Source organism: Dryobates pubescens, chromosome 4, assembly GCF_014839835.1.
Source record: "Dryobates pubescens isolate bDryPub1 chromosome 4, bDryPub1.pri, whole genome shotgun sequence".
Classification (NCBI taxonomy): Eukaryota; Metazoa; Chordata; class Aves; order Piciformes; family Picidae; genus Dryobates; species Dryobates pubescens.
Genome location: NC_071615.1, coordinates 10074383 through 10135330, shown reverse-complemented (window position 1 = coordinate 10135330; position 60948 = coordinate 10074383). Strand labels below are relative to the sequence as shown.

Genomic DNA, 60948 nt, shown 5'->3' with positions numbered 1-60948 from the left:
CTAGCTCTTGCCTCGGAGCCAGGAGAGGTGTCTTGGCTGAACATGGTGAAGGAGGAAGCAGCTGCTCTGTGTCACCCTGACACGGTGTTCCCTTCTTTGCCAGCAAATTACCTGCCCCAGCCTCATGGGCAGTCTGGCCTTCCTCCAGGAGGGACAGGCATGATAAGGCCCTGTGTCAGCAGGAGCTGGATGGCTGGATGGGAGAGCACCATCCCTGGGCCCTGGTGGTTCACTGCAAAATGCACACCTCCAGTGAACCCAGCACAGCCAGTGGGAATACACTGGTCACCCTTGTCCTCTGTACTGAATTCCACCCCCAGCCAGGGGTGCTGATACCATCCCTGCTCCTCTGTGTGCAGGATGGCATCCTTGAGGCTCATGCTGTCACTGCTGGTTGCAGCTCTCCTGCTGCATGTGGCCACCACGCTGAAGATCAGTGCCTTCAACATCAAGGCGTTTGGAGATGCCAAGATGTCCAACCAGACAATCGCTAATATCATTGTCTCTGTGAGTGCTGGGGGTTGAGGAGCTGTCCTAGTCACTCTCTGGGATGTACCCAGCTTGGGGCAGTTGGACATTAACTTTCTGCAGACCTCTCTCCATCCATGCATCCACCCACCCATTAATCTAGTCCACACACCCCCATCCACTCACCTATGCCTGCCTGCCTTCCTCCCACCCACCCACCCATCCATCTCTGCATCCATCCATCCGTCTGCTCTTCCCCCATCTCTCACCTGGGCCACCTCCATTCTTGCTGGTCCCCATCACCAAGATGGGTGATGCTTGGTGCTGCTCAGGTTCTTCACTCAGAGCAGCCTGCAGGTAAGGAGCTGCAGGGATGGTGGGTGGCAAACAGATGGGTGTAAAGGGGCATGGTGTCACCCCAAGGTCCTTCCAAGACAGAGGACATTGGAATCGGCAGAGGAAATCCCTGGGCTTTTAAGTCCCTGGCTGCCTTTCTGTTGACACCTTGGGAGCCCCCACAGTGCAGCCCAGGCACCCATGTGTGCCTCCATGAGCCAAGGGTGAGCAGCTCTGAGCTTGTCCCTCCAGATCCTGTCAGAATATGACATTGCCCTGGTGCAGGAGGTCCGAGACGCTGACCTGAGCGCTGTGAAGACCCTCATGGAGAAGCTCAACAGGTGACCTTGATGGCACAGGGCACCTTCAAATGGGAGGCTGGGACAAAACCCAGCTGGCATCTTGCCATGCTGGGGCACCTCTGGCTTGGCCAAAGAGAGCCTGAGGGGTGCTGGGGAGCACAGGGAGCCTTCTCTCACCCTTTCTGCATCTCACTCCCAGTGCATCCCCATACCCATATGACTATTTGGTCAGCATCCCCCTGGGTCGGACCAGCTACAAGGAACAGTACCTCTTCATCTACAGGTATGGGATGCTGCCAGGGTCCAGCATCCACTGTGTCACCTGCTGTCACCTCAGCAGCTCCCAAAGGGTGGTGAGTACCATCAGGGCTGTGGTGGGGCTGCCCTGCTCTCTTTCCTCAGATCAGACATGGTCTCTGTGCTGGGAAGCTACTACTATGATGATGGCTGTGAACCCTGTGGGACAGACACCTTCAGCAGGGAGCCCTTCATTGTAAAGTTCTCCTCACCCACCACACGTGAGCAGAGCTGGTGTCGGGATCTGCCCAGACCTGGCACAAGGTCCCTTCTGCATGGGGCTGAGCCTGGATCTATGCCTGTTAAGGGGGAGGTTGCACCCTGGAGCCCAGCTCAGAGGCTTCACTGGAGTACTTCACTGCTGTAGGGGCTTCTCCCACCCATGGGTTCCTAAGGGTCCTGTGTGCCTGCTCAGCACGGCCAGCACCACTTACTGTTTCCAACCATGTACCATCTCCCATCACCTCCCATCCTCTGTCATCTCCCACTGTGTGTTCTCTCCAGTTGCATTCTCCCAGCTGTTTCCCATTGTTTCCCATTTCCTGCCACCTACTACCAACCATCTTGTGCCACATCCTGCTATCTGCTTCCTCCAGCTGGGTGCTGTCTCCCATCCTATGCCATCTCCCATCCTATGCCATCCCCCATCACCTGCCATTTCCCACCCTGTGCCATCCCCTGCCACATGCCATCACATCCCATGAACCTCCCCAGGGCGCACACACTCTCCCAGCTCTCTCCCACCCCTGTCTCCTTCCCAAAACCACAGTGGCTTGGAAAAACTGATGGGAAACCAGCATCAAACCCCAAACCACCCATGGAGGGACACAGCTCCTCACTAGGCATTCCAGCCTGGAGGACAGGCAGACCACAGGAAGCCAATTGACCCTTCCCCTGTGGTAGCTTTGCCTGGCTGCTAGCAGGGGCTTGGGCTAGGGTGGTTCCTTGGGTATTCTGCTCCCTTCCAGTGCACTGCACCCAAGCCAGGGGCTGACAGCCACCTCTCTGGCAGAGGTGGAGGAGTTTGTGCTGGTGCCCCTGCACTCCGAGCCCAGCAACGCGGCAGAAGAGATTGATGCGCTCTACGATGTCTACACCGATGTCATCGACAAGTGGGCAACTAATGTAAGGGGTAGTGGAGAGCTCAGCTGCTCCCCAGGGAGGCTTGGTGGGCTGGGGTATGGCCACCACACATCCCAGTGGCCATCCTGGGATGGACATGACCCACAGGAAACCTCTTGCACCCACCAGAGTCGGTGCCAGCTCGGCAACGTCCAGCTGACAGCTGTTGGGTGGCTCCGCTGCCATTACTGGGGGCTTGTTTGTGCTTGGTGCCCCCTAAGGTTTTAGGGAGCCCTTAGTGCCCTGTAAGGTCCACGGGCAGGGACATGGTGTGCTGCCCCACAGAACATCATCTTCCTGGGAGACTTCAACGCCGACTGCTCCTACGTGACCAGCGCCCAGTGGCCGTCCATCCGCCTGCGCTCCCTCCGTGCCTGCGTGTGGCTCATCCCCGATGGTGCCGACACCACCGTCGCCGACACCACCGACTGTGCCTATGACCGGTGGGTACTGCAGTGGTGGCACAGCCGCTGGCACGGGGGGGACTGACGGACTCTAATGCCCCCACCATGCCCCGGCAGCATTGTCGCCTGCGGCACCGCTCTGCGCCAGGACGTCGTGCCCGGTTCCGCCACTGTCAACAACTTCCAGATGACTTTCCACCTCCAGAACAAGGATGTGAGTGAGGGGCTGGGGCACACCAGACCACTGGCACTGGCACTATGCCTCCTGGGAGTGTGGGTGGGCTCCCTATTCTCCAGGCTGTACCCAAGGGTGGCATGACCACAGCCCCTGCACTGATGCAACCCTCTGCTTGAGCATTTTGGGGGACTTTCTAAATTTTGGGGGGTGGAGTGTTGGGGTCTATGCCAGTGATGGGGGGCCCAGACAAGCTCAGCCACTTCCCTCCTTTCCCCCACACTCAGGCTTTGGCTGTCAGTGACCATTTCCCAGTGGAAGTGACCCTGAAATCCCGCTGAGCCCATCCCTATATTGGTGGCTACCAGGACACACCAGCACACACCTACATCCCTCCTGGAAGCCCACGGACTACCAATGCCAGCCAAACTGCCTGCCATTCCTGCAAGGAGCTGCTCTCTGGGGTCCTGTGGGGATGGCACACTCTCTGCTTCCATTAAAAATGAGCCTTTTCAGCCCTTGCAATTCTGGAGTGAGGGTTCCTTCAACCTCTCATATCCAAGACCCCATTTCCCTGCCAAAGGCAGTCCCACTGGGGCTGGAACCAGGGAATTCCCTGGGGCTAGGGGTCCCCTTCCATCATCAAGACACCCATGGATTGGAAAGTGCTGTTCCCCTCTGAACTGCCAGTGGCAAAAGCAGGGACACCAAAAAGGACCCAGGAGTCTCTGGTCAGGATTTGGCCACCTTGCTGTGGTGTGGGATCGTGGCTCATGGGGCCGCATCTGCCAGAGTCTGTCTAGCTGACAGGGTGCTGAGGGTGAGGGTGGGGGGAGCTGGAGGACATGAGTCAGCTCCGGGGGGTTTCATGCCTCCTGTGGGGGGTTTCGGTGCAGGCAGGGCACTGAGGGACTCTGGACTCATCCTGTGACTGGGTGTGGGGATGCGAAACCCAGCGGTGCACGCCAGAGCCTGGCAAGTCCTGACATGAGCAGCTGTCACCTCCCCATCCGCTCTGCCACCAGCTCCCTGACAGAGACACCGCTCACTCAGCTGGGGGGGCATCATGACCTGGGCTGACATCATGTCCCAGGGTGATGTCATGACCTGGGGTGACATCATGTCCTGGGGTGACATCATGTGCTGGTGTGAGGGACACCAGCCCTGCTGAGGCTGCTTTGGGTCACCAGAGGAGCTGCTTTGTGTCACCAGTGGGACTGCTTTAGGTGGCAACTGGGGCTGCTTTGGGACACCAGCAGGGCTGCTTTAAGTGACATCCGTGGCTGCTTTGGGTCACCCATGGGGCTGCTTTAAGTGACAGCCAGGGCTGCCTTGTGTCACCAGTGGGGCTGCTGGAGGGGCTTGCAGCTGTCCCTTCTTGCCAAGGCTGGCAGTGTTCAGCTTGCCTGACCCAGGCACTGGACACCCCACCATTTCCTTCTCTCCCCTCTATTTCCTTCTCTCCCCTCTAATTACCCATTCTGAATCACCCGTGTCAACACCATCACCCTTCACCTCGTGCCTGGCCACCATGCCTTATGCTGTGACCTAAGGGGTGCCACCCCAGCTGCAGCACCTCGAGTGCCACACGACCACGCAGCCCCGCTGGGATGCCCCCAGCACCGCCACACCTTCCCGGCCATCCCTTATCCCCTCAGCACAGGGGTGGCTATGCCAGCCCCGCCCTACCGCCCTGTGGCTTTTTGGTTTCCCAATGTAGGAAGGAACCCAAAGCTATGCCAAAACCCCCACGGGGGTGTCCGACTCATCCTGCTTTGCCGGCACATCCACCGGGAATAAAGCCGCCCCTCCCGCCGCCCGGGCGGCAGACGCGCTGCGCACTCGGCAAGGTAAGGATGGACCTGGGCTCCGCAACTGCAGCCGGGAACCGGGAGGGACTGGGATGAGCTGGGATGAGCTGGAATGAGGAGTTGCTCCCTTACCCCAGCAGTGGGGACTGATCAAAGATGTGGAACAGCTCAGGGTGCTGGTGGTGGTGGTGGCTGGGGCTGGCAGGAGATGGAGATATCATGACAGGGAGTAGAGCTGGGTGATCCTGGGAACTGCTGGGTGGATTCACCACAGCAGGATGAGGTTTAGCTTGCCCTGGGACCAGAGAGCCGGTAGACACCCCGTGCTGGTTCAGCGGGCTGCTCCAGGCAGGACTCATCGTGGTACCTTGTCATACACCAGGACTTTGGAAGGATCTGCATGGTTGTTTTTTTTGCTTTATCACCAAATCCGAAGCACTTTTCCAAGTTTATCTCTGTCACATTGCTGCCTCCCTGAGACTCCACCTCACTCCTGGCAGGATGGGGACTGTAGCACTGGCACTGTCCCTGCTGGCTGTGGTTCTCCTGTGCCCAGCCAGCGCCACGCTGCGCATCGGAGCCTTCAACATTCAGTCATTTGGTGACACCAAGATGTCCAACGAGGGAGTGGCAAACATCATCATCAACGTGAGTGAAAACAGTGCCACGGTGACACTGGAGCGAACCCCAAGTGTGGCTCCTGTGCCAGGGGTATGTGGGGATGTGGACACGAATGAGATGGCATCCCAGTGCCCTGGGTGAATGAAGACTTGGTGGGGTCCAAGTTGGGGTGTCACACATACCCCATGGTCCCTCTGAGCCCATGGGGACATTTGCCCTGGCCCCAACAGACATGCAGGTCCCCGTGGTGCTGCGCTCAATGTATCAAGGTGCTCAGCCGGGACATGGGTGGAAGGCAGTGACCCTGAGCTGGTCACAGGTTCCCTCTCACCATCACCATCCCTCTTGGCTCACAGGTTCTGCGCCGCTATGACCTGGTGCTGGTGCAGGAGGTGCGTGACTCCGACCTCAGTGCTGTCACCCAGCTCATGGAGGAGCTCAACAGGTACGAGTGGGGACAGGCCCAGGCTGAGACACCAGCATCAGCAGGGACAGCCAAGCTGGCTGAGCAATAAAAGGCCAGAAAAAGTAATCCATCAGCAGAGGGTTTGGTTTTGGGAAGGGGGATAGGAGGAAAATGCTGGGCTGAAGCTTTGAGCAGGCACTGGAACACCACCAGGAATAATCCAGGGAAGGGAAGGGAGATACAAGCAGCACAATCCACCTCTGAAAGCTGCCATCCCAACAGATCACACAGGATGGGAAGGAACTACAGTTCTGGAGAGCTCTGTCTGCAAAACCTAACTTGAAGTGGCAGAGATGGGGAATGAAGGGGGCACGGGCAGACAGACCCTCTCACCCTGGGACCCTGGGTATAGCAAGGAGACCATGGGATGGACCCAGCAGCAGAGGATGCTCCAAAGTAAGAAGCTCAGGAGGAAACTGGGCTACTGGGGTGGGCTAAAACTGGGCATCACAGGGTGGCAGACCCTTGGCCAGCTGGGTGCTGACCCCATTTTGGGTGAGGGGACAAGATGGAGCTGGGCAGAAAGGCAATGAGTGCTACTGAGCAGGTACATCCAGCCCATGTCCTCATACCTTTGGTGTCCCCTCCAGCAGGGCCACAAAGCAGCCAAGGCAGGGAGGGTGACGCCGGGCTCCCAGGGTGCTCATTAACCTAATTTAGCTTTGCTGCAAATGAAGGTGAGACGCGTCCCTGCAAAGAAGGGGGTGACAGGAGCCTCCCTGTGTCCTGCCTGAGGCCAGATGTGCCTGAGGAGCCACCCTGGGGTCATAGGGACAGCAGTGTGGCTTGGAGCACTAGGACCCACATCATCCCTCTGCTGGGACACATTGGGCCATGGACACAGCAGAGCAGGACTGGCTGGTGCCAACCCCATGGCTGGACCAGCCTCTGGGCATACTGAGGCCACTCCAAGATGGTATCAACCATGTCACCATCCTGCCTTTGTGTCTCTGCAGTGTGTCCAAGTCCTCGTACGACTATGAGATCAGCGGCCCCCTGGGACGGGAGAACTACAAGGAAATGTACCTCTTCATCTACAGGTAACAGGATGTGCTGCCTCCTGTCACCATGGGGCCACCAACACCATGGAGGGGACACAGGAGCTATGTCTAGCCCAGGCTCACCATCTCTTTGGTCCCACAGGACAGATGTTGTGTCCGTGGTGGACACCTATCAATATGAAGACCCCCAAGATATCTTCAGCCGGGAGCCATTCGTCCTGAGGGTCTCAGCACCCCACACCAGTAAGCCTGGGGATAAGTGATGCTGGGTGGTGACATAGGGTGGCCATGGGGCTGACACCCCTCTCCCCTGGCAGAAGTGGAGGAGTTTGTGCTGGTGCCGCTGCACTCAGCCCCGCACGATGCCGTTGCTGAGATCGATGCTCTCTACGATGTCTACTTGGCCATCATCAGGAAGTGGGGGACAGATGTGAGTGCCACCAGCATCGGCGATAGTGCTAAGTCCCAGAGACCATTCAACCCATACTGAGTCCTCACTCTGAGGCTGGTGCACGGGTGATGAGATGGGAACCCTGCTCCTGCCTTGTCCCCTGCCGGGGGTGATGCCCTGGGCCCCATAGCTGACCTCCACAGAAGGACTGGTGTGGGGGTGACCTGTTCCCCAGCCACCATGAGCTCCCCCTTCTCCCCACTGCAGAACATCATGTTCCTGGGGGACTTCAACGCCGACTGCGCCTACGTGCAGCAGAGCGATTGGTCATCGATCCGCCTGCGCACCAGCGACATCTTCAGGTGGCTGCTCCCCGACGGCACCGACACCACCGTGGGCAAGTCACACTGTGCCTACGACAGGTGAGTGACACCACAGCACCTCTGTCCCCCTCCCCAGCACCCCAGGACTCCCTGCCCACCCTGCACCACCAGCAGCCAAGAGTGGGGGCAGGAGAAGGACCCAGCAGCTCTATCCCTGACAGGATCGTGGTGTGTGGTGCCAAGCTGAAGAGAAGCATTGTGCCAAATTCAGCTGCTATCTACGATTTCCAGCGTGCTTTTCATCTGGACCAGGAGGAGGTGAGTCTGCTGGGCACTGCCAGTGTCTGCTGGGGATTAAGCAGCCTGGTGCAGCCATGTAGCTGCCACATTTAAGTGTCAGCACAAAACTGGATGTGAAGCAAGCAGCAGCTCGAGCTGGTTCCAGCCACCTGAACAAGGAGCTCAGGGTGACAAAGGATCGGTGGGTGGAAACAGAAGGGGTGAGTTGGGGTCATTGCTTGCTCCTGTAGGGAAGAGATGAAATACATAGGGCTCTTTGGTGGCCTTTCATGGGCAGGTCTCCAGGGCTTGGGAGATTCCAAGCCAACCTTCAACCACCCATAGCTGGCACAGAACTCCCAAGTGAGACATGGGAGTCTTGGAGGGCAGGTGCTCCCCTGCCAGCACCCACCCCAGGCCACACGTGGGCATCTCTTCATGAGAGGTGCCAAAACTGGAGCCTTGTGTTTGCTATGTTTGGGGTGGGGTTATCACATTCCCCACCAGCAGGCAGAAGGTTCTGGCAGCACAATCACAGCTGCCCTGCCAGCCTCACCACCATGACTCAGGGCTCACTGAACCCCTGAGTTACACTTCCCCACCTCTTGTCCTTCTCCAGGCCCTGGCAGTCAGCGATCACTTTCCGGTTGAGGTGAAGCTGGTGGCTTGAGCTCCTGCTGCCACAGACAGTGATCCAGCTCCAGCTCACACCACCATCCCATCCAGGAGCCCTGTATGCAGTCTCCTTTGAGTCCCAGTTTGGAGAAGTGTCACTGCTGGCAACGCCCAGCACGCCAACCCACCACGAACCAGAGCCTGGGGACAAGCCACCAGCCAGAAAGCAGCGACTACAGGCAGGCTGGGGAATGAAGCATCCATCTCCTACCTCATCAAAGACTTTATTGACAAATCTCATTTCACAATTAGGTGTTGGACAGGAGGGATGAGATCCAAGGACCAGCAGGCTTGGGCCACAGCGGTGTGAAGACCCTCTCCCTGTGTGTTCCTGGGAGGAGCTGAGCAGGCAGCTCTCCCTGATCTCAGGAAAGGCAGCAGTGGTGACAGGCACTCTAGAGGGACTAAGGGGAAGGGACATTTGGGGCAGCCATGGGAGCAGGAATCACTTCACCCGATGCTGACACTGCAGATGGCTTCACTGTGAAAGTCTACAGCTACTGCAGCGTTTTGGAGGGTCCCTGGAGTCCCCGGGACCAGGCCCCAGGCTGTTGGCTCCTTAACTCTTCTTCTTCTTCAGCATCTCCATGTACCTGCGGAGCGACTTCTGGATGGACTCTTTTGAAATGAAGCTGATGAAGTTCTGAATGTCCTCCTCTCGGTGAGCCACCAGGCGGTCCAGCACTGCCTTCCTCATCATGGACTTGGTGAGCTGACGGGCATGGTCTGCAGGGAGGAGAGTGAGGACAGGCAACGTGCACAGTACGCAGCCCTGGCCGGCTCTCAGCCGCTGCCGCCACGCGCAGGTGCCTCCAAACGGGGAGGTGCCACACAACAAAGGGCTCTTTGAAACAGCAGGGAAAGGTGTAAGAAAAACCCACTGGCTGGAAGCTGAACTGGATAAATTCTGACACAATAAATGATGATCTGTACCACTCAGCAGGGAGACAACTGATCTGCTAGGCCTGGGGACAAACGGTGAGCACCTCTTTCTCTTTGTACCCACCAGAAGCAGCCAAAGAGTGAAATATGATTGCACCTCCCTGCAGCACTCAGGAGGTGATGTGGGATAGGATAGCTCAGATTCAGCCCTGGCCAGTGGAGAGCCCTCTCTCAGCCCAGGAACCACATGTTGCCAGCCCTGAAGCAGCCCAAACATGCATGTGATGTCTGCACTTGCTGTCTGTCCTCACGTCCCCATTGCCATCCCCAGCTCAGCAGAGCTGTTCCAGACCACAAAGATCTGGCAGCCACCCAGCCTGTTTCCTCAACTCCATGGCAGCTTTCCTGGGGTAACACCTCCACTGCCAGACATGGAGATCCAACTTATATCTGGAGCTCAGGCACGTCTGGATTGACTCAACAGGGCTGGCAGGGTGAGCCAAGCTGGAGCCACGTGCCCTGCAAAACCAGCTCAGTGTCCTCTCGTGCCAGGGCACTGGCAAGCCCATCTCTGTTAGCCCAAGGCTGCCTGTGTTGAGCTTTCCTACCTCCCAGCCATCCACACCTTCCCTTTAAATCACCACTGTTATATAGCTCCCAGGCACCAGCCCCAGTACTGGTCCTTCCCACCCAGATCAGAGCCCCTTTTCCTCTGCCAGAGGTGCCACCCTTACCAGGAAGGGCCAGCCACTCTGCCATGACAGCTACAGCCCTCTCCTGGAGCTTCTCCTCTGGCACCAGCTCATCCACAAGGCCGATCTTGTGGGCCTCAGCTGCAGAGTGAAGGGAGCCCAGCTGGAGGGAGCGTTCAGCAACTCGGTGTCCCACAACGTTCACAAATGTGTCCTTAAACCTAGAAGAGATGGGAGGAAGAGCCATGGTCAGGGAAAGAAACACCCAGCAGCAGCTGCATGCAGATGTGGGAGCTGAGCAGGCTTGGTCCCATTCCCCAGCCATGGGTCTCCACACAGCAGCTACAGGCTCAGCCACGCTGTGCTAAGTCAGGCGAGCAGAGCCATTGTGGGTACTACAATGCTCCCCCTCCTGTCCTTGAGAGTTGCTCTACCCTCAGTGCCCAGGTCCCAGCTGTGCCTACTTGCTGTGAGGTGAAAGCTCCTCTCCAACAGCAAGTTTACACCAAAGGCCTGTGTCTCAGTACATCAGTGTCCCTATGCTTCCAGTGATCTCCACAGCCATGGGATTTTGGAGTGTATCCAGAGACAAGCCTCTTCCCAGACTGAGCCTGACCGGGGAGATCTCCCAGCATTAATTTTGGAGCTGACTAGAGAGTCAGAACTGAGATCCTTGCTGGTGAAGGATGTGAAGACATTCTGCAGCCTGAAAGCTTTTCAGATACTAGCAGAAGAGGGCAGAGAAATGAGGCTCTGTGTCCTGCAGCTGCAATTCCTGACCACCGACATACAAAGCACAACCCAGCGACCAGTTAAATTGATCAATAAACTCCTTGAAGAGGAACCCTTTTTTAAAGAGACCTACATGTGAAACAAGAAGTGGGAGGCACTGCCCTACCAGAAGGGAGCCACAATGCCCAGCTGGGCTTCATTCAGGCCAATGCTGAACTTGGGGTTCTCCACCATGATCCTGTAGTCACACGACAAGGCAACGAGGCAGCCTCCCGCTGGGCTGGACCCCTGGCAAAAAGAATGAGGGATTGAATCTAGGTCATTGTCACACACATTCCCATGGCACCAGCTCCACTGTTTCCTACAAGCAGGGAAGGCACAGAGCAGGTGTCCCTCAGGTCTCTGAGGGATTTGATTCAGAACAAGCCTAAGGAAGATTTATGGCAGGGTTTATCCTTTCATTTTTCAATGCTCAATTGTTTCTGGCATTTGCCAGCCTGGAACTCTGGGGAATTAATCTGTGTTACTCAGGTTGCAAACCCCACAGCAGAGATGTGCTGTATTTTCTTGTAACCCTACAGGAGTTTTTAACTCTACTGAAGTTTGTAACTCTTAATTGCCACAGAAAGTCCTGTCCTGAGGCTTTGTAAAACCTTCCTTTTGCACATCTCAGGGCTTGCTTAGCCCCACACAGGATGGCTGTGGGAAGCTGGTCAGAGATCCAGCTGCCTTCAAAGCCAACCTACAGACACAGAGCCATGAACTGCTAAAGCAGCACTGCCCTGGAGAATGAAAACAAGACACTGAGCAGGTAGCAACCCAGCTACAGACACTGAGGTTCAGAGGGCACTTCCCTGCTGGCCAAGAACCAAGGCTGGAGAAGCAAAACTCAGTGGTAAAAGGGCTTACAACACACTGCTGCTTGAAACTTGTGGCAGTGCCCAGCTGCCTCCCACCTTGTCCCCTCTAGTCAAGCTGTGCAGTGGCCAAGTGAGTGACCTTGGGTGACTCCTACGAGTCTTGTCAGGGACAAAGCAGCTGGTGGGCACAACAGGTGTCCTGTGGACTTCTCCTAAGCCAACTGCTCAGCTCCTCTGAATCTGCCACCAGTTGCCCTCTGAATTTTACCACTGGGCTACAGCCTTCTCCTGGTCCTTCAGCCTGGAGGACAGACTCCCAGTTGAGTTCTCAAGGCAAGCCATGGCTCTTGCTGTAGGAAACACTGTCAAGGGCACTTCAGCCCCCATGAGCAGGATTTGAATTCTGTGGAAGCTCTCCATCACAGCCAAAATGCTGCTGTAGCCCAGCAGCTTTCAAGCAGCCTGCGTGCTTCCACAAGCAGCCCCATGGTTCCACATCTGCCCACAGCCCAACGCACTGAACCACAGACACATTGCCCAGGCAGCCCCACAAATACATCCCTGTGTTCATTCCAGCACTGACAAGCCTGATTTTCTGGCTGTCCCTGCCCACATGGTGCAAACAAACCACACAAGTGACAGACTGCAGCAGGAAGGTGGAGCTGGAGGACGTACATTGACTGCAGCGATTGTCACCATGTTGGAGCCATACACTCGGAGCCATATCTCCTGCACAGCTCTCCAGAACTCAGCATAGTGCTCTGTGCTCTTCCCACACATCTCTGTGATGTCCAGGCCAGAGGAGAAGATTTTGGGAACGTTCTGGAATTGGGAAAATACAAATGTTGCTGAGAGTAACTGCTTAGGGATGACCCTTCAGCCCTCTAACATGCTCAGCCTGGCAGCCTGAGAGAAGTGGTATTTAAATCTGACACAAACCAGGGTCTTTCAGGGTTCTGGAACAAAGTCCTCAGTGCTCCCACAGCTTGGATCATCCAATCACCATGGCCTGCAAGGCTGGGACTCTGCTTGAGCACAGTTTCTCATTATCTGGGTCCCTGTGTGGGTACATCAGCCACAGAGCACACAGACTGTCCTGTCCCATGCCCAGGCACCACCTCATACCCACATCACATCTGAGAATAAACACTGGCATCTCCTAGCAGCTTGCTCTGGGCAGTCCAGGAGATCTCAAAGGACATATCAGGTTTGCAGACAAGCACTTTTGGGTCTAATGACAAATGACAATACTCAGTTGTTACTGTTCTGCTAGAAAAGGACACGGAAGAAAGCACAGCCCTTCCAGGGAGCTCATTTCCCTCCCTCTGCAACCATCAAAGCTGCCTCCCAGCAGTCTTGTGCCAGTGCCCAGGGAGCCAGAGATAAACATGAGCAAGGGAACAGCATTCATGCCTGCCAAACCGCCCCTGCCACAGCTCACCCCCTAGCCCAGGACAGCACGTACGGATGTTATGATCACGCCTCGGCAGGCCCGGTCATTCTCCAGCTTCTCCAGACTTATGCAAAACTCAGTGAGGAAGTCCAGGCTGAGGCTGTTGACTGGAGGGCTCTTGAACTTCATCATGGCAACACCTGTTCCATGGTAAACACAAAGACATCAGAACCCCTCACCACAGCAGCATGTGCTGCCTTGTCCAAGGGAGCCTTTACTTGCCTATTTCCCTGCTCGCCCAGATTGTGTCTTTCTACTCCTGGCTCTTCAAAAAGCTCACAGCAGCAAGGCCAAGAGCAATGCTCTGCCTTTGCCCAGATCTACCTGCAAGCTAGGCTCACTGAGCCAGTGGTGAACAAGCATGTGTGTAGTGGCACACTGTGTGTCCCAAAGATCTGCTAGTTCCCAACCCCAGTTCCCTTCTTTCTGGGATCACTGGATAAGGTTGATACCTCAGGGATTTCCCTAGGGGATCATAAACCTTTATAAACCTGCCAGCAGCACTGTCACCCTGGCCAGCATAGCATGAAGGGCTCCAAGCCCTTGTCCCCTTCCAAACTGTACTACTCTACCCAGAAAGGTCCTCATCAAACACAGCCATGCCCTCGAGAAAAGGCATCCTTTCTTTGGGGCAGGGATGTGGGCCCGTGACAGCTGTTCTGGCACAGGAAACCCCCAGAGATGCTTTCTGCTACTCTACCAGGTCCCTAGAGCAGGGACCCTGCGGAAGGGACATGTGGGCAGGAGACAGGGTATGAGGTCTGCCCACGGTGACAGTTAGTTGCTTGTGGCACTCCAGTAATACACAGCCACCTCAAGCGTTCATGACTAGTGAGGATCTCATCCCAAATAGCTTCTCGCTGATGGTCCTAAAAGCTGCAACAACTGGGACTCCGGTGGCTTTCCATGCCCAGGGTCGCTGTGGGACAAGCACAGAAGGGACCCTTTCTGTGTCCCACAATACCTTGTGGGCTGAGGGTGACACCGCCGAGGTGCCACATGCCCTACCTGAACTCTCATCCAGCTCCACCAGTATCTTGTTGTTGCTGAAGGCACGACACGGGGCGAGTGGGAGGCCGGGGGACTGCAGGGGTCCGGGGGACTGCCAGGCTGCTCTGCCCCATGCCGGTGGCTGGCGGCAGAGGGGCAGCACACCTGGGGGCGACAGACAGGTAGAGCAGGTCAGGGCACAGCACAGGATATGGGGATACCTTTACCCATGGCAGGAGGATATGTGGGACACTCTGACCCACTGAGGGAGGACGCACGACCGGGGACACGCTGACCCACTACGGCAGATCATGGGGCACCCTGACAAGGGCGGGGGGGACACAGGGAAGGGCTTAGGGACACCCAAGTCGCGCGGGGGGAGCACGGGGGAGACTCGGGGTGGGGGAACACGCTGACCCCCAGAGGAGAGAGGCAGAGGGACGCGAGTCCCCCCGGGGCCGGGCGCACCTGACCGGACGATTCCCCGGGCAAGGGCTGGCACCGCCGCCATCTTCTGCCGCCGGGTCAAGGGTACAGCCAGGGGGCGGGGCTTCGGCGAGCGGCCCCGCCCCCGACACTGAGGCACCGCCCCCGGCTCGCTCCGGGGTGCGCGCGTGCTGCCGCCCCGTGGCGCGGCTGCTTGCAGTGAGTGTGCTGTGCTGTCTGTACTGCCTGCCTACCTGCACTGTCCTTCTGCACTGCCCTGTCTCCTCTGCTCTGTCCTGCTTGCTCTGCTCTCCATCCAGCATGCCAGTCTCCCCACACTGCTGCCCTCTGGTAGCTGCTTCACAAGACTTGGCCCACTAGGGCCATGCACCATGGTGTCCCACTCCTTCACTGCACACACAGCTCCGTTCTCCCTTCCCGGCCTCTGTCCCGGGCAGCTAGACTCCCCGGGAGCTCCTGGGCCATGGACAGCTGGCCCCGCGGAATGCCTGGCCCGGGGTTGCAGGGTTGGCAGTCCCTGTGCTGGGCGAGGTCCATGGCAACTGCAGATCTCATTGTGGAGGCCGTGCCGGGGCACCATCGCGGCAACCAGCGCTGGCCCTGCCATGCAGGCAGAAAGCGTCCGGCAACGGAATAGTGGAGACAGTACTGACCCTCTGCTTGCTCCTTGCTGCTGACCTGTGGGGTGCCCTGACCTAGGCACCGAGGCCGATGGTTCGTCCTGGCCCCTTGCTGCTGCTGCGGTTGGAGGGGCAGCTGGGTGCTCGGGGTGTGCAGGGGATACAGTCTGACCCAGAGGTCAGGGGGGCACCTGCGTTTTGGGCTGGAATGGGAGTCAGGTAGCATCACAAGGGGCCCCAGCTGTCCTGGGCACCGAGATGGCTCGCCTGGACACCGCCGTCCGGCGATTGCACCACAGACTGAAACGGCTGGAGGGGACAGTTGGCACACTGAGCGCGCTCGCGGAGGCTGGCACCAAGCCGCGGAGGCTGGCACCAAGCCGCACAGCCTGCCAGTCACTGTGCAGAGCTGATCGATGGCAGGCGGCTGCAGCGATCACCGAGCTATCGAGCGCGCGGGAGCAGCGGCGGGTGAGGGAGGCTGGGCGGGCCGGGTTGGGGTCGGGGCCCGGTCCCCGGGGGAAGGCGCGCTCGGGGGCGTTTCTCGGGCGGTTGTGCCCGTGGCTTCATTCGTGGGCTGCGGCAAGCGGCGGCTCCGAGGGGCTAGGCCGTGCGGTGAAGCGGCGCCAGCCGGAGCAGGCCGGAGCTCGGCCGGCAGCTGCCGGCGTTCCGTGAGTGCCCCGGGGGAAGCTCCGCTGCGCTCCCCTTGAGCCCAACAGGGTGCCCCGGAGCCAGGGTGAGCTCGGGCCGTCCGCCCGGGAGCTGCTGGTCGTAGACGGTTGGTGTGCCGCGGGGGTGGTGGTGGTGGTGCTGGGCTCGGTTTGCTCCGTTCTTTGGTGTGCGGCGTGGAGGAGCCCTGGAGCTCGGAAGCGTCTTTTTTTTTGTTCGTGTGTCCTGCTAACGGTTATTTGGCGGCAGTGGCCAAGGAATGTGTCGAGATGCTTTTATTTAGTTCTGGTACTATTCAGAGTGGTTAGAGCAAGGTTTCCTGTCTGACGTAACTTGCACTGCAGGTCTACACGTCACTAGGATGTGGAGTGAGCAGCAGCACCTAGCACGGGGCTGGTCAAGGTGTGGTGTGGGTGGTGACACACACGGCACTGCTGTCTGGTTTGGGGGGGCAGATAGCACAACGTCTGTGTTGCTTTATTCTGCAGCTAAAACTAGTTAATCGCCACCTGTACGACGTGGGGGTTCTGATTTCTTGCAAGGGTTTCAATTTTTGTTTGCACATGTGCATTAATTCCAGGTTACACCTTCTGCAGCGTTAGCAGCCTGGTGGAGGACCGCGATGGCAGCTCAGATGACTGATGCTCATCGACGGTTCCTGCAGGTCCTGATGTCCCACGGGATAATGGAAGGATCAGTGGCTAGGAAGTTACACCGACGCTGCTGTGAAATCCATAAAGGTGTGTCTGTCTTTTAAAGTAGGGAGATGGAAGAACTATTCTTTTTTCCTGGTGCAGCTTACAAATAATTAGATTTCTGACATTAAAAACCTTAATGATGTGAGTATTCTTTCTCTTTCCTAGAGAAGAGAAGACTCTAGGGGGACCTTAGAGCTGTCTACCAATACCTGAAGGGATGCTTCAGGAAGGCTGGAGAGGGACTTTTCATAAGGGTGTCTAGCAATAGGGCAAGGGGGAATGGTTTTAAGCTTAGGGAGAGTAGGTTTAGACTGGGTCTTGAGAAGTTCTTTAGTATAAGAGTGGTGAGAGTGGAACAGGCTGCCCAGAGAGGTTGTGGATACCTCTTCCCTGGGGGGCACTCAAGGCCAGGTTGGATGAGGCCTTGAGCAGCCAAGTCTACTTGAGAGGCATCCCTACCCATGGCAGGGAGCTTGGAGGAGATGGTTTCTGAAGTCCTTTCCAATGTTGTTATTTACTTTCAGTTTACTATGCCCATGACAAACTGGATGATTTCATCAGCACTATCAACAGGCACCTGCAGCCCCTGTTCATGCAGGTCCGGAAGGGGCTGTCGGAGAGCGACGGGAGGGCACATTATGCCTTGGTGAGTTGGTGACGCGCTGCTGTTGCATGGCTAGTGATGGAGAGCAGAAGTCTGCACAGCTTCCCATGGTAAATGGGCCAAAGCATCTAGATAAAGCTGCCCCAACTGTCATCTTTGGGTGTTAGACCAAGATACCTTCTGTCTTTCCTTGCAGTGTATCTGTGACAGAACTGCTGTCTGGGGAAAACAGAGAGGATCCCAAATTGAAGGCTGTGTGTGCCAGCAGGCTTCTTGCTCTAAGCAGTGTCCTGTGTGGTTTAATGTGGGGCTCTTCCACTGTTCCACTGGCAGCTGCTGTAGAAGCTGCTGGTAGAGCTGAGAAGTGGGAGGATAAAGTGGCAGCAGCCTTGGTGCATGGAGATGGAACAGGAGGGAGTGCAGCAGGTTCTTATTTAGCCTAACCACTGCTTAAGTGCTGAAGTGAGGTTTCTTTTTCACAGGAGACATTATCTCTCGAGATTAATTTTTAAACTAGAAAACACCCTTTATCCTGCTCTTGTCAGACCCCACCTCCAATACTGCATCCAGTTCTGGTGTCCCCATCATAAGAAGGACACTGAGTTGTTGGAGTGAGTCCAGAGGAGGCCACAAAAATGATCCAAGGGCTGAGGCACCTCTGCTATGATAGGCTGAGGGAGCTGGGGTTGTTCAGCCTGGAGAAGACTCTAGGGGGGACCTTAGAGCTGCTTTCAAGTACCTGGCATAAAAGGGTTGATGAGACATGACCTCTAACAAGTTTCTCTCAGTGCCTGCAATGTGTGTCAGAAAGGGGAGGTTATACACACAGGAGGGATTCTGACATAACATCAGCTGCTGCTTTCAACTTTACTGGGTCATTTTGTCAGTTATTATAATTAGTGCTAATAGATAGCACTAGCAAGTGCAAGAAGACTACGAAATATCAGTAACTTCAGCACAGGGAAACAAAATGGTGTGTTCTAACATAGCTACTGTTCCTGTCCAGCAGTGTCCTGGTGCAATAGATCAGATCTAGGGGCAGGTGGGATTGTTTGAAGAGCTTGGACTGGGCAAAGGCAATTGTGGAGAACGTGTGGCTGGAAGATCAGGGGTTGTAAAGAAAGGACTTGTGTTACTGAGTGCCATCTTTAAGGAGCAGCCTCTTTCATGGCATTTAAAGAAGTGACATTTCTGTCAATTTTAAGGTGATGCATTCTTTACCCCAGAGGCTCTTTCACACAGGCCCTCTGCTTTCAGTTTAAGGTTTTTTGCTGTTGGTTTTTTTCTTTGCAGGTGAATTTGGCAGAAACTGAAATAACTAAAATGGCATCTGACTATGCAGAAAATGAACTGGAACTGTTCAGAAAAACAGTAAGTATCTCAGTTCTTAATTAGTAAATCTGTGAAGGTACCACCTCAAAATGAACAGAAGTGAAAATGGGTGGTTGAGGAATTGGTTGCCATCATGCCAGAATGAATGGGGGACAGGGATGATGATTCCCTGTTGCAGGTCAGTTTGTTGTGGGCATAGCAAACTGAAAGTTAAAGAAGTTGGAAGGGGACATGGAGATCATCTACTCCAAACTCCCTGCCATGGGCAGGGATGCCTCAACTACACTTGGCTGCTCAAGGCTTCATCCAACCTGGCCATGAATGCCCCCAGGGAGGAGGCATCCACAAACTCCTTGAGCAGCCTATTCCAGAGTCTCGCCACCCTCCTATTGAAGAACTTCTTCCTAAGATCCAGTCTAACCCTACTCTTTCTCAGTGTAAAACCATTCCCCCTTGTCCTGTCTCTGGAAAGTCCCATCTCCAGCCTTCTTGTAGGATCCCTCAGGTATTAGAAGGCTGCTCTAAGGTCCTCCCAGAGTCTTCTCTTCTCTAGACTGAATGCCAGCTCCCTGAGCCTGTCCTCATAGCAGAGGTGATCCAGCACTTGGATCATCTTTGTGGCCCTCCTATGGATCACTCTAACAGCTCTGTGTCCTTTTTGTGATGACAACACTAGAGCTGGATGCAGTATTTCAGGTGGGGTCTCACAAGAGGAGCAGAATCCCCTCTCTTGCCCTGCTGGCCACACTCCTCTTTCTGCAGCCCAGCACACAGCTGCCTGCTGGGCTGCCTGAGGGCACTGGTGGCTCATGGGGAGCTTCTCAGCAACCAACACTTGCAAGTCTTTCTTCAGAGGTGCTCTCAATCCACTCTGCACTCAGCCTGGGTTTGTGCCTAGGGTTGACCCAACCCAGGTGCAGGACCTTGCACTTCAACTTGTTGACCCTCATGCAGTTGGCACTAGCCCACTTCTCAACCCTGTCAAGATCCCTCTGGATGGATCCCTCCACGTGTGTGGATGCTAAAAAAACTGCACATTAAGGTGTGCCTTCTCTAACTGCATGGTTCTTAACGGTTGGATTTGTTTCTTTCTCTGCAGATGGACCTAATAATATTTTCAGAAAATGGCTTTGCCTCTTCTACAGATATTTTAAACTTGGCTGACCAACTTCAGACTAAGAAAATGAAGAAGAAGGAAGCAGAACAGCTGCTGAAAGTTTTTGTGGATGATAAGTGGCTCTCTGAGGTGATAAAAACACTTTTCAGTGTTTTTGTACTAGGTCCAGCTATTTTGTTGTGGATGTGGTGGCTGAAACTGGAGCTGTCCTTTAATCAGTGACAGCAAAAATGCCTTTGTGGGACCCATGCTTCTTGCTGCTGCAGTGATCTTTGCAGAAAAGGCAGTACACTGACAAGGAAAAATTCCTTGTAAAGGTCTATACAGGACAGCATGGGTTTGGTTCTTGCACCTGAGCTGGGTGGTTTGTGTAGAGCCCTGTGCTGCAGCACACAGGCATCCTTCATGCACATCACAATGGCATACCTAAACTTGGAGCAAGAGCTGGGGAAAGCTCTTCAGGGTGATCAGTGCTGTCACCCTGAAAAGCAGAGGCCAAACCTGTTGAATACCAGAAATGCATGAGTGACTGTGCATGGTTCTGAATCCTTTTCTTGGTGAGGGAGAAATTGAGATGAGCTTACCAGGTGGTCACTGCACTAACTTGCAAACACAAGTCAGACCTCAATCCTTCCTCTCCTGGATTTACTGCATGGTAGATCAGCAACCTGCTGCCACACATTTACTTATATTGGAGTGGTTTAGCAGAGATTTCCAAATGATACCTCAGTAAATGCCTAGATTTTCCTGGAAGCCAGTAGGTTTTCTGCTACTGTGCAAATGAAGGGTCCCAAGACTGCATGTCTTTAAGGAGAGCATGCTTGTTCATCTGTACCTTCCAAGGAGTAATCTCTGCTAAAGGTCTGAGGCCTTTATTCTGATCATCTAAACAAATGAGCTATTCCAGAGCTATTTCAGCTTTGCATTCTATCAGTTGGCAGCATGTTAGTTTCACAATGGCAGAAGACTCAGGGATGTCAAACGCTTGCTAGCAGGTGGTTAGAAAGGTCACAAAAGGTACAAGGAATTAAAATACTTGTCTTGCCACTTATTTCCTTAGAGAGATGGAGAATACACTCTGCATACTCGCTGCATCATCGAGATGGAACAGTACATTCTCAGCAACTACCAAGATGTGGCAAGGAAGTGCAACATCTGTCACAGCCTTGCCATCCAGGTAATGCTGATTATCTCAGTAGCCATCTGCTGATGCATTTAGGTGGTTGTAGCTGAAGTCTGCAATACTTGGAGTACTAGGCAGGCACTGAAGAATTTTGGCCTTGTCACCTGGTGCCATGTATGAAAAGAAAAGAACTTGGAGCAGGATCTGCAAGTATAAACCTGGAGGAAGTGAACTCCCCCAGTGAGGAACACTATTCTGATTCTTGCTTTCCAAAGCCAGCAGGCTAGAGACAGTCCCTTAGTCCCTCATCCTTAAGTAGGTGGAACAGTTAAGTATTAGCTCTCTTATGGTTGGACTTTACAAACACACGATACATGTTCATCTTTGGTCCTGGGGTTTTGGCTCAGCAATGGTACCTTGGACTTGAGAAGGAACAGGAACACTTAGATACAGCATGCTGAAGCACTGGCTTTTGAAAGCTGGCAAGCTGCAAGTTCAGTCTTGTGTAAGTGGTTGCAGCCTGAAGTCCTGTTCCAAAACTAGTGCATTCCTTTGCTCCTTGACCTGCATCTTCTCATCTTCCCAACACAGAATACTTCAGGTTGGAAGGGACTTTAGAGGTATCAGCCTCCCTGCCATGGGCAGGGACACCTCTCAACTAGACTTGGCTGCTCACCCAAGCTGGCCTTGAGCACTGCCAAGGAGGAGGCATGAACAGCCTCCCTGGAGAGCCTATTCCAGAGTGCCACCACCCTCATACAGTAGCCCAGCACGTGATTTGCATTCTGGGCTGCACAAGTGCACTGCCAGCCACGGTGAGCATCCCATCAACATTCCTAAGCCTCTTCAGGGTTACTCTCAACCCACTCTGCACCCATGTTGCCAGGTTACTTTTTCCATCCCCATTGGGTCTCCTTTCTTGCACCTAAATAGGCCACTCTTATCTTTCAAGAGAAGTCTTGTCTTGTCCTAGTTTCCAGGAAGCCACCTCCTTTTATCATCAGCTTTGACTTTTGGTGGGCACCAACTGCTCTACATGCAGTTTTCTGTGGCACAAGCAGCATGTAGCTGCCACCCTCTTGTGGCAGCTTTATGTTGAATGCGGGGGGGACAGGTTAGAAAGACTCTTTTTTAATGAACACTTTTGATTTCAGAGCCAAATGTGTGAATCCTGTGGAATTAGAATGCATTTGCCTTGTGTCAGAAAGTACTTCAGAGCTCAGACTGAACCACGCTGCCCTCAGTGCAACGATTTCTGGCCTTTTGACACCTCAGGTACCAAACAACCCATGCTAAAAAAACCACCAAGTAAAAAATGGAGTGTAATACTAGAGACTGGGATGTGATTCAGGAGCAGTGCCTCTGTTATTTGTACTGTAGTTGGACAGCAGGCATTTCAGTTGTGTGTTTCAGACAGTAAAGCATCCAGAGGCAGCACTAAGCCCTGAAGTGCACAACTTCAGTGCAGGTCCTGGACACATGGTTTCAAAAATCCTTAAAGATTGAGGGAAGTTTGGGGCAGGTAGGGGACAGACACAACACACAACACTAAACTTGTGGAAATAGTGAGCCCCCAAGGGGCAGTCTCTTGGAATTCCTCTATTTAGCCAGGGAAACTGGGCATTCTCAATAGGCACCCAAGGATATATAAAGCAATCTAAATATATAAACCATGATTATCCTTTTTGTGTGTCATTAACTAATCTTTTGGTTTCTTTACAGGTACAAGTCCAGTAGACTCCCCCTCACCATCCAAAACAGGGAGAGCAGAAAAGAGCTTCACTCTCGGCTCAAGATGATGCCAGTCAAATTTCCCCACTCCTACAGTTTAGCCAGACCTTAAGATGGCATTCACTAGTAAGAGGGCATTGTTCAGTGTGCCTGGTGTTCCCTGAAGTGTTAATTATCTCACAATAAAACTATCATTACCTTCCTCTTCTCCTGCAGTTCCATCTGCACAGTATTTGAAGCTGCTTTGTGTAGAGTTCTTCACGCTCCAGGGCTGAGACTCATGTTTGGGAATGAAAGATACAGGTGGTCTTAAGCCAGCCCTCCCAAGTTCATCCATGCAGGGCATCTGTCACCAGAAGCTCTTCTGGGCAACAGTGTCCCTGTTTTGTACAGCTTCAGTTAACAACTGGAAAGGAAACTGAGCTTCCAGCAGATGAAAAATCAGTGCAGTACTTGAGGTGTCCTCACTGAAAGGCTGCATGGAATATTCAACTAGGGCTAGAGTCTCAACACCTCCAGCTGGCACTGCTGCCTGGTTTTTGTCCCTTTAGGCACAGAAGAATTCATATGACACATGGCCAGGTAATGAGCAGCTGTGCTTAGTAAAAGGGAACACTACCACAGCCAAAACCATTGGGGCAGAGAAGGACAAGACTTGGGGCAACGCCAGCTTGTGTCTGCAAAGTGTTGAAAAATTATCATCCTGAGATGCTTTTTTAGCAATTGCCTCTCCAGTTTTATGCAAGAATGCTTTTTCCTTTAAGAGTGACTTAAAAAAAATACAAGGACTAGCTATGGCCTGCTACCAGAGGGGAATGGCAGCAGCTCCTTCCGAGGCACAAATGGATGGCATTGTAGAAGGCAGTGTCAGCAGTCCAGCTGATGATTGATAATCAAAGTATCAGCTAAATGCAATTAAACTATGGGTTAACTGCAATTAACTATGTTCCCAGGCCATGACACTAGTCCCTTTTTCACACATAGGTCAGTACCTATCCTGCTTTGTTAGCTGTTTTATTTATTGAACTTCTGGGCTGCAACATCCCTCACCGTTTATCTAATTCCACACAGAAGATGCTGCTGACCTCATGGCCCAAAGGCCTGAAGCAGAGTCCTGCCAGCACCCTAGAGCTGTTGCAGCATTTAGAATGTGACTTAAGGAGATGCTCTTTATGAGGAGTTTGCCTTAGAAACATCACAAAAATAAAGTGCCAGTAGCATCTTGTTTCCACTTCCCCATCCAGATTCTTCCACCGTGCTGAAGCAAGAGTTTTGCTGGTTCTTTGGTTTGTGTTTTGTCCAATCCACCTCTAACCTCTGGACAGGGAACAACATTCTCATGCTCAATAATAATTCCCTTGTGAGAAGACTGCAGATGCTGCATCTTGTGATTTTTGGTTTCCTCTTAACACCACCAGCAGAGTTTATGTAGGCTTCAGAGCTATGACCACCAGAAGCTGACAGAGAAGCTGATATCGAGCGATCGTACATAGTGCCAGTATTGAACTGGAATGAAGAGAACTTGTCCAGGCATCAAAACACAGGACTGAAGTGCAGCCTTTCTGAAATTGGGAAACTTCACTAAGTCAGGATCTTCCACATCCACCTATAAAAAGCCCAAACCAATCATCAGTAGGAACATCTTCACTCAAATACGATGAAGTCACATTACTGACATGAACATTTTAGGCAGCCCCTTACCTGACTGGTGTTGTGAAGAATGTGGCTTTCATGTGGATAGAGGTTTTCTGACTCCTGTGGTGAGCACAGGCAGATGTACTTCCTTCCAAACACCTGTACAGATCACAGTCAGGGTTTCCACTCTGTCACGGTTGGTATTTAACATCAAATATATCTGATTGCAGGAAACATTGTCTTTGCTACTAAGAAGTTATAATAAAGAGCTAAACTAAATCAGACTATTGGAGCTCCAAGTACCTGTTCTCTTGGAGCAGGTAAGAATTTGAAATACCAGGAAATACTTCTGGAGCCCCTATTACAAGAGGGATATGGACATGCTGGAATGTGTCCAGAGAAGGGCCACGAGGATGAGCAGAGGGCTGAAGCACCTCTCCTGTGAGGACAGACTGAAAGAGTTGGGGCTGTTCAGTCTGGAGAAAAGAAGGCTCTGAGGTGACCTTATTGTGGCCTTCCAGTATCTGAAGCGGGCCTCCAAGAAGGCTGGGGAGGGACTTCTTAGGGTATCAGGTAGTGATAGGACTAGGGGGAATGGAATGAAGCTGGAGGTGGGGAGATTCAGGCTGGACGTGAGGAGGAAGTTCTTCACTGTGAGAGTGGTGAAGCCCTGGAAATGTGTTGTCCAGGGAGGTGGTTGAGGCCCTGTCCCTGGAGGTGTTTAAGATGAGGCTGGATGAGGCTCTGGCCAGCCTGATCTAGTGTGAGGTGTCCCTGCACATGGCAGGGGTGTTGAAACTAGATGATCCTTGTGGTCCCTTCCAACCCTGACTGATTCTATACCTTTAATCAAATTCATTTAGATTCAAATCAAAGCTGATTCCTGCACTGATACCATTGGAATGTCTGCAGTAGGCAGAGGGTGAACATTTGTGCTGCTTGTGCCTGGACACCACAACTCTGTCACTTATTCCCTGTATGACTTTGGAAATGCTGCTTCTTGTGACTTCCATTTATCACTGTAAAATGAGAGTAAGTAATGGTCTGTCTCGATGAGTTTGTGGCCTACAAGATTACACTGAGGATCAAGTTGCAGTTGTGACAAACACAACAGAATAGCAAAGTATCTGCACATACTCAGTCCTTTGCTCATTCATCAAGCTGTCTGCTACCCTGCTCTCCAACACTTAAACAGAGTGAGCATTTTCTCTAGGTACAGCACTAATGGCATGTGCTGAGTAAGCAGAGGACAGACCTGGGCTAAAAAATTTTGCTGAGGATCCTGATGAAGAGGTGAGACAGTGCCTGCTGGACCAAACCAAGCATTAATGGTGATGTCATCTTCTTCCCCTTCCCCCAGGCAGCAGTAGTCAGGGATCCTGATATCCTCTTTCAATTCTGGGATCTGCTCCCATACAGAAATAAGAATTAAAAATGGTTATGTGCTGACTTGCTAAAGGTTTGCAATTCATACAACAGAGGAAGAAGGCTTGACACAAAGGAAAAAGTGACCTGCTCATCCAGCAAAGCCTGGGGAGAAGTAGCTGAACTGCTAGGAATCTGCAGGCAAAGTTCTCACACCTTCTGTTCTAGCAAGCAGATTCAATTGGAAGGAGAGGTGGGAGAAAGAAAGGGGGTTCTCTTTCTTCAGAGACCCTTTGCTTTAGCAGAAACCAGAGAAACCCACAAGAATAGAGAGTCTGCTGTTCATGGAAAAGGAGCAGCTAATTTTTGACACATTAAACTTGCTTCTCCAGGAGATTCTTTTCTATCTCTTCCAACCACCTGGTTAACTGGAATGACATTTCAGAACAGGCTGAACACCACTGAAGTCTGTTTCCTGTCCAAATCTCTTCCCTGGCTTAAATACTTTTCAGGGAAATGCTGCTTTCCAGGTTATATGCCTGTAAACATATGCCACATTGTTCTGGAACAGCAGTAAGATCCACTGCCTGTACTTCTCCAAGGGTTTTGTTTCCAGGTCTTTCAGCCAAATGGAACAAATTCCTCCCTGTGTTCATTCAAACTGGGGGAAGAGAACCTTAGGAAATATTAACTGATTTGTGCTACAAAAGGATCACCTGACTGCAAAAAAGATGGAGAACTTAATTTTACCTGATCAAAAAGTTGATGTTGGGCAAGGTATCCAACACTGTTCTGAAATTACAGCAGAGAAAGAGAAAGAAAGTTGTAATCACACAGAGGGAAAGACTTCTCAGTCAGTTAATTTGCCTAGAGGTAACATCCATCCCCAATGTCCTGTGTCAGAGCACTAACATTTGTTTCAGCAGCTGACTACTGTAAGGGGTCTTCTGCAACAGTACCTTATGGCTACAGTGGAATTTTAAGAGTGCAGATATCTCCCCACAACCAACTCAACTGGCTGAAGTTACTGGAAGAAGAAGCCAAGCTATGATCCTACAGAGCCTCAACAGTTCTGGTGTCAGCCCTGTGGCAACACTCTGCAACATTATAGCCTGACCCTGCTGGTTACAGGCTCATCCAACTTACTTCCCTGTAGGGACCTTGATACTCTGCACCACAGACCAATGAGCAAAGGCACATTGGTCCTTCCTGCCAGAAGACTATGAAACACAAACAAGGCCTTCAGATCCTCAGCTGTGAAAGACATTCAATTGTTGATCAACTTTCTGGTATTTTTACCTGGGGCACATGGATTTGATCCTTGATCTAAGCAGTTTAATAACCAAGAGAAGAGAACTATGGACTAAGGAACCCTTATCCTTAGATTCTGCTGTTCAGGCTGTTGCTGCAGAAGCATCTGTCAAATTCCAGCTGCTGTATGTTTGGTTATATATAAAGAACAAACCTAGCTGTTGTTGCAGTAACTATCTGTAGCTTCAGATGGTGAAAATAAATCAAACCTTTTAATTCAGAGCTGTGCTTATGGCACAGCCCCTGCCCTGACATCACTTCTAAGCAAGCTTGTTCTAAGCAGAAGTTCTGTTCTAGTAACACACTGCTGCATTTGGAGGAGCACCACGAGGGTCACAGACCTCATTCACAATGTACTGGCTGATGAAGTCCCCCACAGTCATGAGCCTCTGAGACCATTCCTCATCCGTGTATCGGGAACCCAGCTCCACGGGGACTGTGCGGCACCCTGCGACTTGACAAAAATAGTCCACACTGAAATAAAGAAAGTTCCATTACCCTTCTCTTCTGCTCCTCTTACTCATGCTGAATGTAAGGCAACCCACCCAAATCAACCTTTTAGAGCAGGAAAGCTCTGCAACCAGGAGTTTCTTCTAAAGCCAACCAACCAGTGGTAAAAGACAACAGAAAAGGACAAAAAGGGCAAGGAAAGAAGTTTGTGTGTACAAGATGTCACAGCTCTTTTGTTTTGGTTCAAAACCTTGTTCACCTAATTATTGTTTCCTTAGGAGCAGAGGAGATGCAAGCTGTTAGTCTCTCCTGCCTAGGGAGGATGGCTCATGCTTCTGTTGCTACACTTGCTAAACCCAAGGTGTCTTTCCATCCTGTACAGATCAACCCTCTGTACAGAAGTGCCAGTGACATCCATCCCACCTGCAGTCAGAGGAATGACTGCTGGGAGGTGCACATCTCTCCAATGGCACTAACTAAACCTTTCTAAGTGTTGGAAGCTATGCAGTGGAGAACCTTCTCTCAAAAAAGAGTAAAACTCCTGTGAAATAACAAGTGTATTCAGCTGAAGAGAGTTTTCCCCTTGCCTGAGGCACAAATGCCATTACTCAAACTAAGTATTCTCCCCTTTTTCTAAGGGCTCATGAGCTTAGTCTCACAAATACATGGTTCTCAGTACTGGAAATGTTGTCTCCATTGCTTACTCCAGCTGCACAAACATCAATTCTTGCACACAGGAATGAAAAAGCCAATCACACCTGCTCACACACCTCCAAATTTCACTTTCCACTCCATTGATTATCAGCAAGTTCCAAGACATGAAAATCACTGACCGAGACCCCATTAAGCTGCAAGCAGCTCCCTGAGCTGCTGGCGATGCCACTTGTCCCCACTGTAGCTAAAAGTTACCCAGCACAGCTGGGAACCAGGGCTGGGAACTGCCCTCTGGAGCTAGTGCTCACCCTGCAGTGTGCAGAATGCTGGGATGTGCTTCCCTTCTCTGTAGAGCAGGTGCTACAGAACAAAGCCAGCACTGTAGCAGGAAGGAGCTGACAACAAAAGGTGCTCCCGATGATGCCTATCTTCTGTGGGCTTTACTGCTCCACTGAGCATCACAAAACCTGATACAGAAAACGATCTCCTCTATCACTAGGGCAGAAGAGAAGCTCTCATTTCTCACCTCCACTTCTTCATGCAGGGCCAGTGGTCAATAATCCCCTCCAAGACAACAGGCTTCCCTGGGATGAGATAGTTGTCTCTGAAGTGCTCCAGAGAAGGGCAGCGAAGATGTGGAACTGCATCTTCTGGCTGCACAACAGGGGCTGGAGCGGGGTCGGTCCGGTCCCTCTGCAACAGAGATTCCTCCTGCAGCTGCTGCCACCGAAGGCCCGCGGGGACCCGGGGAACAGAGAGGGCTGGGACGGGCAGCGTGGCTCGGCGACAGGTGAACGGGGCTGGGGAGCGCCGACAGAGAGCGCACCAGAGCAGAGCTGCGAGGGCAAGGGGAGGCGCGGGGCTCGAAAGGAGCCCAGGGGTTCGTTACCTTGACGCTGCCGTGGGCGCACAGCTCCCCGCGGGGCAGCTGCGCCTGCAGGACGCGGACGAGGCGGGCGAGGACGTTGTCCAGGACGGAGGCGCCCATGAGCAGCCCCATGTCGCAGAGCCGGACGGCAGGCGCCAGCGGGCGGCCGGCGGCGACCTCGGCCAGCGCCGCGAAGAGGCAGCCGTAGGTGTAAACCTGCCGCCAGGCCTTGCTGACCTCCCGCCACGGCCCCGCGTTCAGCCGCTCCCAGGAGTAGTCGCGCAGGACCTCGCCCAGGCGCCCCAGCGCTGCCGCCTCGCAAGGCTGGGCGTAGAACAGCCCCCGGGCGCGCCGCAGCAGCTGCAGGACCCCATCCTCCACCTCACCGCTCAGCGCCAATGTCAACCCCTCCTCGGCGCCGGGCAGCAGCGCCCGCACCTCCGCCCACAGCGCAGGGTTAGCGGTCGGGCCCAGCTCGCTACCGGGAGCCGCCATGGCCGCGCAGCGCCGCCTGGACCGCGCGGGCGCGGGGGCGGGGCCTGGTGGGGGCGGCGCCTGCGTGCGGGGCCGGGGCGCTGCTCCCGCGCGTTGTCGCTGCGGCCGGAGCCCGGGGGTTTCGGCTTGGTTTGGGCTCGGTGTCTTCAGCTCCCCGGTGCTGCCGCACTGCTCCAGGGGAGCTCTGCCGAACGCTTTTCCCCGGTGTGCTCCCCAGGCTGTTCCGTATGCCGCGGCGGGAAGGAGCAGCCCCGCTCACATTCCTGTGTTTGTGCCTTTGTGCTGCGGCCAATCTTCGTGCAGCCAGGCAACGAACCCACACGGAAACCTCGATAAAAAATTGCTCACTTCTTCATGCCGGTTTTAGCCCAGAGTAGTCCCACCGCCCAGCCAGCCTTCAACGCTGAATGCTTGTGCAAGTGCGGAGCAAGGGCGAGGGACGCGGGGCCTTCTTGTCGGTGGCTCTCACTGAGTTTAAAGGCTCTGCGGAGCTGCAGCTCGGGTGTTGATGAGCCGCATACCAATGCCCGGGCTCAGCCCAGACGGTGCCCTTTGGGCTCTGGACCAGTGACTCTGATAGAGTTCAGCAGCTGTTTGCACTGAAGAGAAGCACACATCTCCAGTGTAGCTTGCTTTCTGTTTTGGCTTACATGTTAACCCTACAGTAATGGTGTGAGGTAGACAGCTCACTCTGGAAATCACTCTGTTCCAAAGGTGGGACAACCATTAACGAATAGATAGCTGCTGGATGACAGGGAGATACTCTGATCAATGTTGATCTTAAGTATTAGAAAGCCTTTCTGGCACTTTGCATGCTGATCTGAGTAACCTGAGAGGGGCCTCAAAGCATCACGGATGGTGTGGTCTTTTGGGAAGTTTATGCTGCATGTTTTCATTCTGTGCTTCCTCTAAGAAACATGCATCTCAGTCTTGTAACACACTTTGCAAGACACCTTTCAGCCCCATCTTGCATTGATAGTGTGCCCTGAACCTATTCTCTCTACTTAAAACTTGACTGTGAAGAAAATTGTATTTTACTTAAAATTCAGTGGTGAGAAATGTCTTCACATCACGAACCAAAATCTAAAGCAAGGACTGTGTAGGCCATAAAAAAGTGTTCAGTCTTCAAATTTGATGCAAAATCTTACATTTACAGGGAAGGTTGAAATTGTCACCTCTCCTACTGCAAGAACACTGATTTTCCTGCCCCATGCACGGTTGCTAATGCTTTCAAAGAAAGAGAGCTGATTTGAGTCCTCCTGTTACTGCTGCTTGTGGCTTTCCTCTACCCTGTTCCCCAGCTGTCTGGTTTGAATGACTTCCTCTCCTGCTGTCACATTGCTGCATTGGCTCATCGTGCTGGCCTGTCTGTTCTCTGCCTTCTAACTGCCTTTCTCTTGGCTCCTTCAATTTGTCCTGTGACTGTGTGATTTTTAGCACCTTCATTTAGACTTTTCTCCTCCTTGATTGCTAAATGTTAATATATGCTGCTACAGGAGAGGATATTTAACTGGCAAGGAGAACTTCTCCTTAGGCCTTGTGTTCAGTATTTGTAATTTTTGATGCTGGCAAGTGTTGCAAGTCTTCTACTTAGGGACTGTCCAGCACTTATTGCCATTTCTATTAATCTTTATTCCTCTTTAAGTTGGTTGATACAATTTTTACTCAATCATAGTTTCTTTAGTATGAACAGTAGGAATATTTTCACAAATGGTGTTTTGAAGGTTTGGATTTTCTCTCTGATATGTTAAATAACACCAAGTTCTGCATGCGTAGTCTCCAGTTCAATATGGGAGCATTAAGGCTGTGATCAACTTTATCAGTTTGCAGATGAAGGAGTGGATTATGGTTTGCAGATGAAGGAGTGGATTTTGGTTTTGGGGCATTCAGGGAGGCTCAGTGTCTCTCTCTCTTGAGTTTACACTAGAAGACATTTATTTGTCATCAGTCATATTGTGGTACAGTGGTTGGAGTGCTGTTATAACACCAATATTCTGAAGGGGCTGAGCTGCATATCTGCTGAGCTGATAAAAAAAGATTTCAGGTGTGTATTAAGTTTTATTGTAGCAGGTCTGCCCTTTGGGAGGAAAATCCACAAAAAGCTCATAATATCCTACTGCATGTTTGCAATTTGGTTGAAATTGGCTTTATTGGGGAAAACCCCAAAACATTTCCAGAAGCTGAATTGGGAAGTTTTGCTGTCAGAGCAATTAGCCTTCTAGTATGTGTGTGCTGGTTCATAAATGTCTGTAAGCTACGTTTTTGGTGAGCAGTGTCACCAAGGAAGTTGGTGACTTCAGTGCTAGGGATTTCCAGCAAGAGATAATTTAATTCCTGCTGCCAACTAACAAAAAACTATTGGTATCTGTGTGACCTGCAGAATTGGATGTGAAACAGAGTTCTGTTTCCTTGTGGATTATGCCATCATCACTGCAATTTGGGCTGTTTTTATCAGAAGTAATTTCTTTTAAGATTGTGGAAGCCAATGTGCCTAACCCAGCTGAAAGATGTCCCTTTTCAAACAGGGAGGAAATTTTGATACCAGGATTTTCCCCCTGCTGCTTCCTGTGGTGTAGGCTGCAAAGAGCATTTTGTTCTCTTTTGTATTCTATTTTCTAAATATGCTTCAGGCAGCTTACTTTCTCCTAGGCCTGCCATTCAGAAAGAAATTACCTTTAAAAAGCACACCAGCAACCAAACCCACCAAAAACAAATAAGCAGGCACACAATTAAGAGAGATAATAAAGTCTGATCAACCATCTGTATTTCTCTCTTCTGTTTATAGTCATAGACTCTGGGACCTATGGTTAGAATAGAATAGAATAGAATAGAATAGAATAGAATAGAATTAACCAGGTTGGAAGAGACCTTTGAGATCATTGAGTCCAACCTTACACCCAACACCATCTAATCAACTAAACCATGGCACCAAGCATCCCATACAGTCTCTTCCTAAACACCTCCAGTGATGGTGACTCTACCACCTCCCTGGGCACCACATTCCAATGGCCAATGACTCTTTCTGTGAAGAGCTTCTTCCTAACATCCATCCTAAACCTCCCCTGGTGCAGCTTGAGACTGTGTCCTCTTGTTCTGGTGCTGGTTGCCTGGGAGAAGAGACCAACCTCCACCTGTCTACAACCACCCTTCAGGTAGTTGTAGACAGCAAGAAGGTCTCTTCTGACCCTTCTCTTCTCCAGGCTAAGCAATCCCAGCTCCCTCAGCCTCTCCTCATAGGGCTGTGCTTCAAACCCCTCCCCAGCTTTGTTACCCTTCTCTGGACACCTTCCAGCAAGTCAGCATCTTTCCTAAACTGAGTGGCCCAGAACTGGACACAGTACTCAAGGTGTGGCCTCACCAGTGCTGAGTACAGGGGCAGAATGACCTCCCTGCTCCTGCTGGCCACACTGTTCCTGATACAGACCAGGATGCCATTGAGGTTACCATGTCTATCACTGGTGGAAAAGTGATTATTTACACCAAATATATGTATGTATGTATGTATGTGTGTGTGTATGTGTGTGTATATATATATATGTGTGTGTGTATATATATACACACACACACACACACACACATATATATATAAAAGTTCTGTGTCTCATACTGCCTTTGTCTCCTGCAGGTGTTTGTCCTGTCACATTGGCATTTTATTACTAGTTTGTAGCAATATCTTTTATAATGCTCTTTTCTCATTTGCTAATTTGAATTAATGAGCAAAGACCTGGGATTGTTTTTAGGTTTCATTAAACTGACACCAGGACACGTGCTCAGTGATTGACCACCTGAGTCCTCAGTAGGACGTTTTTACTAGGTGGATCCATTTTTCAGATGACAGCATCTGCTTTCTCGTACACATTTATTTATGATCCTTCCCCAGGCGAGTATAGCAGAGCCTGGTGAGTAATAACCAGCTGTTGGAATTAGCAAACAGGGAAAGCAGTTACTTGATCTGTGAAGGAGTGTGGGAGCCAAGGCCAGAAGTAATAAAAACTAAATAGATGCCCCAGATGCATAAACCCAAGCAGGGAGGTGTAAATTACTTGCACTGCTGATGGGCAGAATGTGATGGCTTTGCCTGCAGATTTGATTGAAGATGGAGCCCTCTCCTCTGTGGTGTCAGAGGGTCTGATGCCATCTCTCTGCTGTGCTTGGCCTGCCTCAGCGACAATCAGGGCAGCTCTCTCCGGTGGTTTCTGTCAGTTGTCTCTCCAGTATATTCACAAGATGGGCATAAAGGGGTCAGAGTGTGAGAGGGCTCCGCTGCTGGTCCACCTTGTCTCACGCTCCAGGTGTACTGTGGCTCAGAGTACTCTGAGTGTGATGGAGCCCTGGAGCAGGCTGCTCAGAGAGGTTGTGGAGTCTCCTTCTCTGGAGCCTTTCAAAACCCACCTGAATGTGTTCCTGTGTGACCTGCTTTCAGTGATCCTGCTCTGGCGGGGGGAGGGATTGGACTCTTACCTTCCAAGGTCCCTTCCAACCCATAACATTCTATGATTCTGTGATACTTGTTTCTTAAAGCAACTGAAATGTTTGAGGTTGTCTCAGGATATAGAATACCCTGGCACAGTAACCCACACAAGATTTGATGCAAGAGTATAGCCAGCCTCACATCAGAATTTCAAGCAGAGTATCTTCCAAGCTCATTATCTGGCCAGTAGAAGCAAAATGGGTGACAAATACCTGTATTGTTTTCCTGGTAGAGCAGCTTTTTGACTGCGCAGAGGTTTAAAACCTTCAGCTCTTTCTTCCTGTTTCAGCTCCATGTGCATTTAGCTGTATCTCATGCTTGTGCTTTGGCAAAGTTCTATTTTATCATGTTAATTACCAGTGCATTAGTCTTACATTGCATATCATTAATTATTGTGTTGGTAGAGATTAATTTTTGTTTATCTTGGCAGATAAAAGCGATCTCCACTAAGGCCTTGTAAGAACATAGATAGTGTTCAAAACACTTCTACTGTTTATTTTACAGGCATCTCAGAACCACTGCAAGGTTAATTGCTCTGTGTACTTATTAAGCAAGGATGGAACCAACATTTTAAAAGTTTGGAGGCTGTGTATTAATGTAAACATTATGTGCCTTTTATGTTTGTGCTTCAGGTTTGGATTCTCTGTTACAAAAGCTAACAGATTTTCAGCTGCAACTTGAAATTCTCATTGATTTTCCTGGTTTGCCCCCTGAAAAAAGAAAGCCTTGCTAGGACCAAGTGTCTGAATGGAGTTAACAGGCCAAGAACATTGCTCAGGATCCTTGTTCTCTAAATCATGTTTCCGGTGGCTGAGCGAAGTCCAACTGGCATCTGTGGATTGTTCACTCTGCAGAGTGAGCAGAAGCTGTTGAGTTGGGTGTTTGCACTCTGGTGTCTCCCTGCAGGGCTGGTGTCCAGCTGAGGTGCTGCTCAGGGCACCTGAGGCTCTGCCACAGCAGGGTTCCTGGCTCCATGCTGGGAGTGACTGCTGCTTACTATTGTGGTGCTTCAGTCAGGTGATGGCCATCAGTTCCCCTCCATCTGTCTGTGTCAGGAAGATGCTGTCCTGGTTGTCCTGGGCAGTCTATGCTTTTAGTGACTATTGAAGACGAGAAGTGCCTGTCAGTGCCATCCAAGGTCCTTTGCCTGGGGCAGGGAAGGGGAGGAAAGGCTGGTGCTGCTGCTACCCTGCCATGTGTGCCTTAGGGTCAGTTTCTGCTTTCAGGAGTGGTTGACTGGTACCTTCCATGAGCAGTGTGCTCATTTAACAGCCCCCATCTACCTCAAAACCCCAAAGCTGTTAAAAAAGTGCAAATGGGAGAGTAGATGGGAATGCAGACTGATGATGGCCATGACAGTGTTTGGTGGTTCTCCATGGCCAGAAATGAATGGTGGTCTCTCTGTGTTCAAGAACAACAGAAGGAACAGATGAAGACTTGCAGTGTCTTTTCTGGCTACTTTTTATGGACAGGAGATGGATGATTCTCCTCCTTCTCCACTCTGCCCTGGTGAGGCTGCATATGGAATATTGTATCCAGTTCTGGCCCCCTCAGCTCTAGTAGGACCTCAGGGAACTGCTCGAAAGAATCCAGTGCAGAGCCACAAAGATGCTGAAGGTAGTGGAACATCTCCTGGGTGAGGAAAGGCTGAGGGAGCTGGGGCTCTTTAGCTTGGAGGAGCCTGAGGGGTGACCTCATTCATATTTATAACAATGTAAAGGGCAGTGTTGGGAGGATGGAGCCAGGCTCTGCTCAGTGATGTCCAATGATAGGACAGGGGGCAATGGGTGCAAGCTGGAAAAGGTTCCATGCGAACATAAGGAAAACCTTTGTCACTGTATTGTGCCAGAGCTCTGGAGCAGGCTGCCCAGAGAGGTTGTGGAGCCTCCTTCACTGGAGACTTTAAAAGCCTACCTGGATGTGTTCCAGTGTGACCTGCTCTGGCAGGGGGCTCGGACTGGATGATCCTTTAAGATCCCTTCCAACCCCTAACATTCTGTGATTCTGTGATTCCCATTAATAACCTGTGCAGAATTAATTGCTCCCCAAGAGCTGTTTTCCTCAGCCAAGCGAGGTCTTCCTGCTGGAAAGCGACACAGCCACGCATGTCGGTTGCGCCCGGAGCCAAGCGCGGTCGTACAGCAAGAGCATAATGAGGAGATGTCTTCATCATCCTGCTCCCGCCTTGTGTTTTTATCACTGCCATCTGCTCTGCTGCGAGTGGCAGCTGCCAGCTCTCACAAATAGCCCTGTCATCTACTTCCATCGAGAACAACATATTGTCATCATCCCTCTGATATTACTAGACGGAGTAACGTGGAGGGAGAGAAGGTGACATTCTGCGTGGCGCTTTGGGCCGCGTTTCCTTGTGTGGCAGGGTGCGTAGGGGCACGCGGTGTTCTTTCAGGAGCGGCCTGGAACAGGACACCCAGCTCTGCTTGCAGAAATCCCTGCAAAAAGCTTCTCCCTCCCCTTTTTTCTTCTTCTTCTTTTTTTTTTTTTTTCCCCTCTTTATTGTTTCTTTATTTTTCTTTTTTTTTTTAACTTTCTTTTTATTTTTTCCCTTTCCCTTTTCCCTTTTCCCTTTTCCTTTCAATTTTTCTTTTTCCTTTCAATTTTTCTTTTTCCTTTCAATTTTTCTTTTTCCTTTCAATATTTATTTTCCCTTTCAATTTTTCTTTTTCCTGTCTCCTTTCAGTGTTTCATTTTTCTTTCTTTTTCCTTTTTTCTTTTTTCCTTTTTATTTAAAATTTTCTTTCTCCTTTCTTTTCCCTTTCTTTTCCCTTCTTCTTTCCCCTTCCTTCCCCCTTTCTTTTCCCTTCCTTCCCCCTTTCTTTTCCCTTCCTTCCCCCTTTCTTTTCCCTTCCTTCCCCCTTTCTTTTCCCTTCCTTCCCCCTTTCTTTTCCCTTCCTTCCCCCTTTCTTTTCCCTTCCTTCCCCCTTTCTTTTCCCTTCCTTCCCCCTTTCTTTTCCCTTCCTTCCCCCTTTCTTTTCCCTTCCTTCCCCCTTTCTTTTCCCTTCCTTCCCCCTTTCTTTTCCCTTTTTCTTTCCCCTTTCTTTCCCCTTCTTCTTCCCCTTCTTCTTTCCTTCTTTCTTTCTTTTTTTTTTTATTTTCCTTTTTTTTCTTCTTCCCCTTCTTCTTCCCCTTCTTCTTCCCCTTCTTCTTCCCCTTCTTCTTCCCCTTCTTCTTCCCCTTCTTCTTCCCCTTCTTCTTCCCCTTCTTCTTCCCCTTCTTCTTCCCCTTCTTCTTCCCCTTCTTCTTCCCCTTCTTCTTCCCCTTCTTCTTTCCCTTCTTCTTTTTCTTCTTCTTTCCCTTCTTCTTCCCCTTTCTTCTTTCCCTTCTTCTTTCCTTCTTTCTTTCTTCTTTCTTTTTTTTTTTTAATTTTCCATTTTTTCCCTCTTCCCCACCACTACCTCCCCCAAAGCATTATGTAACATCCATCTGGGACGTATGTCTCAGTGCCGAGAGGCAACTCAGACGTAGTATTTAGTATTGCTAACATGTGCAGCCTTAGTTACCTGTGCTGGATGGAAATTTTGTAAGTTAGGCTGGGTTTAAAATTTAGTAATTTTTTTTTGAATCTTCTGCATATGCAAAGATACTCCTTCAACATTCAAAGAAACAAAAAATCTTTACAACAAGTCCTTAAAGAAATCTTTATGGCAGGCAGTACTCTTTCTGTTGTCTCAACTGTACCCTAGGTAGGAGATTTAATTTTAGACCAGGCCAGATTCCATTCAGTGTCCAGCCTAAGCTCATCCTCTGGGCTCTCTTGAATCATTGGAGAGAAGGAGATCTGTCCCAACTCTGAGACAGGATACTTAGGGTGGGCAAGCAAGTGGCATAAACTGCTTTCTATTTCTCTTCTCAGTCTGCAGAAGGAAGCTAGAGGCCTGGCACAGATGACCTTGTCTTTTCAAGCAGATAAATGTAGGTGGGGTGATTCCCATACTGAATATATGCCAGCACATCCTCTTGTTCTGAATACCTGCCAAAGTCTTGCTTGCACACCAAGTATACCAAATACAGCCCTTTTTACACATTATTCACATTCTTTTTGGTGTGTGCTTGGTACAGTTTTTACTACACAAGTAGTCCTAGTGATTTCTAGAGCAAGTGGCTGGCTAGTCTATTCTTTCTTTCCTATTGCTGCTTGCAAGGGCCAAGGAGTGAGGGAAGGAGGGCAGTGGTGTGTGCCTCAGAATCACGGAATGGTAGAAGCTGGAAGGAACTTCCAGAGATCATCTTGTCCAAGCCCCCTGCCAAAGCAGGATCACCCAGGGCAGGTCACACAGAAACACATCCAGGTGGGTTTTGAAAGTCTCCAGAGGAGACTCCACAACCTCTCTGGGCAGCCTGCTCCAGTGCTCCACATCCCTCACCATAAAGAAGTGCCTCCTCATGTTGAAGTGGAACCTCCTAGGTTCTAGGTTATACCTGGTATTCCTTGTCCTGTCACTGGGCATCACTGAAAAGAGCCTGGCACCTTCATCTTGACACCCACCCCTCAGAAATTTATAGACTGATAAGCTGAGAGGCATCCCTGCCCATGGCAGGGAGGTTGGAGTAGATGATCTCTAAGGTCCCTTCCACCCTAAGCCATTCTATGACGACTAACCAGCCCCAGTTCTCTCAGAACATCCCTGCCTGTTGCCATGTGCCTGTCTCGTACATGGGTGTTGTAAAACTGCACCAAATCTGGAAAGATAGACAGGGAAAACTGATCTGGAATATTTCTTCTTGCTAATAAGCACTGATGAGAAGCTGCCTTTCTGCTATGGCAGAAGTTCACTCATGATAAGGAAGGTGGGATATGTGTTCTTGGTTCTCGCATCCTTTTCAAGTGCACTAGGATGTGAAGTGCTGAGCAGCTGATCTGCATTGTAGAGGATGGAGGCACAGGCACAGCCTGCTTGCAGTGCAAAGGTTGGAGGCACAGGCACAGCCTGCTCACAGTGCAAAGGATGGAGGCACAGGCACAGCCTGCTCACAGTGCAAAGGATGGAGGCACAGGCACAGCCTGCTCTTGGAGTGGTGCTGCAGGTGTCAAGCTTTCCTGACAAGCGTGTGGAAGAGAGCCAAAGCATGGCTTCTGCCTCATCCCAATGAGGCTTCTGCCTCATCCTAATGAAGTGTGGCTTTAACACGTCACCACTAGCCAAGCAGGGGCCATTGGAGTTGTGAACAGTCTGTTCCCAATGGCAAACAGAAGAGGAGGCCAGAGAAAAGCCTCTTGGCATTTAAATGAAGTCATACATTCTAGAAATGTGAATCTTGCCTGTCATTCTAGGAGTGCTCTTCAGGAGCTGATAAAGGCTTCTGGCATTGTACTGATCTTGAGCAGGCAGCAGAGCACCTTTTTCTTTCCATCCAAAGGGTGGCTATGTGTCATTGTCATTCACCACACTTCATATATATATGTGTCCCTTAAAAGGAAGAATTATATATATGTAATCCTGTTGGGTTTTTTCTTTTCCTTTCTCTGCCTCCCAAGATTTGCAAATCTCATTCGAATCTTCTGTGTGATTTTTCCCCCCTCCAACTAGGGCTATAAATGCTGCGTGAAATTGGGTTTGTGCTTTGTTTTAAGTCTGTTTGGAAGTGTATATGGTTACTCGTGTCCACAGGTTATAGAATCATAGAATCAATAAGGTTGGAAAAGACCTCAAAGTTCATCAAGTTCAACCTGTCACCCAACACCTCATGACTACTAAACCATGGCACCAAGTGCCACATTCAATCCCCTCTTGAACACCTCCAGGGATGGTGACTCCACCACCTCCCTGGGCAGCACATTCCAATGGCCAACAACTCTCTGTGTGAAGAACTTTCTCCTCACCTTGAGCCTAAACTTCCCCTGGTGCAGCTTGAGACTGTGTCCTCTTGTTCTGGTGCTGGTTGCCTGGGAGAAGAGACCAAAACCCACCTGGCTACAACCTCCCCTCAGGTAGTTGTAGGCAGCACTAAGGTCTCCCCTGAGCCAGCCTTCTCTTCTCCAGGCTAAACAACCCCAGCTCCCTCAGCCTCTCCTCACAGGGCTGTGCTCAAGACCTCTCCCCAGCCTTGTTGCCCTTCTCTGGACACGTTCAAGAATCTCAATGTCCTTCTTAAATTGAGGGGCCCAGAACTGGACACAGGACCCAAGGTGTGGCCTAGCCAGTGCTGAGTACAGGGGCACAATGACTTCCCTGCTCCTGCTGGCCACACTATTCTTGATGCAGGCCAGGATGCCATTGGCCTTCTTGGTCGCATTGTTATTTAGGAGCATGGGGTAACTGTTGGCTGGTTTGACTTTTGTTCCTGTGACTGCTTTTAAAGAGGTGTTTTTAAAAGCCTTGCTGGAGTTTGCATGGGCTTCAGAAATTAAATTTAGCCTGTAATTTTATTACCCTTTTTATTTAATTTATCTTAACTGTTGCTTTCAAGCTGTGAGCCAGCTGTTGACTTTGAGGGGGAAAAAAAAAAAACCACCAACCAACATTGTTCAATTTGAAAGGAGCATTTTAAAGCTTAATGTAATGGCTGTAAGTAATCACCACAGCAATTATATTCTCTGGTGTTGTGCGTCACTGCAATAACGTTGGAGGTTGTGAGAAAATGCAGGCAAGGAGCACAGCAAGCTCAGACTTCCCTGTTTTTCCCTCTGATGCCCAGTGTTTCTCTGGTTTCTCTCTTCCTTGCTGTCACTGCCTGGATCCTGGCAGAAGAACTGAAGCTGCCCTCTGCTGTGGGCGCTCCGTGTGCCCAGCAGGAGCTGGGCTGCTTCTGAGCATGGTTCTCTGTGGCTCTTCTCACACTGGGCATCTCTGTATGGGCACAAGCCCTGCGGTTCTGCTGCCTCCTCCTGGCTAGTTCTAAGATGTTGTACTTGACACAGTGGCATTTGGGCTCTGAATCTGCTTGAGCAGCTGCATACCCACCTTGTATCGTGCCAGTGCTAAGCTTCTCACAGAGCATTCAGAGTCTGACCAGGGTGGGAGTGCTTGCCACCCTGCAAAGACAGATCATGCTCTGGTTGTGCTCTGGAAGGCAGCAGTTACTTGCCAGGGTGAGGAGAACAAATAGAAATGGGGGCATTTTCATCCACATTCTGAGAAGGAACATCCTCTGTTTATTTGTGAGCAGCTCTCTAGTTCAGTCAGGCTGGAGCTCGTGGGGAATAGACTAGACTAGACTAGACTGGAATAGAATTAACCAGGTTGGAAAAGACCTTTGAGATCATCAACTTTCTGGGTCACTGCAGTGAAGATCAGAGAAGCAGCAGGCTCTCTGGATCCCTGCATGTTGTAGCAGTCCATGAAAATGCTATGCACCTTCCCCTGCCCTGGGAGTTCTCTCCATAACGGAATGAGGAATGCAATGTGCATCATCACGGGAGTGGGCTGCATTTCACAGTGAGTCACTTAGCTATGCCTTACACACAGCTTGTGTTTGGAAACTGGGAGCTGTAGTGCTTCTCTAAAAGATAGCCCACCAGTCACACAACCATGCAAGACCTGGCATCCCTTCTGCATTTGCCACTGTGTGTGGCACAGCAGGTTTTTGTCACCAGCCAAGCTGAAACATCAGCTCCTGTTAAGGGCTTTCTGAAGCAATAATGCAGATAGGGAAGACCCAGCTGGAAGTTTTGGTTCATCTATACACTAAGCCTTCCCCAAATGTACTTTGTATCAGGAGCCTTCAGAATATGGATCTAATGACTGCAAGGTCTGAGCCAGTGCAATAGTGACAATAACAGGAAGGGCAAGTGAGCTTGGGACTAATGGGAGACCAGACTGACCACTGAGCCAAAACTGCTGATGTTTGATTGCTGTGGTTTTAAAGGGAGAAGGGATGATGCTTTTGGCCGTGGTTTTTGTGATGGCACTTGTGAAGGGTGGTAGTGGCAGTGGTAGGATTGGGATGGTCCTGTAAGAGGTGGCCCTGCTTTGTCATGGCTCAGCTAGAATGGCCTGTGCTTCACACAAAAAGAAGAAGGATTGCCAGGGAAGCAAAAGCACACCCACCTGTACCTGTGTGCATACCTGCAGCAAAATGAACCTTGGTGCAGTCTCCTGTGTTTGCAGTCTCCTGTGTTTCCACCTGTGTGTGGTGCACAGCAGAGCAGCAGCACTAAGTGTGCTTCAGAGATCGGCTGTATCCTTTCCAGGTGAGTGTGGCAGAGGCTGGGCTGGTGACCATGGGATTGGTACAAAGGGTTAGAGACAGGCTCTTTGGTGTGACAAAGCTGTGATGACATGGGAGCTGCATTACCTGTATAATATGTGTGTGTGTCTAAGTTAGACATTCAGAGAAGCAACCGCTGTGATGGAGACAGACACAGAGCGGCGTGTTCTGGAAAGTTAAAAGCTTAGCCAGCATCCCAAGGTAGCAGAATGAAATTCCTTTGGGTACAGCAAATGAGACACATAAAGTGTAATGCCCTGTGAAATCACAAAGAGCCACTTTAAACAGATGGAAAAAACAACTTTAATACAAACCCCAAAATTGATACACTCTGCCTTTGATAATCCAAATACCAGGTTACACGTTAACAGGATCCATTACTGTCTATAAAGTGCATTTCAGTTGTTAAATGTGCTTGCTGGTTTGTCACTATATAGAATTTAAAGTGATGAATCCTATATTCTTCTGTCTTCTTCACTCTAAGAAATTAAACAAAGTCTGTGACAAATGGCTCCCAGGCTGCAGCTGCTATTTCACTCTGCTGTCTGCTGCAGCTCTGCTGTGCTGTTTAGGGGTGGAACCGCCCCCCTGTTTAAAAGGGGTTTGGGAGTCCCAGTGCAGAGGATATGGAGAGCTGGGAACAGACACAAGTGAGCAGCCCATTGCCAATGGCAGAGCTGCAGACTGGCGCCCTAGAGCCAGAGAGCTTCCCTGTTCCCTTGAAGAAGAAGCATCAGCAGTGCTCCCTGTGCCCTCACTGCACCCCCCCAGGGACATCTCTCCCAGCTGTCCTGTGCAGGGAGTGCAGCTTCAGGCAGGATTCCATGGGAACCTTTGGCTGAATATGCCTGGGCTCTGTCAAAGCTGACACATGGGAAAACTCCCTGGGTGCCCCATCAGGACAAGCCTGGAGACAAGGCAGAGTGGGGGAGGAATCAGCCTTGTTCTTTTAGAAATGCTTGGTAAGGTGAGTAAATGTGACTCAGCAGCTTGGGACTTCTGTGGAGAAAGGCACATCTCACAGAGAGAGTTGTTGGCCATTGGAATGTGCTGCCCAGGGAGGTGGCGGAGTCACCATCCCTGGAGGTGTTCAAGAGGGGATTGGATGTGGCACTTGGTGCCATGGTTTAGTAGTCCTGAGGTGTTGGGTGGCAGGTTGGACTTGATGATCTTTGAGGTCTTTTCCAACCTTATCGATTGATTCTATGATTCTATGACCTCTTGGGAGTTCTCTGGAGGAGGCAGCAAACAGAAGAACTGGATGTATATATATATATATTTATATATATATATATATGCTGCTTGGATTTCCAGAAAGAATTCAGCAAGGTCCCTTCTGAAAGACTTAGTGATAAAGGAAGCAGGTGTGGGAGGAGAGGACAGGTCCCCAGATAAACACACAACTTCAAAATGAGGACAGGCGTAAATGGAGTGCTGTGGAAAGTTGCGCAGAGCAAGTGACTGACCCGGTGTAATTCAGTGGTGAGCAGGAGGGGGAACTCTCCCGGTTTTGTGTGTACAGTGATGAGTGCAGAGGTGATTGTTAAGTCACGAATGAGACCCAGGGTTGTAGTAAATACTTCGCTGGAAATGCTGGCGCAGCACACAGCCGTAAAAGTAAAGAACGTTTTAGGAGTTCTTAGAGAAGGAACAAAACAGGCAACAGGGTTATGTCCTTGCATAAATTCCTGGTGGTGTGCACCTTGGAATGCTCCATGCACTGCTGTTCCCCCATCTCAGAAAGCAAGGAGTTGAACTAGGAAATGTTAGACAAAGAAAGACGGTCGAAGATCTGGGATGGCTTCTTAATGAGGTGAGCTTTGCCTCAGAAAAGAGGCAATTAAGTGGAATATATGTGTACAAAATCATATGGGGTAGGGAGGATGAAGGAAGAATGATTATTCACAGCCCCTGTTCACGAAGGAGCTGGGGGTGGAAGGAAGGACAAGGCAATACTTATGTCAAACTCAAAAGAAAACCAACATAAAAAGGGGGGTGGGATATGCTTATTGACCCTGTGCATAGTGGAGCTGTGGAATTCCTTGTGCCAGGATAGAATAGAATAGAATAAAACAGAACTAACCAGGTTGGAAATGCCCTTCAAGATCATCGAGTCCAACCTATCACCCAACACCATCTTATCAACTAAACCATGGCACCAAGTGCCTCATCCAGTTGCCTCTTAAACACCTGTAGTGGTAGGACTAGGGGGAATGGAATGAAGCTGGAGGTGGGGAGATTCAGGCTGGACGTGAGGAGGAAGTTCTTCACCATGAGAGTGGTGAAGCCCTCAATGGGTTGTCAAGGGAGGTGGTTGAGGCCCTGTCCCTAGAGGTGTTTAAGCCCAGGCTGGATGAGGCTCTGGCCAGCCTGATCTAGTGTGAGGTGTCCCTGCCCATGGCAGGGGGGTTGGAACTAGATGATCCTTGTGGTCCCTTCCAACCCTGACTGATACTACTACTACTACGATGATACCTCCAGTGATGGTGACTCTACCACCTCCCTGGGCAGCCCATTCCAATGGCCAAGCTCTCTTTCTGTGAAGAACTTCTTCCTCACATCAGTTTCAAAGTTTCAGAAGATGAAAGCACCAAATTGTGGAAGAAAACTCCAATTGTGAATATTAACTGACAAAGACCCACCTCACTCTGACTCAGAAAGTTTCCCATCATTAGAGGTTGGGGGCATGCTGAACGCCCTTGAGGTTTGGAGTTGTGATTGCTCTTACATGGCTGTGATCCTAAATTTGACACCTTTTAGGTAAGAAATAGTGTGGTTTTACACTTAGGGTAAATATTTTTTTACTGTTGTTTTATATACCTCTAAAATTTGCCTCTGGCTCCTTAGAGATAGCCACAACCTTAGGGTGTGTTTGGTTCTTGCAGTAGAAGTTGCATTGCCAGCAGTGGGAGTCAGATCTGAAGACAGGAGACAAGTGCCTTGTGTGGAAGTCAGATACCAATGGAAATAAGTGGGTGAGCCCCTGAGCTGGTGATGTTGTGTGGATTGATGAGGGTAGAGGAAGAAGGAGGAGGAAGAAGATGTTCAATCAGCATATAGGGTCAATTCTGAGCTGCCTGTGAAACAAGCAGTGTGGCACTGAAAGCCTTCATGTCGATTTCTCTGCAGTGGCTGGTGATCTAAGGTTATGCATGTTTTTGGTGAGCATTTTTAGTGCCTCTGCAGGGAGATACAGCCTGCCACCATGGAAGAACCCAGGGGGTTGAGGGGGTTGTGGCTCTTCTAGATGGAAGTTTTGAATGGGTTAAGCAGACACTGACTCCGGTCACCACCATTCCCATTCCTTTGCACGCCTTGTTGCTCACTGTGTAGCACAAGAGTCTCAGGAGTGAGTTCAGGGCTTCTTCTCACTCCATGGCTGCGTTGCTGTCAGCAGGGAGCCAGCTCCCCAGCTCTTCCTCTGCAGGAATCTTCCCATTTACATGCCTCAGAAAGAATTTTTGTGAATTGAATTAATGACAGTTTACATGGTAATAACCTTTGGAATATTTTTTATGGGTAAATAATGTGTACCCCCTGCTGGGGGTGGGATCTGCTGGTTCCAACATTCAATTATTGCATAATCTACTTCCCATTAAACAGAGAGTGAGAGCAAAGGAAGCTAACAGCAGCAGGAAAAATTGACAGCTGCTTTGTTTTTGGGGCACAGAGGTATGTTCCTAGTGCTTGCTTAGAAGGCCCTGCAGCTAAGGGGAATGCAGTTTTTTGGCAGTGTAGTGCAGAGCACAGGGTCCTGGCTAGTTCTCTATCCAGAGAGACTTATTCCCAGAGAAGTTCCAGGTGAATGAGGCTGCTCAGCCCCTGGTACCTGCCCAAGCTCAGACCCGTGGCTCCTGCACGTCTGCCTGTGGGCTGTACTGCAAGGGGCCTGGGAGTGCCTGGCTGCAAGACTTTGTTCTGTCCCTCTTCTCCTGTCAGGCAGGCTCAGAGCAGCTCCAGATGGTCACAGATATATCACAGTCTTGTGAGGCAGTGAGGAGTGTCATTGTCATGCAGTACCCTTGGCAGAGGAGAGGGTGAAGAAGCTTGCCCAGGGCTGCAGTGTCTGCAGCAGAGTGGAGTTGGGCAGAGTCAGAACTTCATGTGTCTGTTTCTGGGAGCTACCAGCCCTATGCTCTGCTGCAGCCAGACAGGCCCTTCTGAAGCCTGGTCCTGGAGCTGTCCTGGAAGTGCAGCCTGGCTGATAGCCCCTGGGGAGGTGCCATACCAGCCTGGCCAACTAGTCACAAGCACCATCCCAAAAAAGAGGGAGAGCTGCTCTGAAATGAGGTGATGTCTGGTTGGGAAGCGCTTGTCAGGAGCCTGTTCCAGTCCCTGCACTGTGAGTATCCTTACACACCAGTGTTTTTTCTCAACTAATGTTTCCTTTTCCTCCCTTGCCATTGCTATTTTTGCTTTTATTTAATGTTGTATTCTCTGTTGTAATTACTTCTTTAATCTGTAATGTGGTCGCCTGCCTGACTCCCCCAGCTCCTGGCTGCCTCCAGGACCAGTGCTGTAAACAAGTCATGGTGTCTCTCAACAGCAAGGTTTCTGCTGAAGTAGCTCCCTAAATAAATAAAAGGCAAATTGGATGTTGGAAAAAAGCTTTAAATAACATCTGAATTCCTAGGGAACTACATCTTACATCTCTGTTAGGGACAAATGGGTTCAACATAAGTAATAATGCTCTGGAATGAAAAATAAAGGAACACTGTTCTCCAGCCTCTGTGGGCTGCAATGAGAATAGACTTTGGTGATAAATAGAAGCAAAATGCAAAGATGTCCCTGGGTGGCAGATGGGAGCAAAAGATTTAAACATGATTGGACTATAAACACACAGTCTCTGAAATGTGCCATAGCTTGCCTCCAGATGCTGCTTTGGATGTGATGGGTCTAGTCCTTTTGTGTAAGGGGAAGAAGCTAAAAACCCTTCACTGAAACAGCACTACTGGCAGGCCTTTGCAGCACATGCTGGACCATGACCTTCTCAGATGGAGCTGCACCTTTCAGGCAGAGTTTCATTGTGCTGAATCCTAGCTCTTACATAATGAGTTGAAATTCCCTCGGTGACTTCGGTTTTGGGTGGTTCCCCATACTGATGTCATTCTAAAATCCTCCCCTGTTCCCACTTCATGCAATCTGTTAGCTTTTGCATTTTGATGGCTCTCTCCCTGGTGTTTGATTCTCACCTCTTCTCCATACCTGCCACAGGCATTTCTGACTGGACAAGCCCCGGAGAAGTATGCTCACGGGCTCCTGGCAGTCTTCCTTTCCTTTTGGTTCTGGGGCAACATATTCCTGTCACTGGCTGGACCAACTCTTTTGTCACTGGCTGCTTTGCTTCCTGAGCTGTAAAGTCCTCTGTCAAAAGTAGGACAGCACCAGTGTTTCAAATCCTTGACTGTGGTCAAGCAGCTGAGCACACAGTGGTGTGGGTGTGGTGGCAAAAAACCCCATGTGTGTCCTACCCACTGCAGCAGGACATGATGCTGGGAGTGTAGGTTTGATATCCTTCATCTCCTTCCATCTCTTTGCTCCCCTATTTACAGGCAGTGGGTATAGCTGCTCCTAGCACTGCCCTGCTCTTCCTTTACATCTCCTGGGTGCACATCCTTTCTGAACATGAGCTGACTCTTGCTTCTATGTGCCTGAGCTGAAGACAAGCACATTTAGTGCTGTAGGAGAAGCCCTTCTTTTTGGGAAGCACTTCAGCGTTGGTAAAATGAAGGCCCTGATGTGCCTGTTTATGAAAACCAGTCCGAATTATTCCCTGCCCGGCAGGGCTGTGCCGTGTCCTGGTAATGGTTTAAGAGCAGCCCCTGAAGAGGGCAGCATGGGTTAGCTGATGCTCCTGCGGTGGAATTGCACTTCAAATTCCAGCCATGTCTAAGGCAGAGCTAGTGAAATGTAAAAGAGCGTTGAACGAATTGCTAGTAAACCTCTTGGCTCTGTGATAAGGTGCCTGGGCTGAGCAGAGTTCTCCCCATTCCTGTTACTACAGGAGAATGTGCCTGTCGCCAGCAGTCGTGCTCCCTGCCACAGGCTGGCAGGTACCACCCACAGGCTGGGTGCTTGTGGGACCTGCCGGCAGGCTGGTCCTGCTCCAGCATCCAGCTGAGTGCAGATACAGAGGAGCACAGGTAGGAAGCCCCAGCTGCACCCCTCTCTTTGAAAGTCTGACCCCACAGGTTGGTGGATTTTGAGGCTCCAGTTGTGGACAGGTCAGTTTTGAAGAGCTGCTCTTACACTCAGCTCTGTGGTGCAAACACAAACCCTTTACCCCTAGGAGCCTGCACAGCAGTGGGGTATGAAGTCCTTTTTTCACTAAGAGGAAGACACTGGAAGACCTGAGGGAAGGGATCAACTAAGTTAATGAGTCCTGGGGCTTTGGTGCCTGACTGCCTTATGAGTGATGAATGAAGAGCTTTTTTTCCCTCGAAGCAGAAACCAGGAGGCTCTTAAGTACACAACAAAGCTGGAAAATCACATGGAAGTACTTGTGACATCCACATTAATACCAGATGAACTAATCAGGATTAATGCTGGTGGGAGTAATGCCAGTGGGTATCACAATGATTAGACTATTATAATAATGGTTTTCCAGGGAAGATGGTGACAGGTGATTTATATACTGTACAGGTATTTCTTCTGTGTGTCGAGAGCATAAGCCACTCTGGCACTTTGCTGCAGAAGGTTGGGACTTGTCCCTGGTCCTGAAGTTGCCCCAAATGTGGCTCTATTCTAACCAGTTAGTTGTCCAGAAAGATCCTAGACACGGAGAGAGAGAGGAAGGGAGTACACAAAAAGGATGCTGGTGTTTCATTCCTTATCTGGTTGGAGAGCACTATTGTGAACCTAGCCCTGAGACATTTTTGGCCTCACTGGAAGAATGAGAGCTCTGTCTGGAAATGTGATGCAGGGACAATTTTACAAGCACCAAAGTGCTCGTAGGCAGTAGAGTGAAGAAGGTCTGGCTGCTGTTTTATCACAAGCTCTACCTTTCTGCTCTATAGGCATCAGCTGCTGTTTTCTGTTCCAGTATTTAGAAGACATAGATCCAGTGGAGTGTAAACCTCAGTGGAAAAAAGACTTTCACATGGAGAGTCTGTAGAGTGTTTGGCCACAGAAGGTAGGATCTACCTGTGCTAGGAGTCACTGTAGTGTGATAATGATTGTGCAGGAAAAAATGAGGAATCAGGGGCAGTAGGAAAAGGTAGTTGCTGTTTGCCATGTGTGACATTTCATCCCTCACCATTTTTTTTTCCTTTGTCTTTGCTAAGTACTGGCTGCAGCTGTAGGATGCACAGTCACTTTTCCAGGGGCTTTCTACCACCTCTGTAGGCTGGCAAGAGATAAGGAGTTGTGGTGTTCTCATGCAAAGCCTTTTCTGCCAGCGTGTTGTCAAATCGTTCAAAAGAAATTTCTTCCTCTCTGCAACAGGGAAGCTACCAAGTAGCTTGTTGAGGATGAAGAAATGATGCAGCATTTGAAGCTCTCTTGGTAGATATTGAAGCTCTTTCATTGATTTGTTGACAGAGTGACCAGGGCAGCAACAGCTGAAATTCTTTTTTCTCCTCTCAAATGAGGGATGCTTGGTTTCTGTTTTGGACTGTGGAAGCTGTGTGGGTACCTGTGTCCCATTCTGCAACATTAGTTAAATACCTTTGACACCCACCTTGAGAAAGGTAACGCAGTATCATCTTTAGTCTCAGTTTTGGAATGGCTTTTAATGATTCAGTAAAATGTGTGGGAATAATAATAATGATTTTCAACATGAGCCTGAGAGGAAGTTCAGTGCATTTGATTTTTAATTATGTTTCAGCTGCTTCCTTCTCAGTGAGGATTGTTCACTTGTTCCTCTGCTGTGTGCTTTGCACACTAAGAACTGGGCAGCTAATGAGTGGGAGAGTGCCACAGACCTGAGCAAGCCTGGTTCATTTTGATTCCTGCAGCAGCTTGAGGCTGAATAGGGAGTTAACAAGCCAAGGCTGACAGCAGTGCCTAGAAACTGTTGAGTGTTTCAACTGTCCTTGCTTTGGGGTAGGAAGAGACCTGAGGCAGCATCTTTTAGGTGATAAAGTCCCATGTGACCTTTTTTTTTTTTACACTGAGAAACAGAATCATAGAATTGTTAGGGTTGGAAGGGACCTCAAGGATCATCCAGTTCCAACCCCCATGCCATGGACAGGAACACCTCATGCTAGATCAGGTTGGTCACAGCCACATCCAGCCTGGCATTAAAAACCTCCAGGGATGAGGCTTATACCACCTCCCTGGGCAACCTGTTCCAGTGTCTCACCACCCTCATGGTGAAGAACTTCTTCCTAACATCCAACCTGAATCTACCCATTTCTACTTTTGTTCCATTCCCCCTAGTCCTATCACTCCCTGACACCCTAAAAAGTCCCTCCCCAGCTTTCTTGTAGCCCACCTCAGATACTGAAAGGCCACAAGAAGGTCTCCTCAGAGCCTTCCCTTCTCCAGACTGAATAGCCCCAGCTCTCTCAGTCTGTGCTCATAGGACAGCCCTCTTGTTTCCAGATGAAAGCAGACAAAATTCCTGGACTTTTTCCATATTTTTTTGGTGATTTCTAAGCAGCACTCTGCCACAGGAAGGAGTTCTGTGCTCTGCAACAGGTTAATCAGATTCTTTTTCTTTGGAGATGCTGTAATTCCTTCCCTGTCACCATAATCTGCAACCATCAAGTGACAATTAGAATAGAATAGAACAGAGTAGACCATGTTGGAAGAGACCTTCAAGATCATTGTGTCCAACCTATCATCCAACACCACCTAATCAACTAAACCATGCAACCAAGCACCCCATCAAGTCTCCTCCTGAACACCTCCAATGATGGTGACTCCACCACCTCCCTGGGCAGCACATTCCAATGGGCAATCACTCTCTCTGTGTAAAACTTCCTCCTAACCTCCAGCCTAAACTTCCCCTGGTGCAGCTTGAGACTGTGTCCTCTTGTTCTGGTGCTGGTTGCCTGGGAGAAGAGACCAACCTCTGCCTATCTACAACCTCCCTTCAGGTAGTTGTAGACAGCAATAAGGTCACCCCTGAGTCTCCTTCTCTCCAGGCTAAGCAGCCCCAGCTCCCTCAGTCTCTCCTCATAGGGCTTGTGTTCCAAACCCCTCACCAACTTTGTTGCCCTTCTTGTAGCTTGTTAGAGCTTTGTCCAGGACAGATGCTGTCTGCAGATTTTAGTCTGGCAGAGAGGCAGTGTCCTAAGCCAGTGCTGCTTGCCCACCTCCCCTCCATCCAGGCACTGATGATACAGGCAGGAGCACTGAGTGTGAGAGGATGGGACGGGTGTGCCCCTGCCCAGCTTGTGCTTCTTACTGCAGTGAATGCAAAGTGATCTATGTGGAGATGTGTGTATCCCATGGCAGACAGCCCAGGGTTCATGTGTTGTCAGTGTTACACCAGAGGACATTGTTAAAGCTGTTTAGATACACAAACACATTTTTATAAGTGGTGCTCCTCCTCGGCACATCTGTTTGGTTTTAAACAACCCAAATGCTGAAGGGCAGCTGGCAATCTACATTAAAGCAAGGCTGTGCTATGTTGAATGCTTTAATACCCCAGAGGTTCTTTTGCAGATTTGCTCAGGTTCCCATGCTATTTTTCTGTGCAGCTCTGAGGGGCTCTTGGCCAGGTCCAGTATGGGAGGGAATGCAGACCAGACCCAATTACTGCATTCTGAACTTACTCTATCTGATGCCTGAATTCATCTGTTCTAAGAAATGTGATTAGACTTTGCAGTTACCTCTCTGATATGTAAGTTTCAGGCTGGGAAGTCACATCTGGCCCAAGGGGAGCTTCTGCAAGTTGATTTTTGCCAGCAGAAGCATTCCTGCTGTGACCACAGGGTGCTCTGGATAGGCAATGCTTGGTCCTGCCAGGTTTGGGGCTTGCTATTGGCCTTTCAGAGACATTCTGCCTTTGCTTAACCTCCTTCCTAGTGCTTTCTGATCTGTATTACTGTACTGCAGAATGAGATGCCCAGTTCACAGAATCACAGGAGATAGCTGGTTGGAAGAGACTGACTTGGAAGAGACGAACTTGGTCTCTCCCTCACAGTGTAGATTTACCAAGGATCTCTGCTGTCACGGAGTGCCCTGATGGTGATGAGCTGGGAACTCTTTGTGCCATCTTGCTGAAGCATGTTAGGCCTCTTGTCACCAGCTGAAGGTCAGGATGCTGCACTCAGCTCATTTGTTTCAGCAGTGAAGCAGGAACCCATGAATGCTGCCAGGACCTTTCCCTGGTGCCAGAGTAGCTCCGCAGTGAGCAATCCAACAGACAAGAGTGGAGCCAGTAGGTTTTGCACCAGCTGTGAAGCTAGTTCACACTCTCTTTTTAAAAATTGTTTTATGTTTTTTTGATGCTCTGCACATTGGTTAAGATGAGCAGTGGAGCTTTTGCTAGGGAGTATGCCAGACTTGCTAGTTTTGCTCAGTCTTGGATCAAGAGAGCAGCAGTGCTGCTGAGAAAATGGAACCAGAGAGTTCAATAATTTTGCCACGAGAACCCCATTAACTAGAAAGGGAATAAAGTGATGTGTGCAGCCAGCTTTTGTCATGCCTGTCTTCTGTGCTGTCAGTTTGTCAGGTATGGTCATTAGACAGTGTTCATAAAGGAGTAGGTTACACTTGCCTGTCCCTGGTTTGTGCCCCTGGGATGAAATGACAGCACAGCAGGGCTAACTGTAACACTGGCAATCTTTCTAGCTTGGTAGGTTGGAGAAGAGGAAAGGCAGGGCTTGTACAGTGATCATCTTCAAAGCAGTTGAGATGGGGATGGTGGATATTGGGAGCACCAGGGTGTCCCTGGTGGTTTCCAGGATGTATGCAGAGCTCTGCATTTGGAGGCTGACCAAGGAATGTCTGCCTACCAGGGAAGAGGTTTTCCTCAGGCAGGAAAAACCTCTTGTAGAGAGTTCTGGTTACTCTTCTCTGCATGGATTCACGTTTTCTTCCAGATAGTTGACTACATCCAATAACTTTGGCTGCAATTTTTTAGCCTGTTTGAATGGCAGGGCTCCAGTTCCTCAGATATCGGGAGCTGCCTAAGTCACTGGGGCCCAGGGAGCAGAGGTTCTGCAGCCAGCAGGTCAGGTCTGGACTGCATGAGGAGGGCAACCACATGCACCTCCTAAGAGGCAGAGGTAAAGGCTATGGGTCTGATCGTAATGGCTGAGTAAGGCTGGGAGGCAAGACCAGACTGTCCAGCCAGTGAGCAGTGGATGTCTTTGCTTGTATGTCATTGGCTTGTGGCTTTGAAGTGCCTCTTGTTTTCCCTGCCTGCTGATACTCTCCTCTGCCCTCATCCTTGTGTCTGCCCTTGCTGGCTTTCTGCATTTGTTCTTTCTTTCAGCTAATAATTTTCTGTCTCCTGGCTGTACCTAATAAAATCTGGTGGTACCTAATAAAGTCAATGACATTTCTATGTGGACATGACATGTCAAACCAACCAGTGGAGTCTGAGCAGGGCAAAGGCAGCCTATAAACACCTCTTGTGTGTGTGCAGCAAGGTTGTCTCACTGCACAGAAGCACAAGGGCATGCCCTGTCCAGACAGGCTGGCTCCTTAGCACTTGTCTTGGCTTGCAGGAGGCAGAGTCTTGTTTGCACATCTTTCTTTGTAAGGAGATGCAGGGTAGCAACTTGAGCTTGGTGTGAGCTGGCTGTTGTAGGACAGAATAGGGTGCATAGTGCTTTCAGGTGTCCTTGGGAAGAGGCTGAGCTAAGCCATCCACTCTTAGGGATCAAGCCAGTCTTATCCTGCATCTCCAGGCTGATTCTGCTCAGTCTCTTCAGACCCATATGGAAACTTTGGGCTGCTTTTTGCCTGTTTCTTCTAAGTTTTTCTGTAGACACAGCATTATGCTATGATAATTAAACCAAATATTGGTTCTTGATACAGAAGTGTGTCTTTGCACACAAAAACTGCTCCAATACAGAAGCTTTGGGAATTTAACCATTAACATTCATGTGCAGTCAAATCATCACTTTTCCCCCCCCTACCTGTTAAATGTTCAGAGTTGTTACATTTGACTTTCCAGAAATGGTTGCCAGTAGCATAATGGAACTGTTAACTAAATATGTTAATGCAGTTCATTTTGGTGTAATTAGAGAGCTATTAGGTACATTTTAGCAAATTGAAAGGGTTAATGCAAGCCCAGACATTTGCACATTTTCGGCTTTGTGCTGTTCTCTGTGCACAGAGACTAGAGCACACATTGCATCACTTTCCTGATCTTGAAGCCAGTGCCTCTCTGAAGGGTAGAAGATATCTGGGCCCCTCAATTTAAGAAGGATATTGAGACTCTTGAATGTGTCCAGAGAAGGGCAGCGAGGCTGGGGAGAGGCCTTGAGCACAGCCCTGTGAGGAGAGGCTGAGGGAGCTGGGGTTGCTTAGCCTGGAGAAGAGGAGGCTCAGGGGAGACATTCTTGCTGTCTGCAACTACCTGAAGGGAGGTTGTAGCCAGGAGAGGATTGGTCTCTTCTCCCAGGCAATCAGCACCAGAACAAAAGGACACAGTCTCAAGCTGTGCCAGGGGAAGTTTAGGCTTCAGGTGAGGAGAAAGTTGTTTGCCATTGGAATGTGCTGCCCAGGGAGGTGGTCGAGTCACCATCCCTGGAGGTGTTCAGGAGGGGATTGGACGTGGCACTTGGTGCCATGGTTTAGTAGTCATGAGGTCTTGGGTGGCAGGTTGGACTTGATGATCTTTGAGGTCTTTTCCAACCTTATTGATTCTATGATTCCATGATATCATCTTGTACTCTTCGAGAGGTTTGCCAGGAGGAAATTTCCAGCCTCGGTGGGGACTGGTTGCCTCCCTCTTCTGTTAGCTGTGGACTTAACAAAGAGATGTTCCTACTTTAAAGATGGTGCAATGACATCAATAGTAATAATAATTGCAGGCATCAAAGCTTTGGAGATTAGCCACGGATCATGCATCTAAATGGCAAATGGTTATAATAGCTCCATACGTGAGACATCAAAGTCTGAGGCGACGTCGCTCCGTTATAAAAAATACATCAGAATGATCATTCCACTCCCAGCAAAGTGCAGAGCTGTGGACGTGCATGGAACAAATGCAACACATTTCATACTCATTTGGGTGTTTCAAGTATGGGAGAAATTGATTCCACAGCTCCAATTACCAATACATATCAAGTGAGGACTGTATTGAAATGATGAGCTTTCACACGGTATTAGGCTTAAGTTGACTCCTCCTTGTGAATATGTATTTATAATTAGGGCCTAGGAAAGCATGAAGCAAGTATTTGGGGTTTTAATTTTTTCATCTGCTTCCTGGCAGAGGGAGAAGTGGCTGAGATTGCACAAAATTCTTAAGACCACGGTATTTCAGGTACCCTTTTGCTGAATTGAAAAGGCTTGCTCAGAGATTAAAGGGACTGCACTGGAGGGGTTTTTTTTTCAGCACAGCCTTGCGAAGCGGGAAGAGCACAGGCTCTCCACTGAGCCTGGGGACAGCTGCTGGAACAAGGAAATGCAAAACAGTCACTGGAACAACAGAACCTCTGAACTCAGCAACTGAAATGCCTAATTACAGACGTGCTGCTGTTTCTCCTCCCTCATCACAGTTGTTTAGCTTGATCATCCCTCCAGCCCCAGTGGGATGAGCGGCGTGCAGGATGCGGTGCCACGCTCCGGCAGCCGAATCAAAGGCCCAGCCAAGTCTGTGCCTCGGCTCTGAGTCTGGAGGAAATCAGAGACCCTCATTAAAGTTTCAGAAAAATCTAACTGGTATGTGGGCAGCATTCAGAAATGTATTTGGGGAAAACAAATATTGTTTTAACTCTATTAATAATTGATGCGTTGCCAGCAGAGATCCTCATAGCATTAAGGGAATTGAAAATTAAAGGCACAAAGACACTGCTTTAAGAAAACATCTTGATAAATAATTAATATGGCCTAGGCCTACTGGAATCTAAGGAGTGTAGGTTTTAGCTTGTCTTGTCAAACCTATGCTCTCTAATGCCACAGTTTCTTCCAGAGCGAGAGCATGGTCATTTTCATTTTGTATCCACAAATGCTGGAGGTGTTTATGCTGCTCAGCTGCAATCATTTACTGGCTTCTCTTTCAGTTGCTTGGGCTGAGCCTTTGGGATCCTGAGTAGCACATACCCATAGATCATGGCTTTCTTAAATCAAGAGGGGGAAAAAAAGATTGATGATTATTTAGAAAGCAAGAGAACATAATCTGATTCAGGGAAACTACTGCTTGTCAGGGTCAGACTGGATCAGGAGAAGAAACCCTGGCAATGCCTGTTCAGCAGTGTGATGAACAAATAGCTGGGAGAGGTGTCTTTGGATGTGTAACACCCAAGAACAGCTACTGCTTTAGTTCGTGGATCTCTAGAGAGATGAATTTTCAATGTTGAGGCCAATTTTGGAGACCACACTGAATAATTCAGTGGCTGGCACTTCCCCTGTGCATTCTATGTGATGGGGATCTTAAGGACAAGAAATAGTGCAAGCCAGCGTTCCACGGAATGCAAGTCCCTCGGTGTGGCTAAAGAAAAGCTGGACCCAGACTGTGCTACAGAATTAAACACAGAACTTCTGCATTTCCATCCAAAGCAGCTCCCTGGCGCTGCTCTGAGCAGAGCCTGTGAGAAGCGGCGTCCAGAGACATAGCTGAAGAGTTTGGCTGATGCATAGTTCCTGGCATGGAGAGACACATGTAGTTTCAAAAGAGAAAACTGAGCACTGTGTTAACTAACGGAGCTTCTGCTATCCCTGGAAACCTGTGCGCTGCTGAGGGGCTTGCAAGCTCTTTAAAGTCCCAATTTATTCCAGTCTACTCCTATCTTTTAGGTTGTTATAATGAAGCAGCTAGTAAGAGCCTGCCATAATTGCTGGCAGGCATTTGAATTTAAGAAACTGCACAAGAGCATCCACAGAGCTATATTTATCATTTCATTCCTTTAAATAAAGCCAAAGTGAACGCTGCTTCTTCGTTACAAATGTTTCAGTGCTCTACATGCAAAAGGTTTGTGGGGATTGATGGATTTCATAAACACACGTTATTTACTACGGCAAAGTTAATAATTAAGCAGCAGAGAGAATATCCTTGAGTGCTGTGATAATAATATGAAAATAATTCTTGCCCTAATTGCAAGGCAAAAGCCCACGTGAGTTAGTGATGGGGAACGCAAGGGTGATCCATTAGAACTGTAAAGGGGAGTTCGTTTTTTTCTCCTCTGGATGAAGTAAATGCAGTGGTCAGACACTGGTGAGTACAGAGTGGTGCAGGTTGTGTTCTTCCTGTGTTTTTTTCTGTTCTGAATAAAGTAAATGCAGTGATCAGACACTGGTGAGTACAGAGTGATGGAGGTTGTGTTCTGTCTCAGGTGGGGTGTTCCTTGCAGCGTTCCCCAGTACCTGAACTGCACTCACTGTGTCAGCCCCATGTTGAGCTCACTGTTGCTGCTGGCTGCTGTGAGCACCAGCAGCACAGTCAGGTCTGTGCTGGAACTGGGATGTAAAGCACATGGACTGTCACTCACTGGGAAGGTCAGGCCTGATGTGCCAGAGAAAGGGTTGTGGGAAATGACCTCTTGCCCACCATGCAAAGAAGTGGATTCTCTTGCAGGATAATCCTTTGGCACCATTGTTTCTTCATGGCTGCATTGCTGTCCTGCTGCCCAGGCTCTGCTGGGGAATGGGCAGTGCCATGGTGGGACTCAGATGGGGAACAGGCAGTGTCAAGTCAGGGCTCAGCTGGGGAATGGGCAGTCCCATGGCCAAGGCACAGCTGGAGAATGGGCTGTGCTATATCTGGGGCACAGCTGGGGAATGGGCAGCACCGTGGTGGGGCTCAAATGGGGAACAGGCAGTGCTATGTCAGGGCTCAATGGGGGAATGAGCAGCAACATGGTAAGAGCACAGCTGTGGAATGGGCAGTGCTATGTCTGGGGCACAGCTGGGGAGTGAGCTGTGCTGTGACTGGGGCACAGCTGGGGAATAGGAAGCGCCAAGGTGGGGCACAGCATCAGGGAGCTGCATGCGGTAGTCAGGAGCTGCTCTGTCCTGGCACTGTGTGTGAGGGAAAGCCTCTGGCTGAGCACAGGGAAAGCCTGAGCTGCAGGTCTGCAGGGAGCAGCTGGCTGTGCCTTCCCATGGCCATCCTTCCCCACCCTGGTTCCTCAGTTCTCTGGCGTGTCCTTGTCTATGGCTCACTGTGATTCTGCTCCCACACCTGCCTTGCTGTGCTCTCCACCTTCGCTTTCCTGGCATGGAGGCCTTCTGTCCACCCTGCTGCCATGCCCAGCAGCCAGCCCTATTGTTATTTACAGAACTGGCCCTGGGAGCCTTATCCCATCAGGCAAAGCTGTGCTAATGTAACAAAGCAGGGAAACAAGCCAGCCAGAGTTACCTCCATCTGAAGCATATTCTAGGAGTGATTAGCTGCCTGTACTTACACTGTAATTATCTGTGCTGAGTGGCTTCTGCACATCATTGCCCATTTTTCTGAGTGTTTTTATTTAAGTTGATAATGGAAAACGAATAAAGCCTTAGTTCCATTCTGATTTTGACACTTGTGCCAGAAAGTGTCTGAAGATGAACATTTTTGCGTTCACAATAGTTAGATTAATATTTAATTGGCTGGCATCTAGCAAGCTGATTAGTTTTTCTCTCAAATTGTTCAACTTTGTAATTACAGGAACTGGCTCCTCCTGGTTTGTGCCTGGGGTAAGAGGCTCAGAGACAACCCTGACGTAACTGTGACCGCGATTTCATGAGGCAGGTGCACTGCAAGGTTATCATCTGAAACCCGTGCCCGTGGAAAGAGGTTGTGGCGGGCTGAAGTTTGCCCCTTCCCAACATTAAATTTGCCAGGCCAGCTCAGCTGGAAGTAAATGAAAGCTGTATTCACAAGCAAAACTACAGTCTACAATGAAATGCAATGAATGTGTACAAAATAGACAGGATTTACAATATTCACAGGCATTTGCAATTAATGAACAGGAAAAGGACCCCCCCTGGCCAAGGACCAGGGGAAGTGACTAGCTTCTCCCTCCCTGCCTTCCCCTTACCCCCCTGTACAAAAGGGACAATTGACAGAAGCAGAGAAGTTAATACCAGTCACAACCAAAACTGTGCAGCCAAGGTCAAGCAGAAGCGAGTTAGTATCTCCCAGCCTGAGGAAGTGAGAAGAGAGAGGAATTGTTTACATTACTAGCTTAAGTCCCTTATCTTTCCAATGGGATTGTTTAGAGTTAGCATTATTTTCCTCTTTACACCCATTAGTGATTTAGTTACATTTTACTACTTTCTGTTCAAGATCTGTGAAAAAATTTTAAAGGCATAGCCTAAAACTACCACAGAAGTGCAGACTGAGACCTGCTCCAGATCTTCTGAGGGCAGGGAAAATCTGTCTTTGATTGATTTTAAGTGAAGGGAATGAGAGTAGAAACAAGATGCAGCCATGTCAAGCCTCAAGGAGCGCCTGATACTTGCCTGCTGCTGCAAGCCAAGCCTTTCTTGGTGACATAGCCTGTCTGGCACTGCAGGTGTAGGGGAGATCTTGCAGCGCTGGAGTTTGGCTTACACTGGGGATGGGCAGAGCTAACCACAGCACAGGAGATCCCACTGTGGTCCTCTGCTAAGCCTGGGGAATGCTGCAGGCCAGTGCTTTCAGTGACAGACCATTGAACAACCTGCAGCACCACCATGAAGGCAGGCCAAAGGAAAGTGGTGTGGTGTGGGGGCTTGGCTAGCTTAGGGCCTGTCCTTCGCCAAAGCAAATAGCAGATGCTTGTGAAAAGCCCATAGCAGACAGAGTATAGATTACCTGATTACACTCCCACCTTCCTGACTGCATTTGTAGGCAGCTTCTCTGCCTGACTTTTGCTGGATCCTCATGAAGTGGGCAGAGGGCTCTACCTGCTCTTGAGGGGGCAGAGCCAACCTGCCAACTTGCATCCGTTGTTCCCAGGACCGCATTCCCCAATGCCTCTGTCATAAATGGGGCTACCACCTGCCACTCAGTAGTCCAGGTGGTTAAGCAGAGAGCAAGTGTGACTCAGAATCAAATTCAGCCTTTAGAATTAACCCATCTGTAATGTCCATTAAGTCTGGATCCCCCTGACCAGGCATGGGAAGTAACATCTCGTCTCAGTGCCATATTCATCTTGCACTGTCAGTTTTACCCAACTCCTAAGCACTCAGTAATAGCCAGCCTGTCAGGGGGTTAGTTATTCATTAGTTTTCACTCACTGGAAGAATATATCGTTGTCATAATGTGGCATGTTGCACTGGGAAAAAACTCCCCATGCAGACAGGGATTAGGGCCATTTTTCAAATGCTGCTGACTGTTAATTTGTATGTTGTTTGAAGGGAAAAGGTCTTGTTAGAACTCCATTTTGAACATTACTTTGACAGAGCAGAGTGGGCAGTTTTTGCATCCTCTCTGACAGCTTGGTGACAAGTGGGTGCCGGTGACAGGGATGCACGGAGCTAAGCCCCGTGGCAGCGTCTGCCCGGTGCCGCGTTCCTGGTTTGTGCACCCAAAGCCAGTCAGGTGAACCTCATCAAAATCCACTTGTTCAGCAGCTGACTGTACAATAGCTGCTGGCTGCTCAGCCTCCATCCCTCATCACTGTCTTCCAGAGCTGTCTGCCAAACTGTGATCAATGAGATGTTCAGATCGTTTGTTTAGCTGCAGTGCAATCTCGGCAAGGTGAGGAAAGCAGCGGGCTAGTGCTGCTGTGTGGTGAACTGGGCACCAGCAGCAGCCAGTCCGTGGTCAGCTGGTCTGCTCAGGAGAGGGATGGGAGGTAAGAGGGATAAGTCTGTGTCAGGGTTTTGCTGGGACAAAACCCTAGGCCAGCCATGGGCTGCAGGCCGTTAGCAGGTCTGAGT

At 50.1% G+C, this 60948-nt stretch overlaps 5 protein-coding genes across 6 annotated transcripts; 3 read left to right on the top strand and 2 right to left on the bottom strand.

Annotated features, from left to right (window-relative positions):
- Positions 1-360: 360 nt before the first annotated feature.
- LOC104300277 (deoxyribonuclease-1) lies at positions 361-5031 on the top strand. Its single transcript, XM_054180552.1, has 8 exons — positions 361-507; positions 1057-1145; positions 1306-1389; positions 1509-1624; positions 2416-2528; positions 2811-2968; positions 3047-3143; positions 4825-5031. Exons 1-8 carry the CDS (start codon positions 361-363, stop codon positions 5029-5031), a joined length of 1011 nt encoding a protein of 336 aa, XP_054036527.1.
- Positions 5032-5416: 385 nt separating this feature from the next.
- LOC104300302 (deoxyribonuclease 1 like 2) lies at positions 5417-8666 on the top strand. Its single transcript, XM_009900558.2, has 8 exons — positions 5417-5563; positions 5893-5981; positions 6959-7042; positions 7146-7246; positions 7321-7433; positions 7662-7816; positions 7939-8035; positions 8616-8666. Exons 1-8 carry the CDS (start codon positions 5417-5419, stop codon positions 8664-8666), a joined length of 837 nt encoding a protein of 278 aa, XP_009898860.1.
- Positions 8667-8863: 197 nt separating this feature from the next.
- ECI1 (enoyl-CoA delta isomerase 1) lies at positions 8864-14791 on the bottom strand. The gene is made up of 7 exons (XM_054180551.1): positions 14749-14791; positions 14299-14445; positions 13303-13430; positions 12513-12659; positions 11144-11265; positions 10288-10466; positions 8864-9397 (listed from the first exon to the last, which is right to left on the bottom strand). Exons 1-7 carry the CDS (start codon positions 14789-14791, stop codon positions 9231-9233), a joined length of 933 nt encoding a protein of 310 aa, XP_054036526.1. The 3' UTR covers positions 8864-9230.
- Positions 14792-15735: 944 nt separating this feature from the next.
- Positions 15736-22895, top strand: NSMCE1 (NSE1 homolog, SMC5-SMC6 complex component). Of its 2 annotated transcripts, none has more exons than XM_054180473.1 (8): positions 15736-15818; positions 16597-16756; positions 17239-17360; positions 18612-18689; positions 19750-19896; positions 20828-20944; positions 22045-22165; positions 22613-22895. In XM_054180473.1, the coding sequence occupies exons 2-8, from the start codon at positions 16639-16641 to the stop codon at positions 22687-22689; spliced, it is 780 nt and encodes a 259-aa protein (XP_054036448.1). In that variant the 5' UTR covers positions 15736-15818; positions 16597-16638; the 3' UTR covers positions 22690-22895. The 2 variants fall into 2 exon arrangements, with proteins under 2 accessions (XP_054036448.1, XP_054036447.1); XM_054180472.1 differs by having other exon boundaries at positions 15753-15818; positions 16613-16756.
- A 1119-nt stretch (positions 22896-24014) lies between these two features.
- On the bottom strand, positions 24015-29399 carry KDM8 (lysine demethylase 8). The gene is made up of 7 exons (XM_009900560.2): positions 28926-29399; positions 28563-28729; positions 27274-27406; positions 26372-26413; positions 25512-25661; positions 24323-24415; positions 24015-24227 (listed from the first exon to the last, which is right to left on the bottom strand). Exons 1-7 carry the CDS (start codon positions 29397-29399, stop codon positions 24063-24065), a joined length of 1224 nt encoding a protein of 407 aa, XP_009898862.2. The 3' UTR covers positions 24015-24062.
- Between the last annotated feature and the right edge of the window lie 31549 nt (positions 29400-60948).

What these genes read in the sequence shown, in the direction of transcription:
- LOC104300277 (XM_054180552.1), top strand. Translation starts at nt 361, where the DNA reads ATGGCATCCTTGAGGCTCATGCTGTCACTGCTGGTTGCAGCTCTCCTG. An exon ending in TCGACAAGTGGGCAACTAAT is followed by an intron (nt 2,529 to 2,810) that starts GTAAGGGGTAGT and finishes GCTGCCCCACAG; the next exon opens with AACATCATCTTCCTGGGAGA. An exon ending in ACCGACTGTGCCTATGACCG is followed by an intron (nt 2,969 to 3,046) that starts GTGGGTACTGCA and finishes ATGCCCCGGCAG; the next exon opens with CATTGTCGCCTGCGGCACCG.
- LOC104300302 (XM_009900558.2), top strand. Translation starts at nt 5,417, where the DNA reads ATGGGGACTGTAGCACTGGCACTGTCCCTGCTGGCTGTGGTTCTCCTG. An exon ending in ATGTACCTCTTCATCTACAG is followed by an intron (nt 7,043 to 7,145) that starts GTAACAGGATGT and finishes TTGGTCCCACAG; the next exon opens with GACAGATGTTGTGTCCGTGG. An exon ending in TTCATCTGGACCAGGAGGAG is followed by an intron (nt 8,036 to 8,615) that starts GTGAGTCTGCTG and finishes GTCCTTCTCCAG; the next exon opens with GCCCTGGCAGTCAGCGATCA.
- ECI1 (XM_054180551.1), bottom strand. Translation starts at nt 14,791, where the DNA reads ATGGCGGCGGTGCCAGCCCTTGCCCGGGGAATCGTCCGGTCAG. An exon ending in GGAGCTGGATGAGAGTTCAG is followed by an intron (nt 13,431 to 14,298) that starts GTAGGGCATGTG and finishes ACCATGGAACAG; the next exon opens with GTGTTGCCATGATGAAGTTC. An exon ending in GGCATTGTGGCTCCCTTCTG is followed by an intron (nt 10,467 to 11,143) that starts GTAGGGCAGTGC and finishes CATCTCTTCTAG; the next exon opens with GTTTAAGGACACATTTGTGA.
- NSMCE1 (XM_054180472.1), top strand. Translation starts at nt 15,764, where the DNA reads ATGGCAGGCGGCTGCAGCGATCACCGAGCTATCGAGCGCGCGGGAGCA. An exon ending in CTGCTGTGAAATCCATAAAG is followed by an intron (nt 16,757 to 17,238) that starts GTGTGTCTGTCT and finishes ATTTACTTTCAG; the next exon opens with TTTACTATGCCCATGACAAA. An exon ending in GTCACAGCCTTGCCATCCAG is followed by an intron (nt 20,945 to 22,044) that starts GTAATGCTGATT and finishes TTTTGATTTCAG; the next exon opens with AGCCAAATGTGTGAATCCTG.
- KDM8 (XM_009900560.2), bottom strand. Translation starts at nt 29,399, where the DNA reads ATGGCGGCTCCCGGTAGCGAGCTGGGCCCGACCGCTAACCCTGCGCTG. An exon ending in GCCAGTACATTGTGAATGAG is followed by an intron (nt 26,414 to 27,273) that starts GTCTGTGACCCT and finishes CTGTAATTTCAG; the next exon opens with AACAGTGTTGGATACCTTGC. An exon ending in AGCAAAATTTTTTAGCCCAG is followed by an intron (nt 24,416 to 25,511) that starts GTCTGTCCTCTG and finishes TGATCTGTACAG; the next exon opens with GTGTTTGGAAGGAAGTACAT.